This window comes from Oncorhynchus nerka, linkage group LG9a (genome assembly GCF_034236695.1).
Source record: "Oncorhynchus nerka isolate Pitt River linkage group LG9a, Oner_Uvic_2.0, whole genome shotgun sequence".
Classification (NCBI taxonomy): Eukaryota; Metazoa; Chordata; class Actinopteri; order Salmoniformes; family Salmonidae; genus Oncorhynchus; species Oncorhynchus nerka.
The window spans coordinates 19,928,359-20,000,447 of NC_088404.1; the positions used below are offsets into that span (position 1 = coordinate 19,928,359).

At 41.0% G+C, this 72,089-nt stretch overlaps 3 protein-coding genes across 5 annotated transcripts in view; 1 reads left to right on the forward strand and 2 right to left on the reverse strand.

The window, feature by feature from the left end:
* Window positions 1-3,097: 3,097 nt before the first annotated feature.
* LOC115134018 (Wilms tumor protein homolog) lies at window positions 3,098-30,651 on the reverse strand. Its single transcript, XM_029667533.2, is given in 10 exon segments — window positions 3,098-6,456; window positions 6,736-6,828; window positions 7,049-7,138; window positions 7,244-7,388; window positions 9,662-9,761; window positions 15,096-15,179; window positions 21,382-21,484; window positions 22,581-22,697; window positions 29,864-30,226; window positions 30,229-30,651. Coding segments are annotated over 10 exon segments (1,251 nt in total). The 5' UTR covers window positions 30,263-30,651; the 3' UTR covers window positions 3,098-6,334.
* A 21,494-nt stretch (window positions 30,652-52,145) lies between these two features.
* LOC115134020 (uncharacterized) lies at window positions 52,146-66,964 on the reverse strand. Of its 2 annotated transcripts, XM_029667540.2 has the most exons (18): window positions 66,874-66,964; window positions 66,638-66,775; window positions 65,120-65,191; window positions 64,854-64,925; window positions 64,250-64,285; window positions 63,955-64,029; window positions 63,421-63,459; window positions 62,825-62,960; window positions 61,811-61,890; window positions 61,339-61,464; window positions 61,167-61,226; window positions 60,794-60,898; window positions 59,992-60,102; window positions 57,977-58,117; window positions 57,649-57,832; window positions 55,892-57,484; window positions 55,595-55,722; window positions 52,146-52,748 (listed from the first exon to the last, which is right to left on the reverse strand). In XM_029667540.2, exons 1-18 carry the CDS (start codon window positions 66,910-66,912, stop codon window positions 52,395-52,397), a joined length of 3,489 nt encoding a protein of 1,162 aa, XP_029523400.2. In that variant the 5' UTR covers window positions 66,913-66,964; the 3' UTR covers window positions 52,146-52,394. The 2 variants fall into 2 exon arrangements, with proteins under 2 accessions (XP_029523400.2, XP_029523402.2); XM_029667542.2 differs by lacking the exons at window positions 61,167-61,226; window positions 61,339-61,464.
* A 4,090-nt stretch (window positions 66,965-71,054) lies between these two features.
* The window catches only part of LOC115134700 (DEP domain-containing protein 7-like), a 3,650-nt gene continuing 2,615 nt past the window's right edge, over window positions 71,055-72,089 (forward strand). For both annotated transcript variants that reach the window (XM_029668892.2, XM_065022390.1), the window contains exons 1-3: window positions 71,055-71,182; window positions 71,443-71,863; window positions 71,959-72,083. In XM_029668892.2, coding sequence (XP_029524752.1) covers window positions 71,116-71,182; window positions 71,443-71,863; window positions 71,959-72,083 — 613 coding nt within the window. In that variant the 5' untranslated portion in view covers window positions 71,055-71,115. The remainder of the gene's footprint in view (window positions 71,183-71,442; window positions 71,864-71,958; window positions 72,084-72,089) is intronic.

Sequence of the window (72,089 nt, forward strand, 5' to 3'; positions counted from 1 at the left end):
TCTCTCTCTCTCCGTCTCTCTCTTCTCTCTCTCTATCTCTCTGTCTCTTTCTCTCCGCCTCTCTGTCTCTCTCTATCTCTCTGTCTCTCTCCGTTTCTCTCTCTCTGTGTCTCCCAATATAGCCCTGATTTGGCTCAGCTTACTGTACTGCCTGCCTGGTGAAAAAAACCTGGGATTTGAGTGCTATTAACGATTTCAATTTTCCATTCTATATTCAATAATGCTTTTCTCATAATCATAACAATATTTATGATTATTGGAATTAATTGCATTTTTACTCAAACTGTTCTGCATTTGTTTATGATCAACCCTCTCCTTTTGTTATCGGGGTAGAGCTTCTATAAATTGCAGTTAAGGCAGTGTTTAGTATCCATTGTTTCGTTTGCTTTTTATTTTCAAAGTGCACTAAGTGTCCTTCATTGTATTGTGTCTCTTAGATCCAGGAGGTAAAGCATCCACAGATGATTTGTAATCAAGTAAGGTTAATCAAGGACATTAAAGGGAGCTCCTAAAAGACTATGACCTCAAGGTGATGTTATATGTTATAGGTTCTGTGGATTTATTCCGTTGCCATGCAGGTTGGAGTACACATGTTTTTGGGCAGAGTGAGTGTGGATGGGGGTGAGAAGCAGGATTGTAACTTCATGAGATTTACAACTCACTGATACTTCAGCTACTATCCGCTCTCCTTGGATCAGATTCTCTCCGCTCTCCTTGGATCAGATTCTCTCCGCTCTCCTTGGATCAGATTCTCTCCACCCTCCTTGGATCAGATTCTCTCCACCCTCCTTGGATCAGATTCTCTCCGCTCTCCTTGGATCAGATTCTCAGCGACAGGCCTTAAGCTTCTAATTGCTGACAGACTCCTCCAGTCTCACTACCTATTCCCCAAATAAACAAACTGATCAGACGCTGAGTGCCTAAGACCCTATACATTCCCTCCTGTGTCTTTACTCTTTAATAGGCCTCATTATTTATCACCATCTCCCTGTTAATCTTATCAAATCAGAGGCTTGACTGAAGGGCTGAGACGGGCCCACTGGTCTGGGTCGTAAACGTGTCAGCGACACGGCAGGATGCTTTGACCAGCAGAGCAGCTAAGGGCTTATCAGATTGGAATCACCCACCAGCACTTTACAAGCTCAACACACACCAACCCCACACTCACTCTCTGGTCACTGGTCACACTGTTTACTATATCACTGAGCTAGAACTCATTAATAGTGTTGTGTGTTCAATAAGGTCACTAAGATTATATAAAGTGATATAATATAGTATGCAATGGTTAATATAATTAGCTGCTATATAGAAAGACTGGTTTAATGTGCTAAAAATAAGATGGGGAGCAGGTTTGAATGTGTATATTCTCTGAACAGCGTCTGTATCAGTTGAATGGTTTGCATAGCAGCTGTTGGGATGAGCCATTGTTAATATAACAAATGTGTTCTACATTCTGTGTTATTCCCACATCTCTGGACACAGTGCCATGGCTTTTGCATTCTGGAAATGGATGAAAGAGGATTCTGAGGGGATTTCAAAGTTGTAGGAAGATGGCACATCTATATGGAGACATCAAATGTACATTATATTGTCTATGCTAGCGTGTTCTATCAGATATCAGTCGATTGTTTGGTTTCTTTGGGTCAACTGACATAGAGGAGAACCCCACTGAGACATCTCTCTGTTCTGAACCTAAAACCACACTTTATTTTTAACAGTCACAGGATCTTCAGATGGTTTAAGGGGTTACTGTAATGTGTTATATGTACTGTACATCACTTTCTTTTTAACAGTCACAGGATTTTCAGACGGTTTAAGGGGTTACTGTAATGTGTTATATGTACTGTACATCACTTTCTTTTTAACAGTCACAGGATCTTCAGACGGTTTAAGGGGTTACTGTAATGTGTTATATGTACTGTACATCACATTCTTTTTAACAGTCACAGGATCTTCAGACGGTTTAAGGGGTTACTGTAATGTGTTATATGTACTGTACATCACATTCTTTTTAACAGTCACAGGATCTTCAGACGGTTTAAGGGGTTACTGTAATGTGTTATATGTACTGTACATCACTTTCTTTTTAACAGTCACAGGATTTTCAGACGGTTTAAGGGGTTACTGTAATGTGTTATATGTACTGTACATCACTTTCTTTTTAACAGTCACAGGATCTTCAGACGGTTTAAGGGGTTACTGTAATGTGTTATATGTACTGTACATCACTTTCTTTTTAACAGTCACAGGATTTTCAGACGGTTTAAGGGGTTACTGTAATGTGTTATATGTACTGTACATCACTTTCTTTTTAACAGTCACAGGATTTTCAGACGGTTTAAGGGGTTACTGTAATGTGTTATATGTACTGTACATCACATTCTTTGTAACAGTCACAGGATCTTCAGACGGTTTAAGGGGTTACTGTAATGTGTTATATGTACTGTACATCACTTTCTTTTTAACAGTCACAGGATCTTCAGACGGTTTAAGGGGTTACTGTAATGTGTTATATGTACTGTACATCACTTTCTTTTTAACAGTCACAGGATCTTCAGACGGTTTAAGGGGTTACTGTAATGTGTTATATGTACTGTACATCACTTTCTTTTTAACAGTCACAGGATCTTCAGACGGTTTAAGGGGTTACTGTAATGTGTTATATGTACTGTACATCACTTTCTTTTAACAGTCACAGGATCTTCAGACGGTTTAAGGGGTTACTGTAATGTGTTATATGTACTGTACATCACTTTCTTTTTAACAGTCACAGGATTTTCAGACGGTTTAAGGGGTTACTGTAATGTGTTATATGTACTGTACATCACTTTCTTTTTAACAGTCACAGGATTTTCAGACGGTTTAAGGGGTTACTGTAATGTGTTATATGTACTGTACATCACTTTCTTTTTAACAGTCACAGGATTTTCAGACGGTTTAAGGGGTTACTGTAATGTGTTGTATGTACTGTACATCTCATGACTGCTAAACTAGATGACTAGCGCATTTCAAATCCATAGATAGTAATGTAAAATATGAATGACCTTTTATGATGAAGGTAAACCTCATGAACAATGACTTCTTAGATAACACAAAAGGCTTTGAAAGCAGTGTTTAATGTACTGTAAAGTTGTCCTACGACAGTACACTATACTGATGTCATCCGTATTCTTTCCCATTCAACCCTATCCTCTTAGAATGCCCCACATTTGTGTAAAGGAATGTACTATTTCTAAGTGGATGGTTTTCATACAGCCTCTGTTGTGACGATTATAAGTGGACTGCACTAAAGTTACAAAAAACAGTCACCTCTCTTCAAAGGCTGTGGAGCTGGGCCTTGGAGCAGAAATCTGGGACAGAGATTAACCACTGGCACTCTTGAGATATAGCGTTTTTCTATATGAGTAATAGTGTGAGAGAGTCAAGCTGATTTACACAACACTGGGGCCAAGCGAATAGTTAAAGACAGAAGAAGATCTCAACAACAATATTCCCCCAATGTGATAAAACACTATCACCGTGCAGTCAGCCACTCTGAGAGAAGGCTTGATGTTTTAAAGCTAGCTGTAGTACATTTTGACATTATAGCAAGCTTTTTGTCTGTTGTTTTCACAGTGACAGTGCATTAATGTGAATGTCAAATGATTAAAAAAACTGACAACGGAAAGAGGATATTTTTGTCTTGATTGAGAAACAACATAGAAGTGTGTCCTTTTTCTAAGTGCAGGGAGGGAGAGTGCATAGCTGGCTTGATTAAGATGGAGTGCTGAGCAACAGTGAGTTTGAGAGAAAACATGTTTATGTTTATCTGTGTCTCCTGTTTCACTCAGAAGCCAAGGAATTTTTTAATAATCTGGTTCGAGATAAAGAAAGCAGCGGATGTTAGCTACAGTCAAAGAATTCTGTTTTGTTATCATAACTACTTTTATGCTGGCCAGTATGAGCCTCCTCTGGCGACTCGTGTAAGATGACCTACGAGCGGTCACGACCTGGTCAGGTTAAGGTCAGGCTATGGTCTGGTCATTGGGTCTCAGGAGCGCGGTTGATCAGCCCTGTTAGTGAGGGCAAAAGTAACTCAACACTGGCCCCCTGAGCCAACACAGCTGCCCAGGCAGGCCACACACTACTGGAGGACTTTAATACAGAACTCAATGGGGAAAAATAACAACAACAGAATCAGCATATATATATATATATATATATATATATATACTGTATAAAAATAGTGAGGGAAAATACAGTTTAAACAGAGGGGAACAGAACATAATATACTGATAATACACTTCAGAGTAAAAAAAAAATGTTTCCATGACAGATAAGTGTTTTGACACTTACAGTTTTTCTCAATTGCTAAAACACTATTTCTGAAACCTTGCTCCATTTCCTAAAAACATTCAACACAAAACCTCATCTTCAAGCACTATTTACATAACCTCTGACTCCTCTCGCAAAATGAAACATTCACCTCAAAACAGTTTTACCTGTGTTCAAAATGAAACACTGCTCTCAAATCATAAACAAAGTGATCAAAATGATTGAGAGTGATATACACTCTCAAGCAATAGAAAACACATTGTTCAAAACATACAATTCTCAGGGAGAAGTACATTTTTTATTTTAAAAAAATATTCATATTTTTCTCTCATTGTCTTTTGATGAACGAAAACATGTACTAAATTGATCAGAAATTACTACTCTGCTTTGCAATTTTGTTTTTTGTTCTTCCTCCTCCTTGTACCCCTATTTTTACAGTACTGTACCCTGCATCTCACAAACTTGTCCTTTGTCTCTGTGATACTGTAATTCTTGTTCTTTGTTGATATGAACCTGCAACCAGTCAACATCTATTGAGCAGTCAGTACTGTTAATAAATGGAAAGCACAATGTTCAGAGCCATACAATTCATCCATTGTACAGTATACAGCCTACAATGCACTGTACTACAGTATCCATTCTCAGACTTTCTCCTTCCCACCTTCAACAACCTGTTTGCTCTCTGAACTGGCTTATATTGGTTGTGTCGCATCATTTGAAACAGGTTAAATCAATCTTGAGAGGTTGTGTTCAATCAATGACATGTATTCTCTATTTGTATTTGATTGTTGCCACTTGTGTTTACCAGTATGGATGACATGTGCATTAGAGTGCAGAATGTGTTTTGAGAATGAGAATGTGTTTAGAGTTTTGCTGAAAAGTCTAAGTGAGATCTGCAAATTGTGTTTTACCATGTGAAACGGTTTAAAGTATTAACAACAGACTGCATAATTAGCTAAATGAGTCCAGGCAACTGAGAACTTTGTTCAGCCAATGGGTTTTAGTGTTTTAGCAGTTGAGAAAAACTGTAAAAAAGCATTTCCTGGATCTATCAAAGTAGGTCTAGTCTAAAGTATAATATGTTTCCATGGCAAGGATATTTTTTTCAAATACAATCCATTGTCCAGTACTATTATTTACATCATTTAATAGCACAACTTCTTGGCCATATAGCCAGTGTGACGATACATGTATATTTTTTAACTCACATCCCCCAAATCCACAGTCAAAGTGAAACAATATTTACAGACAACATCACAGACCGAAGCAGACTTACTGTAGCTTTAGGATTCAACTACCTGGTGCAGATCAAATTTGTGGACTGAACGAAAGCGATGATGAACATGCTGCTGGACCAAAGTAAAAAATGTCCCCCGTTCCAGAAATCATTCCAGTGAAAGATATTTTAATTCACAAAAGTATTATAAAATAATAAATTAATCTGAAACTGCTCAAAGTAACACTACAAATGAAAAAAAAGGCATAAAGTAATTCACATCTACTGTATACAACACCAACAAAAGACAGAAATAATTTTTTTTCCTCTTTAAATGTCTTACTAAAAATAACCCTCTGGATTAGAGCATCTGGACAGAGGACCGTCCTTAGATGGGGCTGTTTGGAGGACTGTGCGTAGGTGAGGCTCTACAGCTACGTGCAGATGAACAAGACTGTCAGCCCCCTGCTCTGTTACCACGGCCACAAAGTAATAAACCCTGCCTATTCCTACAATTTCTCTTCTTTAAATATGTACAATTTCTCTTCTTTAAAACCTTATACCTAACCCTTACCTTAAATTAAGACTAAAAAGCTCATTGTTGTTTTTATGAATCTTTACAACGCAGTCATGTTTTACTTTGTGGCTGTGCTATCTAGTGGATAGACCTGCTCTGCTGCGTGTCCCCTTTGTGCTACAGGCATCGTTGACGAGATGGAGATTCAGAGTCTCATGTAGGCAGAGTGTTAGAGAGCAGCGAGGCCAGTGTGTATGCAGAGCAGAGTGGTCTGGTTCAGATCTGGCTCAGATGGCAAGCTGCAGCTTGGTCAGGTTCCTCTGGTGCATGTTGTGGTGACGAACCAGCTCATCAGACCTGGCAAACTTCTTCTGACAGTTGGGCCATCTGCAGTTGAAGGGCTTCTCGCCTAGGAGAGGGAGAGAGAGCGTTGTTAGGTAGTATCTGGTTTCAATTATACTGAAGGGGAGGAAGAAATACAATTCATTTCCTATGATCCTTTTAGATCACTTTTATTAACATTTTATCTAACCAATTTCCATCTGGTAAAATAACATAACCTTGACTCGTTGAAACACTGTACCCACAAAGCCTTGAGCTCTACATACCGGCTGTTCATGAAACGTACCTAACTAAGTTCTAAGCAGAAAAGAGATAAGTAGATGTGTAAAAATAAACGTTTACGCACTTGTTTTACCTGTATGAGTCCGGGTGTGGGTCTTAAGGTGGTCAGACCGCGAGAACTTTCTCTGACACGTCTCGCACTGGAACGGTTTAACCCCTAGGCACACACAGAGAGAGACAGACAGAGTAGAGCACAGACCAGGAGGGAAGCCATTGCAAAGGGAACCTGAGTTATAGTGTTCCATTAACAATAGAGAGGGCAGAGAGATTGAGGGAGCTCAAACAGAGAGAGAGGGAAAATAAATAAGAGAAAGAGAAAGAGAGAGAGGGAAAATAAATAAGAGAAAATGAAAGAGAAAAAGAGAGAAAGGGCAAACCTGTGTGTCTTCGCTGGTGTCTCTTGAGCTGGTCTGACCTGGAGAACCTTCGTCCACAGTCGGTAAAGTCACACTGGTAGGGCTTCTCACCTGGAGGGGAACACAGAGTGGGCTTTGGTACAGCGAGACCTGGATCACTGATACACTAGTCTGTTAGTGTAATAGGGTTTGATCTATGGTTGCCCTGGCTCTTACCTGTGTGTTTCCTGCCGTGCATTTGCAGGTGGGACAGCTTGAAGTATCGTTTGTTGCAGCCAGGATATGCACACATGAATGGCCTCTTCTCATTGGTCTCTGAGCGAACAATGGCTGGAGCGATACCTGGCACCCGTCGGACATCCTGTGATGTGGCGCGCACACACGCACACACACACGGACACGCACACACACGGACACACACGCATACACACACGCGCACGCACGCACACACACACACACACACACACACACACACACACGGACACGCACACACACGCACACACACGCACACACACGGACACGCACACACACGCACACACACGGACACGCACACACACGAACACACACGGACACGCACACACACGGACACACAGGCACACGCATACACACGCGCACGCACGCACAAACACACACACGCACACACACGCACACGCATACACACACGCACACACAAACACACACACACACGCACGCACACACACACACATAGTAAGCAATGGTACAGGTTTAGAACCACAACATATCATATAAAGAGATAACAGTAACTAAGCTACCTACTAGTCTATCACAGCAAAAGGTAACTCAAAAATAATGACCAATTAAAAAAGGCCAAGGCAAAAGAAGTGTGATTATCTCGCAAACGGAGGCTCATTATACTAGAATTAGCTGTAAAACGAGCGCTCAAATGAACTCCATGCCACTGATTTAGTCTCTAAACGTAAGCCGTTAGTCACGGATGTTAGGCAGACCCCATCTCAGTTGTCCATGCCCCCCTGTACTCCTCCCCTTCTTCAACCCCCCAGACCCTGAAACCCATCTGATGTTCATTAGGAGGCTCTTAGTGTAATGGGCTCTGTGGACACTGGCAGTCTAAATAATAGTGTTAGCAGCCTATTGATAAGTAAATGATTTCAGTGTTTTATAGCACTGCTGTACTGCCTGCCTTGTTCCTTATCTAGACACCAACACTTCACAGAGGGGGCAGAGCCAATGTTGGGATTGTCCAATAAAAGGCTTTCTGAGCACCAACACACTTTTTAATTGTGTCCACTTTTCATACCATACATTTCAAATGTTTCATCCAAGTATGTATTTTTTGTGAATGAGATTTTCCTGGTTTAATTTGAAAACAATGAGAAGGGAGTGAGAATCTCTGCTCTCTGTGTTTTAAAGCTGCCGACGGACACTAACTAAGATCTAATGATTTATTAACATGGGCCTGCGTATGGAAACTATCTTTATTGTTCATGGATTTCTTGAAAGTGATTCCTCTTCCCTTTTCATCCTGAGATGCCTTTTAAATGTCCCATTCTGCTCACTGCGTCAGGCTCTTTCCTCCTTCTTCTCTTTCTTCACTCTCTCTACTCTACATCTCTAGTCTCTCCCACCTCCTCCTCCTCTTCTGCCAGCACCCGTGCAGTGCCTGGACTTGGCAGTAGAGGATGACCTTGTTCTGGCATTTAGGGAGTGTGTGTGTGTGTGTGTGTGTGTGTGTGTGTGTGTGTGTGTGTGTGTGTGTGTGTGTGTGTGTGTGTGTGTGTGTGTGTGTGTGTGTGTGTGTGTGTGTGTGTGTGTGTGTGTGTGTGTGTGTGTGTGTGTGAGTGAGTGCGTGCGTGCGTGTTCATGAGAGAATATGTGTCTGTGCTCCTTGTGCCGACCTTGGCCCTGAGCACATAAGGAAAGTTATGTGTGGAGAGTAGGAATCAGAGTGTGACCTGGGTGTGAAGAATCCATGAGAGGAGAGAACTGACCTGCATGCCTCTGAAGATGCCGTGGGTGTGAGAGAAGAGAACTGACCTGCATGCCTCTGAAGATGCCGTGGGTGTGAGAGGAGAGGAGCCTCGAGAACCGTGAGGAGAGAACCTGCATGCCTCTGAAGATGCAGTGGGTGTGAGAGAAGAGAACTGACCTTCATGCCTCTGAAGATGCCGTGGGTGTGAGAGAAGAGAACTGACCTGCATGCATCTGAAGAGGCTATGGGTGTGAGAGGAGAGAACTGACCTGCATGCCTCTGAAGATGCCATGGGTGTGAGAGGAGAGAACTGACCTGCATGCCTCTGAAGATGCCGTGGGTGTGACAGGAGAGAACTGACCTTCATGCCTCTGAAGATGCAGTGGGTGTGAGAGAAGAGAACTGACCTTCATGCCTCTGAAGATGCCGTGGGTGTGAGAGAAGAGAACTGACCTGCATGCCTCTGAAGATGCCATGGGTGTGAGAGGAGAGAACTGACCTGCATGCCTCTGAAGATGCCGTGGGTGTGAGAGGAGAGAACTGACCTGCATGCCTCTGAAGATGCAGTGGGTGTGAGAGGAGAGAACTGACCTGCATGCCTCTGAAGATGCCGTGGGTGTGAGAGAAGAGAACTGACCTGCATGCCTCTGAAGATGCCGTGGGTGTGAGAGAAGAGAACTGACCTGCATGCCTCTGAAGATGCCGTGGGTGTGGATGCGGTACTGGGTGCTGCAGCTATACACCATGGGAGGGTTGGGGTCACTTTCATAACCCGTAGCATGGCTGTCCACAAACAGGAAGACACAAGAGCATTTTTAGTGAGGAATGATGTGACCATTTTCTATTTTGTCTGCCAAATTACAACTCACATAAAAGCTGAAGTTCAAGAGCATTCAGCAGCTTCAGGGCCATGAAAAACGGCAGAGTGGAAGTCAAGAAAATGTAGGATGCAATGTAGGATGAATGCCTATTATTTTCACGTTGTTAAATGTACTGTAAAACTGCAGTAAATGGTCCCTCTTGAAAAGGGTCTCCCTGTCCTAAATAAAACTTGTCATTTATGAGTTTAGCACTCTTCATCTAGCTAAGCCAGGTTCAGCTGCATTGGCATTGTATTTCAATAGCATGCACAGTAGGTAAAAGCCCAGAAGAAATAAATGCCGCGAAATCACCCGCTATAACTTGTTTTGACATAGGAGCAAATTGCTCTATGTGCAGTATATTCACCTAAAGCATCCAAAGTGGAACTCGGAGGAAAGACAAAAGGTTCACTTCCTGTCATTCACAGATTTATTCGTAAGGCTAGGCCTCTCTCTCTGACCCGGGATTAACACACGTTCAAGCTGCATACTATATTAGTTTTCCTCAGTAAATAAGGGCTTGTCTTAGTAAATCAAAGAGGAACTGGTTAGCACTGCAAGACCTGGTTGTCACCCACCTACTACTCTCAATCAAGTAGAGGTACAGGATAAGGACATAGCACAAAAGTACCATGATCCATTGTAGTATATCCAGAAATATGAAATATGTATGAAACATGGTTTAGGTATCGTGTGCGATCCTTTGTATTGTGTACTAGCCTACTTGTTTTAGAAATGTTTTCTGAACACTTATTAACCCACCACAAACTGAAGGTAGCCTCTGAGAGTATTAACTGAAGACGGTTCAGTTACGCACAGTACACTGCAGCTACAGCATTTCAAGACAGCTACGGTTCAGATTTAGTCCCATAATATCCAGACGGCTTATATCTGTCATTAGTTTTAAAAAGCAGTCTGTCATTTTTCTATTTCAGGGAAGGAGGGTTTGTATCCTGTACAGTTAAATGATCAATACATGGTTGAGAGGGCATAAAGCAGTCTTTGTCTCTGCTCTTTCCAAGGACAGCCGGAGTGGAGACAGTGAAGCTGCATGCTGCAATAAATCTCCCCACAGATCATTCACTCATTCATTGTGGCGCTTAACACTTCAGGCTCACGTTAACATATACAGTCAGAGCCTGGGGACGGAGACGGGGCTGGGGAGGGAGACAGGGCTGGGGAGGGGCTGGGGAGACAGGCCTGGGGAGGGGAGGGAGACAGGGCTGGGGAGGAGAGGGAGACAGGCCTGGGGAGGGGAGGGAGACAGGGCTGGGGAGGGAGACGAGGCTGGGGAGGGAGACAGGCCTGGGGAGGGGAGGGAGACAGGGCTGGGGAGGGAGACGAGGCTGGGAGGGAGACAGGCCTGGGGAGGGGAGGGAGACAGGGCTGGGAAGGAGACGAGGCTGGGGAGGAGACAGGCCTGGGGAGGGAGGGAGACAGGCCTGGGGAGGGGAGGGAGACAGGGCTGGGAAGGGAGACGAGGCTGGGGAGGGAGACAGGGCTGGGGAGGGGAGGGAGACAGGGCTGGGGAGGGGAGGGAGACAGGGCTGGGAATGGAGACGAGGCTGGGGAGGGAGACAGGGCTGGGGAGGGAGGGAGACAGGGCTGGGAAGGGAGACGAGGCTGGGGAGGGAGACAGGGCTGGGGAGGGGAGGGAGACAGGGCTGGGAAGGGAGACGAGGCTGGGGAGGGAGACAGGGCTGGGAAGGGGAGGGAGAAAGGGCTGGAAAGGGAGACGAGGCTGGGGAGGGGAGGGAGATGGGGCTGGGGAGGGAGACAGAGCTGGGGAGGGAGACAGGGCTGGGGAGGGAGACAGGCCTGGGGAGGGGAGGGAGACGGGGCTGGGAAGGGAGACGAGGCTGGGGAGGGAGACAGGGCTGGGGAGGGAGACAGGCCTGGGGAGGGGAGGGAGACAGGCCTGGGGAGGGGAGGGAGACAGGGCTGGGAAGGGAGACGAGGCTGGGGAGGGAGACAGGGCTGGGGAGGGGAGGGAGGGGAGGCTGGGGAGGGAGGGAGACGGGGCTGGGAAGGGAGGGAGGCGGGAGAGGGAGGGAGACGAGGCTGGGGAGGGAGACAGGCCTGGGGAGGGGAGGGAGACAGGGCTGGGGAGGGAGACGAGGCTGGGGAGGGAGACAGGCCTGGGGAGGGGAGGGAGACAGGGCTGGGGAGGGGAGGGAGACAGGCCTGGGGAGGGAGGGAGACAGGGCTGGGGAGGGAGACGAGGCTGGGGAGGGAGACAGGCCTGGGGAGGGGAGGGAGACAGGGCTGGGGAGGGAGACGAGGCTGGGAGGGAGACAGGCCTGGGGAGGGGAGGGAGACAGGGCTGGGAAGGGAGACGAGGCTGGGGAGGGGAGGGACACGGGGCTGGGAAGGGAGACGAGGCTGGGGAGGAGACAGGCCTGGGGAGGGAGGGAGACAGGCCTGGGGAGGGAGGGAGACAGGGCTGGGAAGGAGACGAGGCTGGGGAGGGAGACAGGGCTGGGGAGGGGAGGGAGACAGGGCTGGGGAGGGAGGGAGACAGGGCTGGGAAGGGAGACGAGGCTGGGGAGGGAGACAGGGCTGGGGAGGGGAGGGAGACAGGGCTGGGAAGGAGACGAGGCTGGGGAGGGAGACAGGGCTGGGGAGGGGAGGGAGACAGGGCTGGGGAGGGAGGGAGACAGGGCTGGGAAGGGAGACGAGGCTGGGGAGGGAGACGAGGCTGGGGAGGGAGGGAGACGGGGCTGGGAAGGGAGGGGAGGCGGGGGGAGGGAGGGAGACGAGGCTGGGGAGGGAGACAGGCCTGGGGAGGGAGACGAGGCGGGGAGGGAGACGAGGCTGGGGAGGGAGACAGGCCTGGGGAGGGAGACAGGGCTGGGGAGGGAGACAGGGCTGGGGAGGGGAGGTAAACGGGGCTGGGGAGGGAGACGGGGCTGGGGAGGGAGACAGGCCTGGGGAGGGGAGGTAAACGGGGCTGGGGGAGACAAGGCTGGGGAGCGGAGTGAGAGGGGACTGGGGAGGGAGACGAGGCTGGGGAGAGGAGTAAGAGGGGACTGGGGAGGGAGACAAGGCTGGGGAGGGGAGTGAGAGGGGACTGGGGAGGAGACAAGGCTGGGGAGCGGAGTGAGAGGGGACTGGGGAGGGAGACAAGGCTGGGGAGGGGAGTGAGAGGGGACTGGGGAGGGAGACAGGGCTGGGGAGGGGAGGGAGACCGGGCTGGGGAGGGAGACAGGGCTGGGGAGGAGAGGGGACTGGGGAGGGAGACAGGGCTGGGGAGGGGAGTGAGAGGGGACTGGGGAGGGAGACAGGGCTGGGGAGGGGACGGGGCTGAAGGGGGCGAGGCTGGGGAGGAGATGGGGCTGGAGGGGGCGAGGCTGAGGAGGGAGACTGGGTTGGGGAGGGAAACTGGGCTTTGGAGGGGAGGGAGATAGGGCTGGGGAGAGAAACTGGGCTTGGGAGGGAGATGAGGCTGGGGAGGGAGATGAGGCTGGGGAGGGAGATGAGGCTGGGGATGGTGACAGGGCTGGGGAGGGTGACAGGGCTGGGGATGGTGACAGGGCTGGGGATGGTGACAGGGCTGGGGAGGGTGACAGGGCTGGGGAGGGTGATTGGGGAGTGGTGGCGTTTATCTGGAAGAGGCACATGCATACTTTGCCGTGCGTTCCTTGAGATGAGACTCCAAGTCTAATTTTCCACAGCCTAAGCACTAGAGTCCCTCTCATTTAGAAGCAGATTAATCATTCAGTCACCCCGGCCTCTGCTGGCTTTTTCGGGGAGGTGGTGGAAGGGTCAGACCCTCCCCTCCAGTCTAACTAAGCCCTGGCTCTGGAGCCCAGGCTGGAGGATCCCAGGGGGAAAGCCTACTGATCTACTTCCACTACTCCCCAGTGCAGAGCCCTTCCCCTCTGTTACATGTCCCACCGTGGTCAAGGTTGATGCCCCACACGGGAAAATTATAGCAGGATACATTTCCCAGCCAGGACAGACAAAACAGAGAGGCTAATTTAACATGCACACAATCTCCGGAGAAAACAGACAGAAACAGGGGGAGGGTTCGGGAGGAGGGGAGGAGGGGAGTTAGAAAAAGAGGGACACTGAAAATGACAACAAAGCAAGAATGAAAGAGGACCTTTTCATTAGAGCAGTAAAGCATGTGAAAATGTGATGTTTCCCCCTCAAATAGAGACAGTGATATAGTGATAAGGAAATAGGTAGGTTAACTCTGATCACCGTCGTGTGAAAAAAGTAACGCTCCCAATATTTACTCCCTATATTTACTCCCTATACTTTCTCCCAATATTTACTCCCTATATTTACTCCCTATACTTTCTCCCAATATTTACTCCCTATATTTACTCCCTATACTTTCTCCCTATATTTAATCCCTATATTTACTCCCTATACTTTCTCCATATACTTACTCCCTATACTTTCTCCATATACTTACTCCCTATACTTTCTCCCTATACTTACTCCCTATACTTTCTCCCTACACTTACTCCCTATACTTTCTCCCTATACTTACCCCTTATATTTACTTGCTATATTTACTCCCTATACTTTCTCCCTATACTTACCCCTTATATTTACTTGCTATATTTACTCCCTGTACTTTCTCCCTATACTTACTCCCTATACTTTCTCCCTATACTTTCTGCCAATACTTACTCCCTATATTTACTCCCTATAATGACTCCCTATACTTACTCCTTATATTTACTCTGTATACTTTCTCCCTATACTTTCTGCCAAGACTTACGCCCTATATTTACTCCCTATATTTACTCCCTATATTTACTCCCTATACTTACTCCTTATATTTACTCCCTATATTTACTCCCTATATTTACTCCCTATATTTACTCCCTATATTTACTCCCTATATTTACTCCCTATACTTTGTGTGTGTGTGTGTGTGTGTGTGTGTGTGTGTGTGTGTGTGTGTGTGTGTGTGTGTGTGTGTGTGAGAGCTAAGAGAAAAGAAAAAACAACCCATATGTGACATGTGACATCTGTGATAGAGGGAATATTTTTTCTTTCTAATCACCTCAGTGAGAAATGATGTATTTCACAGGCCCCCTGTGGAGCCTCACTCTGCTACTAAATCAAATATTTAAACAATGCCAGTGAGGGTTCAAATGTGTGATTTAATGAAGGGAGCCCTCCACCCCCAACAACCACCCCCTCTCTCCGCTATTCTGAGACTAGTGCAGATTAATGACTGTTAATCCCGATCAAAGAGGAATGTTTCAGATGACAGGAGCGGGTCACATCGACATACCTCTTAATGGTGGAAGCCAGCGTGCTAACAGGGTTCCATGCCATGCATTCCAGCTGAGATGCCATTTGGTATAAATTATCACTGCTGGGATTTAAACAAATAAAAAACATTTTTAGGAATTTTTCCTTGGGACAACGTGGTACCACTGTTTTCAGTGTAGACAAGCACCACAGGAGAGTCAGAGAATTATCAAATGTGGCCCCATCTATACAGGTTCATCCTGGACAACGGCTCATGAATGTTCCACAGAATCAGGATCCACCCACACTCACACCAACAGGGTGATGTGTTAATCATAGCCCTCCATAGCCCTCCAACCCTCAGATCCAAATAACCATCTGTTATTAAGCGTCTGGCTCCGGGGTCATTAGTTAAACTGCCAGGTGCTTTCCCAAACACATACTTTAGATGTATCACTGCCGCCCCTGACATCACATTGTGTTATCATACCACAAGAACAGCTCACTGTAGTGGGATGCTCTGGTGCCTGGTACCCTGTACACTGACGGTAGCCTACACTCTGTCTAGTGATTCAAGTACGTACAGTACAGTGTTCTGGAGAGTTTCACTTCAAATCAATTCAACTATTTGGAGGACAGAGGGTTAAAAGATGATGAGGGTTAAAAGATGATGAGGGTTAAAGGATGATGAGGGTTAAACGATGATGAGTGTTAAAGGATGATGAGGGTTAAAAGATGATGAGGGTTAAAGGATGATGAGGGTTAAAAGATGATGAGGGTTAAATGACGATGAGGGTTAAACGATGATGAGTGTTAAAGGATGATGAGGGTTAAAAGATGATGAGGGTTAAAGGATGATGAGGGTTAAATGACGATGAGGGTTAAACGATGATGAGGGTTAAAGGATGATGAGGGTTAAAATATAATGAGGGTTAAAGGATGATGAGGGTTAAAGGATGATGAGGGTTAAACGATGATGAGGGTTAAAGGATGATGAGGGTTAAAGGATGATGAGGGTTAAACGATGATGAGGGTTAAAAGATGATGAGGGTTAAAAGATGATGAGGGTTAAAGGATGATGAGGGTTAAACGATGATGAGGGTTAAAAGATGATGAGGGTTAAAGGATTTTATTTTTATTTTTTATTTCACCCTAAGTAGGCTAGTTAAGAACAAGTTCTCATTTACAACTGCGACCTGGCCAAGATAAAGCAAAGCAGTGCAACAACAACACAGAGTTACACAGAAACAAACGTACAGTCAATAACACAAAAGAAAAGAAAAATAGAATAATATATGTACACTGTGTGCAAATATAGAAGAGTAGGGAGGTAAGGCAATAAATAGGCCCTAGCGGCAAAATAAATTACAATTTAGCATTAATACTGGAGTGATAGATGTGCAGATGATGAATGTGCAAGTAGAGATACTGGGGTGCAAAAGAGCAAGAGGGTAAGTAATCATATTCGGATGAGGTAGTCGGGTGTGCTATTTACAGATTGACAGCTGACAGCTGATGCTTAAAGTTAGTGAGGGAGATATAAGACTCCAGCTTCAGAGATTTTTGCAATTTGTTCCGGTCATTGGCAGCAGAGAACTGGAAGGAAAGGCGGCCAAAGGAAGTGTTGGTTTTGGGGATGACCAGTGAAATACACCTGCTGGAGCGCGTGCTACGGGTGGGTGTTGCTATGGTGACCAGTGAGCTGAGATAAGGCGGGGCTTTACCTAGAAAAGACTTATAGATGATCTGGAGCCAGTGGATCTGGTGACGGATATGTAGTGAGGGCCAGCCAATGAGAGCATACAGGTCGCAGTGGTGGTTAGTATATGGGGCTCTGGTGATAAAACGGATGGCACTGTGATAGACTACATCCAGTTTGCTGAGTAGGGTGTTGGGGGCTATTTTGTAAATGACATCGCCGAAGTCAAGGATCGGTAGGATAGTCAGTTTTACTAGGGTAAGTTTGGCGGCATGAGTGAAGGAGGCATTGTTGCGAAATAGGAAGCTGATTCTAGATTTCATTTTGGATTGGAGATGCTTAATGTAAGTCTGGAAGGAGAGTTTACAGTCTAACCAGACACCTAGGTATTTGTAGTTGTCCACATATTCTAGGTCAGAACCGTCCAGAGTAGTTATGCTGGGACCGAGAGACTGAAAAACAGCTTCTATCTCAAGGCCATCAGACTGTTAAACAGCAATCACTAACATTGAGTGGCTGCTGCCAACACACTGTCATTGACACTGACCCAACTCCAGCCACTTTAATAATGGGAATTGATGGGAAATGATGTAAATATATCACTAGCCACTTTAAACAATGCTACCTTATATAATGTTACTTACCCTACATTATTCATCTCATATGCATATGTATATACTGTACTCTAGATCATCGACTGCATTCTTATGTCACTAGCCACTTTAACTATGCCACTTTGTTTACTTTGTCTACATACTCATCTCATATGTATATACTGTACTCGATACCATCTACTGTATGCTGCTCTGTACCATCACTCATTCATATATCCTTATGTACATATTCCTTATCCCCTTACACTGTGTATAAGACAGTAGTTTTGGAATTGTTAGTTAGATTACTTGTTGGTTATCACTGCATTGTCGGAACTAGAAGCACAAGCATTTCGCTACACTCGCATTAACATCTGCTAACCATGTGTATGTGACAAATAAAATTTGATTTGATTTGATTTGCTAGTCGGGCCGGAGGGTGCGGGCAACAATCGGTTGAAGGGCATGCATTTAGTTTCACTAGCATTTAAAAGTAGTTGGAGGCCACAGAAGGTGAGTTGTATGGCGTTGAAGCTCGTTTGGAGGTTTGTTAACACAGTGTCCAAAGAAGGGCCAGATGTATACAGAATGCCGTCGTCTGCGTAGAGGTGGATCAGAGAATCACCAGCAGCAAGAGCAACATCATTGATATATACAGAGAAGAGTTGGCCCAAGAATTTAACCCTGTGGCACCACCATAGAGACTTCCAGAGGTCCGGACAAGTCAAAAGCCTTGGCCAGGTCGATGAAGATGGCTGCACAGTACTGTCTTTTATCGATGTCGGTTATGATATCGTTTAGGACCTTGTGCGTGGCTGAGGTGCACCCATGACCAGCTCGGAAACCAGATTGCATAGTGGAGAAGGTACGGTGGGATTCGAAATGGTCGGTGATCTGTTTATTAACTTGGCTTTAGAAGATTTTAGAAGGGCAGGGCTGGCTGGATACAGGTCTATAACAGTTTGGGTCTAGAGTGTCTCCCCCTTTAAAGAGGGGGATGACCGTGGCAGCTTTCCAATCTTTGGGGATCTCAGACGATACGAAAGAGAAGTTGAATAGGATAATGAGGGTTGAAGGATGATAAGGGTTGAAGGATGACAGAGGGTTAAAGGATGATGAGGGTTAAAGGATGATGAGGGTTGAAGGATAATGAGGGTTGAAGGATGATGAAGAGTGTATCCATTAGCACCTCTAATGGGAACTTTGCAGTCTAAACAATTACTGTACGTGGTAGGTAGAGTCCTCTGTGAACAGCTCTATACATACCTGAGATTTTCATCTCTTGAGAAAATAATCAAATGCAGGGGTGTTTTGGTTTAAGCGGCTCTAAAGTTTCAGTCATCGTCCTCTACACCACTGCTTCCCAAAGGAACTTTGTCCCTGGTTCCCTGGTTCTTAGTTTCATAAGTGGACGACTTTTTATTTCATGTATTTCCAAAATGTTAAAAAGTACATAACTGCCGTCTGACTGTATAAATACAGCGCTGTTGGTACCGGGCATTTGATTAGAGAGCGGCTTAGCGGTTTGATTTGAGGATTCCCAGCCCCTTCCCTTCCACAGCAGATATCAGGCTGTTTATGACAGCAGGAGGAGCAGAGCCTGCAGAATGAGGCTTCCAGCACAAGTATCCAGTCTGACTAACACACTCTTATCAAGTCCAAATTCCCTTATTTTGAATCTTTATGTTCCCTGGAGCTGAAAACAAAATGTTAAAGGTATTCAAAGAATGCAAGCTAATTTTGTGCCATCTCAAGGCGAGGGAGTAAACAGTTGTGTAAGGTTACACTGGGGTTCTCTCCCCTCAGAGAACAGTGAGCTACTTATCAGTAGAAGGAATTCAACATTGGCCTAAGACTGGAAACCAGTAGTGTTTACACCACTTATCTTGGCCTGCTGAGCACTGCTCCCATTCTCTGTCTGGACAACTGTGATCCATTTATCTGGACATGATCCTCATCCATACCATCTACATACTGTATTTAACTATTTAACTCAATGAAACAAACTTCAAATATGAATAAAACACAGTAAATATGCTATTATCTGATTCTTTGTCAGGTCGTGAATGCGATTTTTAAAAGCGGTGAATGGATTCAGTCCAATGGAAAGTTTTGAGAGTATAACTACAGTACAAACATGATACATGCCTTTCTTTAGATCATTTCCTGAATGGAAATCAGTACAGTCTCATACTTCCAACTTCCTGCCACTGTTACTTCACTTCCTCCTTCCTCTAGCCACTCGGAGTGCTCAATGGCAGAGTGACTTCTCCACATTTAATTTTAGAACTATGTTGATGATGATTATTTTCTTATTTGACGGCAGCACAACCTTGGCCAGTCAGGACAGCTATAAAGGTGCAGCTTCCTGACCCCCTTTAACCAGTGGTGTAAAAGTACTTAAAGTACTACTTAAGTAGTTTTTGTTGAGTATCTGTACTTGACTTTACTATTTATAATTTTGATTACTTTTACTTTTACTCCACTACATTCCTAAAGAAAATAATGTAGTTTTTACTCCTTACATTTTCCTTGACACCAAAAAGTACTCATTACATTTTGAATGCTTAGCAGGACAGGGCAATTGTCTAATTCACGCACTTATCAAGAGAACATCCCTGGTGAGTCCTACTGCCTCTGATATGGCAGACTCGCTAAACACAAATGCTTAGTTTGTAAATTAGTCTGATTGTTGAAGTGTGCCCCTGGCTATCCGTATATTAAAAAAACAAGAATATCGTGCAGTCTGGGTTGCTTAATATCAGGAATTTGAAATTATTCATACTTTTACTTTTGATACTTAAGTATATTTAAAACCAAATACTTTTAGACTTACTCAAGTAGTATTTTACTGGGTGACTTTCACTTTTACTTGAGTAATTTTCTTTATGTATTTACTTTTACTCAAGTATGATAATTGGGTACTTTTTCCACCACTGTCTTTAACTAACTTCAATGACTAGAATCATCAAAACTACATTTGCTTAATAAGATGTCTGCATGTTAGACTGCTTTGTAACATTAACAGATGTTTTAGCACTGGTGAGTGGTAGGAGTGGGGCTTCGGTGACTGGCAGGGGTGGGACTTAGGTGAGTGATAGGAGTGGGGCTAAGGTGACGGATAGGAGTGGGGCTTAGGTGACGGATAGGAGTGGGGTTAAGGTGACGGATATGAGTGGGGCTAAGGTGACGGATATGAGTGGGGCTAAGGTGACGGATATGAGGGGGGCTAAGGTGACGGATAGGAGTGGGGCTAAGGTGAGTGATAGGAGTGGGGCTAAGGTGAGTGATAGGTGACAGATAGGGGGGGCTAAGGTGAGTGATAGGAGTGGGGCTAAGGTGACAGATAGGAGTGGGGCTAAGGTTAGTGATAGGAGTGGGGCTAAGGTGACGGATAGGAGTGGGGCTTAGGTTAGTGATAGGAGTGGGGCTAAGGTGACGGATAGGAGTTGGGCTTAGGTGAGTGATAGGAGTGGGGCTAAGGTGACGGATAGGAGTGGGGCTAAGGTGAGTGATAGGAGTGGGGCTAAGGTGAGTGATAGGAGTGGGGCTAAGGTGAGTGATAGGAGTGGGGCTAAGGTGACAGATAGGAGTGGGGCTAAGGTTAGTGATAGGAGTGGGGCTAAGGTGACGGATAGGAGTGGGGCTTAGGTTAGTGATAGGAGTGGGGCTAAGGTGACGGATAGGAGTTGGGCTTAGGTGAGTGATAGGAGTGGGGCTAAGGTGACGGATAGGAGTGGGGCTAAGGTGAGTGATAGGAGTGGGGCTAAGGTGAGTGATAGGAGTGGGGCTAAGGTGAGTGATAGGAGTGGGGCTAAGGTGAGTGATAGGAGTGGGGCTAAGGTGAGTGATAGGAGTGGGGCTAAGGTGACGGATAGGAGTGGGGCTAAGGTGAGTGATAGGAGTGGGGCTAAGGTGAGTGATAGGAGTGGGGCTAAGGTGAGTGATAGGAGTGGGGCTGAGGTGAGTGGCAGGGATGTGATGTCAGGTAAGGGCAAGTGAATCTACTGTAGTGGGGCTGCTCCAGTACTCACCTGTTGTAAGGGTTCCTCAGCAGTAGGGCTTGGCTGCCTGTACAGCTGTCTGATGGGGTGTGGCATCCATACACGGGTGGAGGGACAGAATACGGCTGCTCACCTACACAAGCAAAATACATTTATCACCCACCAACTCCATTGATTGAGAATTAAACCAGTGCGATGGTATATTAAGGAGTGCTTCACAACTGCACAGAGGTAAGTTTCCTGATAGATGTGTAGCCAACGTGACTCTTTATACTGTCTGGGTCTGGAAGTACCACATTAACCACAAAGCTTTCAGGAAAGTCATCCCTGGTCCAATGGAGCTGTTTGTCTGACAGCGCCTCCTCTGAAAAAAATATCCTGAGAGGGACATTGAGAAAGAAACCTGTGAACTGTGTCTGAATATAGACAGCACTTCTGAAAACAAGAGGCTGTTCTTTGAAGCCGTAAAGCACACAGACTATTTTTGATTTTTCAAAGTGCAAATGAAGGATCACTGCTTTGGCTCTGCCTCCACGTGTTGTGAATGGGTCCCAGGGCAGTTCTAAACATTCCAAAAACCTTGTATTGCCGTTTCCTCCAGTTATCATTTCTATACAGAGAGCTCACGATTTACAACATCACAGTAATACAATTAGCAACACACACATCCGGCTGCTTACTAACAGCAGGACCATGGATGAAGAAAAGGACAACAAAGAAAAAGATGCTATTAATTTATGACAGTGACGTGAAGGTCAGTGTAAGACTTAACCTCACAGTGACTTTAAGATGGAGGCCACTCCCTAGGTGAGGTGTACGGAGTTCACAATACACATGTTTACCATGCAGAATCCTCTGTGGAAAAGGTTCTACCTAGAACCAAAAAGGGTTCTTCAAAGGGTTCTCCTATGGGGACAGCCAAGAGACCCTTTTAGGTTCTAGATGGCACCTTTTATTCTATGACTGTGCATCCACTTACACACGTAAGACTGCTCACATACACCCGCACACCCGCACCCGCACCCGCACACATACACCCGCACACCCGCACACCCGCACACCTGCACACCTGCACACACACACACACACACACACACACACACACACACACACACACACACACACGCACACCCGCACACCCGCACACACGCACACCTGCACACACACACACACACACACATACACACACACACACAAGCAAACATTGCAGTAATCTAGGTGCTGTTTACCCATACTGGTCTGCTGAGCTAGGGAGTTTTCATCTTTAAAGGAGTGGCTGAGGAACTGGGAGGAGTGATGTGTGGGAGTGTGACCGTAATTAGTGGCACCATCGAAAGCACTGTAACCTGTAAACACAAAGAAGAAAGGTTTAGAAAAACTAAATGAATAATTCAAAGACTTTCAGAACATTGAAGAAGGTAAAAACGTGGATACATGGTAGAAGTTACTGTATCAATGATCATTTAGCTCACTGGCTAACATTCAGCGCCCTGACCCTTTGTGCTGCATATGTAGGTAAATTCCCTCCCTTCCCCAGTAACCCCTGCGTTGGGGTGAGAGTGAAAGGCTCCTGAGTGAAAACAAACTGTGGCAGGACACTGGAGGGCTGACACCAGAATCATGCCTATGTCTGACCCAGGGTGGGACACCAGATCATCAATCACACACCAGCAAACAGCAACGCCATTAATTACACACCAGCACAACTTTCACCAGCGGCCCAGCAGGGTTAACTCATTAAAGAGCTCTATTTGTCTTCCATCCCTGTCTGACTGACTGAGTAGAGGAGGACTGATCCCCATCACATTACACAGGGCTGGTCTGGGTCACAGTGGGCATAGTGAAGGGCACTGCCTAGGCAGTTTGTGTGCAAGGCAGTGTCCTTACCTTAGACCAGTCTGCTTTACGCACTGCAGTACAGTGGGATGTGAAGAAATACCAAATGCACTTACAAAGTGACATGACATTTTTCCTATATCTCTTCTAAAATAGAATATTTATTTGTTGGTTTATTTGTTGTTTTGACGATTATAAACTTCTTATAAACCATTGTGAAATACATTATGAACCATTCACAAGCCATTGATTTTGAGGACCCGTAATCAAAGCTAAATCACTGAACAATGACCTTAAGGGTATTACTTACAGTATCTATGTATCTAGTACCTAGTATCTATGTATCCAGTACCTAGTATCTATGTATCTAGTACCTAGTATCATACTTACAGTATCTAGTATCATACTTACAGTCTCTATGTATCCAGTACCTAGTATCTATGTATCTAGTACCTAGTATCATACTTACAGTATCTAGTATCATACTTACAGTATCTATGTATCCAGTACCTAGTATCTATGTATCTAGTACCCAGTATCTATGTATCTAGTACCTAGTATCATACTTACAGTATCTAGTATCATACTTACACTATCTATGTGTCTAGTACCTAGTATCTATGTATCCAGTATCTAGTATCATACTTACAGTATCTATGTATCTAGTACCTAGTATCATACTTACAGTATCTATGTATCTAGTACCTAGTATCTATGTATCTAGTACCTAGTATCTTTGTATCCAGTATCTAGTATCTATGTATCTAGTACCTAGTATCATACTTACAGTATCTATGTATCTAGTACCTAGTATCTATGTATCTAGTACCTAGTATCTATGTATCTAGTACCTAGTATCATACTTACAGTATCTATGTATCTAGTACCTAGTATCTATGTATCTAGTACCTAGTATCATACTTACAGTATCTATGTATCTAGTACCTAGTATCTATGTATCCAGTATCTAGTATCTTTGTATCTAGTACCTAGTATCTATGTATCCAGTATCTAGTATCATACTTACAGTATCTATGTATCTACTACCTAGTATCTATGTATCTAGTACCTAGTATCATACTTACAGTATCTATGTATCTAGTACCTAGTATCTATGTATCTAGTACCTAGTATATATGTATCTAGTACCTAGTATCATACTTACAGTATCTATGTATCTAGTACCTAGTATCTATGTATCCAGTATCTAGTATCTTTGTATCTAGTACCTAGTATCTATGTATCCAGTATCTAGTATCATACTTACAGTATCTATGTATCTAGTACCTAGTATCTATGTATTCAGTACCTAGTATCTATGTATCCAGTATCTAGTATCATACTTACAGTATCTATGTATCAAGTATCTAGTATCATACTTACAGTATCTAGTATCATACTTACAGTATCTATGTATCAAGTATCTAGTATCATACTTACATTATCTAGTATCATACTTACAGTATCTATGTATCCAGTACCTAGTATCTATGTATCTAGTACCCAGTATCTATGTATCTAGTACCTAGTATCATACTTACAGTATCTAGTATCATACTTACAGTATCTATGTATCTAGTACCTAGTATCTATGTATCTAGTACCTAGTATCTATGTATCCAGTATCTAGTATCTATGTATCTAGTACCTAGTATCTATGTATCTAGTACCTAGTATCTATGTATCCAGTACCTAGTATCTATGTATCTAGTACCTAGTATCTATGTATCCAGTATCTAGTATCTATGTATCTAGTACCTAGTATCTATGTATCCAGTATCTAGTATCATACTTACAGTATCTATGTATCTAGTACCTAGTATCTATGTATCTAGTACCTAGTATCTATGTATCTAGTACCTAGTATCTATGTATCCAGTACCTAGTATCTATGTATCCAGTACCTAGTATCTATGTATCCAGTATCTAGTATCATACTTACAGTATCTATGTGTCTAGTACCTAGTATCTATGTATCCAGTATCTAGTATCATACTTACAGTATCTATGTATCTAGTACCTAGTATCATACTTACAGTATCTATGTATCTAGTACCTAGTATCTATGTATCTAGTACCTAGTATCTTTGTATCCAGTATCTAGTATCTATGTATCTAGTACCTAGTATCATACTTACAGTATCTATGTATCTAGTACCTAGTATCTATGTATCTAGTACCTAGTATCTATGTATCTAGTACCTAGTATCATACTTACAGTATCTATGTATCTAGTACCTAGTATCTATGTATCTAGTACCTAGTATCATACTTACAGTATCTATGTATCTAGTACCTAGTATCTATGTATCCAGTATCTAGTATCTTTGTATCTAGTACCTAGTATCTATGTATCCAGTATCTAGTATCATACTTACAGTATCTATGTATCTACTACCTAGTATCTATGTATCTAGTACCTAGTATCGTACTTACAGTATCTATGTATCTAGTACCTAGTATCTATGTATCTAGTACCTAGTATATATGTATCTAGTACCTAGTATCATACTTACAGTATCTATGTATCTAGTACCTAGTATCTATGTATCCAGTATCTAGTATCTTTGTATCTAGTACCTAGTATCTATGTATCCAGTATCTAGTATCATACTTACAGTATCTATGTATCTAGTACCTAGTATCTATGTATTCAGTACCTAGTATCTATGTATCCAGTATCTAGTATCATACTTACAGTATCTATGTATCAAGTATCTAGTATCATACTTACAGTATCTAGTATCATACTTACAGTATCTATGTATCAAGTATCTAGTATCATACTTACAGTATCTAGTATCATACTTACAGTATCTATGTATCCAGTACCTAGTATCTATGTATCTAGTATCCAGTATCTATGTATCTAGTACCTAGTATCATACTTACAGTATCTAGTATCATACTTACAGTATCTATGTATCTAGTACCTAGTATCTATGTATCTAGTACCTAGTATCTATGTATCCAGTATCTAGTATCTATGTATCTAGTACCTAGTATCTATGTATCTAGTACCTAGTATCTATGTATCCAGTACCTAGTATCTATGTATCTAGTACCTAGTATCTATGTATCCAGTATCTAGTATCTATGTATCTAGTACCTAGTATCTATGTATCCAGTATCTAGTATCATACTTACAGTATCTATGTATCTAGTACCTAGTATCTATGTATCTAGTACCTAGTATCTATGTATCTAGTACCTAGTATCTATGTATCCAGTACCTAGTATCTATGTATCCAGTACCTAGTATCTATGTATCCAGTATCTAGTATCATACTTACAGTATCTATGTGTCTAGTACCTAGTATCTATGTATCCAGTATCTAGTATCATACTTACAGTATCTATGTATCTAGTACCTAGTATCATACTTACAGTATCTATGTATCTAGTACCTAGTATCTCTGTATCCAGTATCTAGTATCATACTTACAGTATCTATGTATCTAGTACCTAGTATCTATGTATCCAGTATCTAGTATCATACTTACAGTATCTATGTATCTAGTACCTAGTATCTATGTATCCAGTATCTAGTATCATACTTACAGTACCTAGTATCTATGTATCCAGTATCTAGTATCATACTTACAGTATCTATGTATCTATGTATCCAGTATCTAGTATCATACTTACAGTATCTATGTAATAATACATGTTGAAGTTATACCGACTCCCAAAGTGTTAACATGCTACAGAAGCCATTGTGAATAGTCAACTCATAACCTAATTAATAATCAACTCATAACCTAATTAATAATCAACTCATAACCAAATTAATAATCAACTCATAACCGAATTAATAATCAACTCATAACCGAATTAATAGTAAACTCATAACCTAATTATGTCAACTCATAACCAAATTAATAGTCAACTCATAACCTAATTAATAATCAACTCATAACCTAATTAATAGTCAACTCATAACCGAATTAATAGTCAACTCATAACCTAATTAATAATCAACTCATAACCTAATTAATAGTCAACTCATAACCTAATTAATAATCAACTCATAACCTAATTAATAGTCAACTCATAACCGAATTAATAGTCAACTCATAACCTAATTAATAATCAACTCATAACCTAATTAATAGTCAACTCATAACCTAATTAATAATCAACTCATAACCTAATTAACAGTCAACTCATAACCTAATTAATAATCAACTCATAACCTAATTAATAGTCAACTCATAACCTAATTAATAATAAACTCATAACCTAATTAATAGTCAACTCATAACCTAATTAATAATCAACTCATAACCTAATTAATAGTCAACTCATAACCTAATTAATAGTCAACTCATAACCTAATTATGTCAACTCATAACCTAATTAATAATCAACTCATAACCTAATTAATAGTCAACTCATAGCCTAATTAATAGTCAACTCATAACCTAATTAATAGTCAACTCATAACCTAATTAATAGTCAACTCATAACCTAATTAATAGTCAACTCATACAACTCATAACCTAATTAATAGTCAACTCATAACCTAATTAATAGTCAACTCATAACCTAATTAATAGTCAACTCATAACCTAATTAATATTCAACTCATAACCTAATTAATAGTCAACTCATAACCTAATTATGTCAACTCATAACCTAATTAATAGTCAGACGCCAAGTGTCTAATTCTATAAATTAGTGCTTTCATAAATAAAAACACATTTTACACTGACTATAGATATACTGTAGATATTAATACACTTCAGTATTCCATCTGTGATTCCCCAGTAATTGTATTTCGATAAGCGACTTCTTCTTTTTACTGTGCATTCTGACAAAGCAGGCGAAAGTAGCCTACAAATGTTGAAAGAATACTTCAAGAAATATTGTTATGCTTTTACATACTATTACAGAATGCACATGTAATACAAATGTCACCCAGCATGGTAAATCAAGGGAACCCATTTATAAAACTGTGTGACAACAGAATATCTGAATGATAAGCCTACTTAAAAACAAAACGTTAATTAAGAGATCTAAACATAATAAAAGGGGAATGTTCTGAAGAGTAACACAAATATTTCCCGTTTTGGATCATTGTGTACAAGGAAAGTGCCTACAATAATTCCTTAACTACTTTATCCTCATGTTCTCCTCTTCCACTCAAGTAAACTGCAATGACACAAGCACAAGTACATTGTCCTCACACTAACTAGTTTGGACTGTGTCATTTGGCATGGTAACCGTAAACACATCCCGAGTACAGTGGATTCTCCCTCAGTGAGCCTCACTGTATTATCAGTATCTAGTGAAAGTGACCCGCCTGAGATTTAGCCATGGCTTGTTTTCACTGCTTGGCCAGGCACAGGAGGGGTATGATAAGGGGATTGAAGGTTGGATGAGCCCTTTGATACTGATGTTAGTTGTAATTAATCCGACATTCAAAGTGCAGACAGGTTACATTTGGGGTGTGAGCACGGGTGACCCCAGTAGCCCTGACGAGAAATCCTAGAGCTTGACTACAAATAGCTGTCTTAATAATATCACTTTTCAAAAAACTTGGAAATCAGGAGCCAGGTAGATGTCACTCACAATTGGTCAGCTTCAGATAATATTTTACTGATTTAAGGAGTTATACTGAGATTAGTTTATGTCAATTTACTACAAGTTCACAAGTAATTACATTTTCTGTCATCACTGAGAATTTTTTTCCCTTCATTTATATTAATTTAGTATAATATTCTATAGCCTATACAGTAGCTACAGTATATGCCATGGCTAATTAATGGTTCAGTTCATCAAACAATGATTCCATTAATTATGAATGTTTAGTATGTGTGTACCTTTTCAACCCCAAGACTCCTAAACATTTGTATTTGCAACAATCAATTGTAATAAAACCACAAGTCAACAATTTCTTTGAATACTGTACACTCTCATATGATCAGTTTAACTATACCACAGCTGCTGTTAGAATTTCAGAGATCAAATTGTGTGTCCACTTTTAAGGAAAATAATATATTCTGTTTGAAAATAATTTGGACTAAAATTACACATTCATTTAAAAGCAATGTCAGAAGTTCATAATATTATTCCTAATGAAAATGACTGACTATAGCATATACTAATGACAAATCATTTAAACAGTACAAAGTTCAAATAACTTAAAGTTCTTATAAGGAAATAAAGAAAACAGCATAGCAAATGCAGATATTTTCTACATTGTAAACTAATGTCAACAAATTGTCATTGTACTGTGCTGGCAATAAGATCAGTTATTTCACTGACATACATACTAGCAAAATAAAACACAAGCTTCACCTAAGAAAATGTAATCATCGATATGAGCTTGACATTATGAATGTATTTATTGTTTTTCAGGTCTACCTATCATTCCTTTGTTTGTTTATTGATCATGAACTAGACACAGCTGTACATCACCAGAGTTAACAAAAACTGTCGGCAGGGAAATAGTCATGGAAGCATAAAAACACAAAAGTGCAATAACTGTACAACATGATACAAAAGTACTAGAAGTATACCAACTGTTGAAACTACAATGACCATAATGAACATTACTAGACAAATGCCATATTTCTGTGAATGAAAATATTTAATTAACCAAATATCAAGTCCTAGTGCAACCACAATAACATTTTAATACACTAATCTCCAGATTAGATATTGATCTTACCCTGGTTCCTGGAAGAGGGCTGGGTGTCCATACAATTGGTCAGGTAGGGTGCGTTGCTGAACATCCTTGGCTGGCTTGGTGGGGGCTGACTGGGTGGAGGGGGGGCCCCGAAGGCCCCGTACCTGCAGGCCCCTGTGCCAGTGAACTGGCCAGAGAAGTGCAGGGTGAAGGCACTCAGGCCACAGTGAGGGTCCTCCTGGGGATCCCCAGAGCTCCAGCTGGGCTCCTGCTTGATGAAGGAGTGGGGGGCCAGCGAGCTGTAGGGGGCGCCAGTGTGGAAGTCCAGTACAGGGCCCCACTGAGGGGCACTGCTGACGGGCAGGGTACAGTTCCCATTCCCCCCTGGCAGGGCTGGCACCGGGGCAGCAGGGCATTGAGGTCACGTACGTCTGAGCCCATCTCTGTTGGAGCAACCGCACCTGGAAACCAGTCTGTCCAAAAACCCGACAGGATCGCTCTGAAAACGGACCTAAGTCTTCTTCGGCGTTCTGATGTACCGGCTCCTGGTTCTGTGGAAACTTAAGTCCAACAAAGCTTCATTGTTGCATTGAAAGACAGATTTTTTAAAGGAAAACACACACAATTCCCCCCAAACGAAAGTCGAAACAATAGAAGGTGTCTGTTTTGTGTGCTGTGGTAGATAGTCCATGTAGTGGAGAGAGGTCTGTCTGGATGTCTAACCTGGGGAGCGTTCTCTCAGCTCTGTCAATGGAGGAGAAAGAGTGGGAGAGGAAGTGAGGAGGAGGGGGGTAGCCCTCTACTATTCCTTTACTCATGCGTCTGTTTTCTTTAGAGCCCACAAACCTCAAATACAGACCCAGTGAGACGGCTGGAGGAGGAGCCAAGGCCAATGAGCAAGAGGGATGAGTGCTGGGCTTCATTCATTTAGTACTGCCCCTCAGCCTCTCACTTTAAACGCCCATCTCTCTGTGCACCCTAAATGAGCCTGCGCTCGTGTGAGTGTGCGTGCGTGTGTGTGCGTGTGTGTGTGAGTAAGAGAGAGATAGAGTTCTGTTTGAATAGCACGAAGTTGGGGGATTTAGAAATAATAATACAATTGTACATCGTTTCACTATTATTTTCACAACATGTCCAAATAAATTGTCAGTACCAATGTTACTGCTTGATTTTTCTGGAACATGATTATTCATTGAATCTTTGGATGTTGCCAAATAGTTCGATTTGGAATTATTATTACTGTGTGTGTTTAATTTATTCCGGAGGTGGCTTATTTCTAATCATTTATCCCAAAAATAGGACATATATGGGAAGTGGAAACATATTTAATATTACTGCATACGAAGACCAACAGCATGTGTAAGCTATATGCTTCTGAAATAACAATATAATTTCTCATCTTTTTGGTCACAAACACTTATGTTAGCTAAAACATTTTAACGCATTTTAACGCTGCCGGGGCCTAGCGGTTAGAGCTTTGAGCCAGTGACCGAAGGTTGCTGGATCGAATCCCCGAGCTGACAAGGTATAAATCTGTCGTTCTGCGCCTGAACAAGGCAGTTAACCCACTGTTCCCCGGTAAGCCGTCGTTGTAAATAAGAATTTGTTTTTAACTGACTTGCCTAGTTAAATAAAGGTTAAATAAAATTAAAATAAATGTAAATCAGTGTCTCTTTTCCATGTAGTGCGTCATGAGGAAGTCGTCATGGTTCGGTGAGTTGAACATAATTGTCTCTCATACAGTTCGTCACTGCACGTAGCCTAGCCTGTATCATGAAAGCAATTAAAAGTGGCCTATTTACGAAAATACAATTCGTAAATACAACATGAACAATGGAGTGGCATTCTCGTCTCTCGAAATGTTTTGCGAAATTATATCATAGCCTGAATATGTTTTAACATTGATTAAATAAGCGGCTCCTATGAAGGTAAAACAATTTGTTGTTCGAGAGGTGCCTTGGTCAATTATCTTCTGATAGGTATATGTAATTGTTTTGACTAAATGTATTCTGATCATTCCTGTATTTTTTCTTCATTCGTTCACTCTATCTCTAAACATTATATGAAGCTGTCGAAAAAGTTGAACATATCTCAGTCTAAACGTTTATCAAAGTAGCCTATAATAATACAAATATTAGCCTAATAATAATAATAATAACGTATTATTATGTTTTATTGTTATATTATATTTATATTAATAGTTAACAAATTACGCTCCTTAATTTGAAGTATGCCTACATTTATAGGCTATTATGAATGTTTTGTCGATGGTGACGTGAAATTTCTAGACATGTTTATTTGTGTAAATTCTGTCAAAACAGGTTTGTGACCTTGACACTGAAATTGAGGGTTTGGCTATACATCCTTTATTACAATACATTCCCAAGTATCTTCCGGTGTAAATTACCGGTATTTTTACGGGGCTATGACTTAGAAAAGGCAACACATTGACATGTCACTGTTATTTGGTCCGAAACTAAACGAATTATGTTATTTAAAAAACGTAGAAATAGTCTGAAAGACGAAACATATAGGACTAGCCTATCTCGTTACCTCGACTACAGGGAGACAAATTGTGCCATCGGAAAGAATCCAACACCTTCTCTATAACGGAAGGTTATGTATAGGCTGCTATAGCAAAAAAGAAATGTTCACCTAAAATGCTCTCACTGTAACACAGCATGGATTATGGCTATTTAACTGGCACAGCCTACCGATTTCCCCCCGCCATTTGATGATGGCACTGCAGCCACTGAGTCGAAGAACTAGTCAAAACTTCACGTGGTGCATAATAATTAATGTAGCTAGCTTGCATCAGCACAGTGAGAATTCCGTTTGGATTAGAAAGGAGTATATATGGCCAAGTCTTATATATGTATAGCCTACCAAAAAAGGGCCGCGCAAAACCTACAGGTGCTGACTCTTGGTTGAACTCTCTGGCAAAGTTAAGCGAGCAACACAAAGACACTCACTATCCGTGAACGTGACCCCGACCCTATCTCGGCCAGTTGAGAATTTCAGGAATTGTATTGTGTAATGCGTTCAAAAGTTAAATGGATGCATTTTAAGTCACAGGGGAATGGTCCATTGTTTGTCTGAAATAAGCTTTGTAAACCAGCAAGGTGAAGAATGTGAAAAAGTGGATATAGAAAGCAATGACTTGTAATAGCATACCATTAGCTTTTTGCCAAATCTTGCACATTCAGATGCAAAGAAAATGTTAGACTACTTTCCCTTCTGTGACAGTGCACTAACTCCCCTTCCCAACCCTGTCTGCTGTGACCCCATCCAGGGCGTTAGTAAGGGAGAGAGGAGCCGATCTTCACCTGGGTGTGAAGCCTACTGTACGCCCACAAACAAGGACGCTCGCCCATATACACTCACACACACTGTGTCCCTCACTCATCAAACCCCCCAACAAGCAGTGTCCAACTGTAAAACCAGGCAGAGATCCAGGAATCTGTCAGAACCTGTGTCTGTATGGTCCTATTCCTCAGTGAGTTTACTGAGCTCAGTAATAAATAGCTGGGGTGACCCAGCTTTAGCCAGTTGGATGGTGGGGGGGACAGCAGAATGCTGCATCAGAGTTCTATCATAACACACTGCAACACACAGGGAAAAACACAACACAACATAGTGTTTGTGAGGTTAGAGTCAGTGACTCACTGCTTTAGCTGGCAGAACAGAAATGGCTGTGAAAAGTGCTTATTGCATAGGCAGGGCTGACTCCAGCATCTTTAAACCGTTTTTTATTTTTTTATTTAAAAAAACATTTCAGTCATTTGTGACCGACAGCCTCATTTGGTCTTATGTAGCAAAATTTGAAATTGTGTTTTTTTACTTTGGATAAAAGTAGAGACTCAGCTAGACAATGGTATATCATACACTGCAGTTGAAGAACAATGGAAAAGTAATTCGGCTTTAAAAGTTGATAAACTTGTAACCCCACTTTTGAGAAAATGGCAGACACTCTTATCCAGAGCGACTTACAAGAGCAATTAGGTTTCAGTGCCTTGCTCAAGGGCAGATTTTTCACCTAGTTGGCTCGGGGATTTGAAGCAGTGACCTTTCGGTTAGTGATCCAATGCTTTTAACCTCACGGCAAAATATTTTAGTATTTCTCTCTTGATGGTGGAGAGAAAAATGTACGTTTTAAAGTTAATTTACTACAATTCTACACATTTTAACAATTTTATAAAACAAATGATGCAATTCTACTCATTTTGCAATGAGGCAGAGATAGAGTTTTAAAGCTGCGTGCCGTGTCGGATTACTACAAATTTAGATGGCTGGCTAGACTAACTAACAATCCAAAAATGGACACAGCTAATTTTCAGATAATTGAGTGACTGACATAACAAGACACATTTTTGTGATATATGTTTTCATTTTTTGGCGTCAGTTTCGATAGCTAAATCATTCATTGCTGGACCAACAACATAGGGGGAAACAAAGCATGTTAATGAAGAAAGATGTATTTTACCAATGGAAATGTTACAAATAGACCCCAATGTGTTGTTCTATTTAACCACATGAGTAGTCCTTGAGCAGTCCCACTGTTTTTGATATATGACAGCTTTTAAGGTTATCTGTACTGCTTCTGGTCTTGCCAACTCCTCAGTGCTCATGGCAACACTGACACAAACAGCAGACATGGAAGAAAGTGAACTCAACATGGCATCCACCTCAATCTCAGTTTACATGGACATCAAAGTAGCCAATCATCACCACTGATTGCAACATTGTCAGCTCTGTTCTCAGTAACTGCCTCAATTTGTTACTGTACTTGGCAGAAATGTTCTTGCAGGGAATATGTCCCGGATCATTTATAACAGGGTGTCAACTTTTCTCTTCATAGGAATGAATGTCCAATACACTAGCAAACGGCCATAGGCCTAGATGGACATGTGGTCTATACTGCAGGATGACGTGTCAGAGTTTGGGGTCCCTAACAGAAGTACCTACTCTGCATCATTTCCTCCTCATATCTTCCTTGTAGGGTACATAGTGGCCATCCTGTAACCAATTAGACAAGATATGCTCAATTTGTTCAGCATTTGGGCCGTGTTGCGGCCGGAAGCTTTGGCCTGAGGATATACGCAGCAGCTCTCGTTAAACTGATGAGCTGAGATAGTTTCTGACTTCACCATCTGGAATTCTAGTCTGGGGTTCTGCTAAAAGCTGCTGACCCACGATTCAACTCTTAAACTCAGGGAAGAGAGCAAGAAAGAAAAAAGACTGTCATGTTGGGAAGAGTCACTGTGTCAAAGTCCTTTATCTTACCATCAACAGGGGAGTTGGAAATTGGAGATTGGAGAGGGCTGAGTCTGAAGCAGGCTGGGGAAATAAAGACAGAGCTATAAGACAAGTCAGACTGCTGTTCATTCTAGTGGTGTACTGCAGAGCCTTGTCCGCGGTACCTTATGATTTCACAGCTTAATTAATACTATGATATTTAATACTTTATATGATTGCCAGCTACATATGTATTATTTCAACATAAATGCAACTACTGTATTTTTGTGAACATTTCTTTCTTTGTGTTCTCTGTGTTCTGACGAATGGGCAGATCAATCATGATACCTCTTTAGATGTTGTTTGATAGGAAGGACTGAGAAATACCACAGATCTTGATAGCGAAGATTGAATGAGGCACAAAGTTGCAGTCTTTCTCTCTCTCTTTTTGTCTAACACACATACACCCTTTCTCTCTATAGTAAAGGTTTAGCTATCCCAGAGGAACTCTGAGGCATTCCGCATTTCTTAAAAATATCAGAGATGAGTAATAGCTCCCGAGGCAATTTGAATGAATTTTTACTCTACAAACAACAAATGATCTTGAAATAAAACATGCATGACTTTTACTCAAGACTGCAGCTGACCCATCTTTTTATTTTCCCACACCGTGCAGGTTCAGCAGAAAGAATGGACTTCAAGGTAGAACAGCAAACCACTTCATTTGCTCTCTGCACTAATTGATCGCCTCAGTCGACTTTCAGTCATTTGATTCATCTGTAGTCTAAATCACTGACAGGCTTTATAGAAAATTACAAATGCTGCTTTTCATCCATGGCAGAGGACTCTGAAGTTTGAATATACTTCTGAATATACTTCTGGTGCCTTGAGCAAACAGGCAGCACTTGAAGCGAAAATGTATCGTATACATGCAGAGAATATGGCCTATTTTCAATGGAGTGCAGAACACTGCTGTTGAGGGCAGTCCGCAACAAACTGTACAGATGTCCTACTAACACATCATTTTTGTCAAATGAATCACCATGTCTTCTTTATCAGCTTTTGAGTTGCTTAAATGTATCTGAACTGCTTTTGAAATCCCCCTCAGTCAGCTTCAAAACAATGTCCCTCTGTTCACACTCTCACTCTCTCACACACACGCACGCGCACACACACGCACGCGCGCGAGCACACACACACACACACACACACACACACACACACACACACACACACACACACACACACACACACACACACACACACACACACACACACCACTAGCCTTACCCTAACTGTCTACTGCTCTACATCCATTTCCACTGACTTTAAAGTCTACAGTAAATATAAATGGAAGATAGTGCAGAGGGATGAAGCCCTCTGTTGTTCGGGCCCTGTAGTTGAAGCTGGTGCCGTTAAGGCACCTGGTCACTCCCATCTACACTATCTGTTGATACTACTGGGGTCAGTTCACAGCAGCACAGCTGGCTGGCAGCTTGGCCACGGACACAACAACACAAACACTAGTCAGGTGTTGGGGAGAGCAGAGAGAGACTATATGGAGCATCTCTCTGTATGGATAGTAATGACTGATACAGACCCCACCATAGTTGATAACAATAATCAAATCCATTTTTATTTGTCATGTACAGCAGGTATAAAAGGTGCAATGAAAATGCTTTTGTGTGCTAGCTCCTTCAACAATGTAGTACTATACTTAAGCAATAAGGCCCGAGGAGGTGTGGTATATGGCAAATATACCACGGCTGTCAGCCAATCAGCATTAAGGGCTCAACCCAGCCAGTTTATAATCAATAATAAAGAGACAAATAAACAATAGCAAGTAGAAGAGGTCGTTTGCAAAGTAATGAAAAGAGGGAGGTGGCCATGGGGGCTTGGTGGCCTTGTGGGCTGGGGGCCTTGTGGGCTGGTGGCCTTGTGGGCTGGTGGCCTTGTGGGCTGGTGGCCTTGTGGGCTGGTGGCCTTGGGGGCTGGTGGCCTTGTGGGCTGGTGGCCTTGGGGGCTGGTGACCTTGTGGGCTGGTGGCCTTGTGGGCTGGTGGCCTTGGGGGCTGGTGGCCTTGGTGTTCCACAATGTCCATTGTTAACTAACTGGTACATAGGACTGACTACATGATCTCTTCAGCTGTACTGGCATTCATTTAATTCAATACATAACAAGTTTAGAACCCAAACACAAAAACATAGTAGCTGCAGCTGTAAACGTAACAACCTTTCACTAAGATTATATTGGAGGAGCAACATGAGCCCCTCAGAGGGGGATAAATAGTAACATTAACTCAAGTTTCTATCAACACAATGCAAATGACAGTAAGCCTAAACTGGGGACAACTCCACAGAAAAGTTACAGATGAGCCTCAAAGTCTGGTCAGAAATAATAGCGTAGCTTTCCGTTGGGGGGTTTGATTTACAACCAGAAAGAGGTTGATGTTAGAATAACAGGTGCAGGTGGTGTTGGATTTGGGCAGTGAGGTTGATAAGGCAAAGGCCAAAACTTGTGTGAGACTTGAGTATTTTAAAACACTGGCAACTCTTCAAAAGGCTGAATGAGGAAATATGCTGCTATTTGAGCGGATGTGGGAAGCTGTCCAACATTAGCTAAACACAGGGAGACTTGGAGAGATGAGGCAGTAAGCACCGTATCAGCCAGAGTGGTACCACCAGCTGCAGCACCATTAATTAATGTGCCTTGGTGTGCTGCAAGTCAGATGACCTTGAATCCATGTCAAAAACACTACACTAAACTATGACTGGAAAGTACAGAAACATACCAACATTTTGTTGTTGTTGCAATGCAGTGCTAAGGATTCATAAGTCGTCATTTTGGTAATACTTTTGTATGAACTATCAGTGTATATAACAAGTTCACACCGTGTCTACTGTACCTGTGTACAGTCACACAAACAACACTTCAATAACATCCATAGTGAATTACATCCCTTTAGCTGTCTCTTAGTGAATTACATCCCTTTAACTGTCTCTTAGTGAATTACATCCCTTTAACTGTCTCTTAGTGAATTACATCCCTTTAACTGTCTCTTAGTGAATTATATCCTTTTAGCTGTCTCTTAGTGAATTACATCCCTTTAACTGTCTCTTAGTGAATTACATCCCTTTAACTGTCTCTTAGTGAATTACATCCCTTTAACTGTCTCTTAGTGAATTACATCCTTTTAACTGTCTCTTAGTGAATTACATCCCTTTAACTGTCTCTTAGTGAATTACATCCCTTTAACTGTCTCTTAGTGAATTACATCCCTTTAACTGTCTCTCAGTGAATTACATCCCTTTAACTGTCTCTCAGTGAATTACATCCCTTTAACTGTCTCTTAGTGAATTACATCCCTTTAACTGTCTCTTAGTGAATTATATCCTTTTAGCTGTCTCTTAGTGAATTATATCCCTTTAACTGTCTCTTAGTGAATTATATCCTTTTAGCTGTCTCTTAGTGAATTACATCCCTTTAACTGTCTCTTAGTGAATTATATCCTTTTAGCTGTCTCTTAGTGAATTACATCCCTTTAACTGTCTCTTAGTGAATTACATCCCTTTAACTGTCTCTTAGTGAATTACATCCCTTTAACTGTCTCTTAGTGAATTACATCCCTTTAACTGTCTCTTAGTGAATTATATCCTTTTAGCTGTCTCTTAGTGAATTACATCCCTTTAACTGTCTCTTAGTGAATTACATCCCTTTAACTGTCTCTTAGTGAATTACATCCCTTTAACTGTCTCTTAGTGAATTATATCCTTTTAGCTGTCTCTTAGTGAATTATATCCCTTTAACTGTCTCTTAGTGAATTACATCCCTTTAACTGTCTCTTAGTGAATTACATCCCTTTAACTGTCTCTTAGTGAATTACATCCCTTTAACTGTCTCTTAGTGAATTATATCCTTTTAGCTGTCTCTTAGTGAATTACATCCCTTTAACTGTCTCTTAGTGAATTACATCCCTTTAACTGTCTCTTAGTGAATTATATCCTTTTAGCTGTCTCTTAGTGAATTACATCCCTTTAACTGTCTCTTAGTGAATTACATCCCTTTAACTGTCTCTTAGTGAATTACATCCCTTTAACTGTCTCTTAGTGAATTATATCCTTTTAGCTGTCTCTTAGTGAATTACATCCCTTTAACTGTCTCTTAGTGAATTACATCCCTTTAACTGTCTCTTAGTGAATTATATCCTTTTAGCTGTCTCTTAGTGAATTATATCCCTTTAACTGTCTCTTAGTGAATTATATCCTTTTAGCTGTCTCTTAGTGAATTACATCCCTTTAACTGTCTCTTAGTGAATTATATCCCTTTAACTGTCTCTTAGTGAATTACATCCCTTTAACTGTCTCTTAGTGAATTACATCCCTTTAACTGTCTCTTAGTGAATTATATCCCTTTAACTGTCTCTTAGTGAATTACATCCCTTTAACTGTCTCTTAGTGAATTACATCCCTTTAACTGTCTCTTAGTGAATTACATCCCTTTAACTGTCTCTTAGTGAATTATATCCCTTTAACTGTCTCTTAGTGAATTATATCCTTTTAACTGTCTCTCAGTGAATTATATCCTTTTAGCTGTCTCTCAGTGAATTACATCCCTTTAACTGTCTCTCAGTGAATTACATCCTTTTAGCTGTCTCTCAGTGAATTACATCCCTTTAACTGTCTCTCAGTGAATTACATCCTTTTAGCTGTCTCTCAGTGAATTACATCCCTTTAACTGTCTCTTAGTGAATTATATCCTTTTAGCTGTCTCTCAGTGAATTACATCCCTTTAACTGTCTCTTAGTGAATTATATCCTTTTAGCTGTCTCTCAGTGAATTACATCCCTTTAACTGTCTCTTAGTGAATTATATCCTTTAGCTGTCTCTCAGTGAATTACATCCCTTTAACTGTCTCTTAGTGAATTATATCCTTTTAGCTGTCTCTCAGTGAATTACATCCCTTTAACTGTCTCTTAGTGAATTATATCCTTTTAGCTGTCTCTCAGTGAATTACATCCCTTTAACTGTCTCTTAGTGAATTATATCCTTTTAGCTGTCTCAGTGAATTATATCCTTTTAGCTGTCTCTCAGTGAATTATATCCTTTTAGCTGTCTCTCAGTGAATTACATCCCTTTAACTGTCTCTTAGTGAATTATATCCTTTTAGCTGTCTCAGTGAATTATATCCTTTTAGCTGTCTCTTAGTGAATTATATCCTTTTAGCTGTCTCAGTGAATTATATCCTTTTAGCTGTCTCTTAGTGAATTATATCCTTTTAGCTGTCTCAGTGAATTACATCCCTTTAACTGTCTCTTAGTGAATTATATCCTTTTAGCTGTCTCTCAGTGAATTATATCCTTTTAGCTGTCTCTTAGTGAATTACATCCCTTTAACTGTCTCTTAGTGAATTACATCCCTTTAACTGTCTCTTAGTGAATTATATCCTTTTAGCTGTCTCTTAGTGAATTACATCCCTTTAACTGTCTCTTAGTGAATTACATCCCTTTAACTGTCTCTTAGTGAATTACATCCCTTTAACTGTCTCTTAGTGAATTATATCCTTTTAGCTGTCTCTTAGTGAATTACATCCCTTTAACTGTCTCTTAGTGAATTACATCCCTTTAACTGTCTCTTAGTGAATTATATCCTTTTAGCTGTCTCTTAGTGAATTATATCCCTTTAACTGTCTCTTAGTGAATTATATCCTTTTAGCTGTCTCTTAGTGAATTACATCCCTTTAACTGTCTCTTAGTGAATTATATCCCTTTAACTGTCTCTTAGTGAATTACATCCCTTTAACTGTCTCTTAGTGAATTACATCCCTTTAACTGTCTCTTAGTGAATTATATCCCTTTAACTGTCTCTTAGTGAATTACATCCTTTAACTGTCTCTTAGTGAATTACATCCCTTTAACTGTCTCTTAGTGAATTACATCCCTTTAACTGTCTCTTAGTGAATTATATCCCTTTAACTGTCTCTTAGTGAATTATATCCTTTTAACTGTCTCTCAGTGAATTATATCCTTTTAGCTGTCTCTCAGTGAATTACATCCCTTTAACTGTCTCTCAGTGAATTACATCCTTTTAGCTGTCTCTCAGTGAATTACATCCCTTTAACTGTCTCTCAGTGAATTACATCCTTTTAGCTGTCTCTCAGTGAATTACATCCCTTTAACTGTCTCTTAGTGAATTATATCCTTTTAGCTGTCTCTCAGTGAATTACATCCCTTTAACTGTCTCTTAGTGAATTATATCCTTTTAGCTGTCTCTCAGTGAATTACATCCCTTTAACTGTCTCTTAGTGAATTATATCCTTTTAGCTGTCTCTCAGTGAATTACATCCCTTTAACTGTCTCTTAGTGAATTATATCCTTTTAGCTGTCTCTCAGTGAATTACATCCCTTTAACTGTCTCTTAGTGAATTATATCCTTTAGCTGTCTCTCAGTGAATTACATCCCTTTAACTGTCTCTTAGTGAATTATATCCTTTTAGCTGTCTCAGTGAATTATATCCTTTTAGCTGTCTCTCAGTGAATTATATCCTTTTAGCTGTCTCTCAGTGAATTACATCCCTTTAACTGTCTCTTAGTGAATTATATCCTTTTAGCTGTCTCAGTGAATTATATCCTTTTAGCTGTCTCTTAGTGAATTATATCCTTTTAGCTGTCTCAGTGAATTATATCCTTTTAGCTGTCTCTTAGTGAATTATATCCTTTTAGCTGTCTCAGTGAATTACATCCCTTTAACTGTCTCTTAGTGAATTATATCCTTTTAGCTGTCTCTCAGTGAATTATATCCTTTTAGCTGTCTCTCAGTGAATTATATCCTTTTAGCTGTCTCTCAGTGAATTACATCCCTTTAACTGTCTCTTAGTGAATTACATCCCTTTAACTGTCTCTTAGTGAATTACATCCCTTTAACTGTCTCTTAGTGAATTATATCCCTTTAACTGTCTCTTAGTGAATTATATCCTTTTAACTGTCTCTCAGTGAATTATATCCTTTTAGCTGTCTCTCAGTGAATTACATCCCTTTAACTGTCTCTCAGTGAATTACATCCTTTTAGCTGTCTCTCAGTGAATTACATCCCTTTAACTGTCTCTCAGTGAATTACATCCTTTTAGCTGTCTCTCAGTGAATTACATCCCTTTAACTGTCTCTTAGTGAATTATATCCTTTTAGCTGTCTCTCAGTGAATTACATCCCTTTAACTGTCTCTTAGTGAATTATATCCTTTTAGCTGTCTCTCAGTGAATTACATCCCTTTAACTGTCTCTTAGTGAATTATATCCTTTAGCTGTCTCTCAGTGAATTACATCCCTTTAACTGTCTCTTAGTGAATTATATCCTTTTAGCTGTCTCTCAGTGAATTACATCCCTTTAACTGTCTCTCTTAGTGAATTATATCCTTTTAGCTGTCTCTCAGTGAATTACATCCCTTTAACTGTCTCTTAGTGAATTATATCCTTTTAGCTGTCTCAGTGAATTATATCCTTTTAGCTGTCTCTCAGTGAATTATATCCTTTTAGCTGTCTCTCAGTGAATTACATCCCTTTAACTGTCTCTTAGTGAATTATATCCTTTTAGCTGTCTCAGTGAATTATATCCTTTTAGCTGTCTCTTAGTGAATTATATCCTTTTAGCTGTCTCAGTGAATTATATCCTTTTAGCTGTCTCTTAGTGAATTATATCCTTTTAGCTGTCTCAGTGAATTACATCCCTTTAACTGTCTCTTAGTGAATTATATCCTTTTAGCTGTCTCTCAGTGAATTATATCCTTTTAGCTGTCTCTCAGTGAATTATATCCTTTTAGCTGTCTCTCAGTGAATTACATCCCTTTAACTGTCTCTTAGTGAATTATATCCTTTTAGCTGTCTCTCAGTGAATTATATCCTTTTAGCTGTCTCTCAGTGAATTATATCCTTTTAGCTGTCTCAGTGAATTACATCCCTTTAACTGTCTCTTAGTGAATTATATCCTTTTAGCTGTCTCTCAGTGAATTATATCCTTTTAGCTGTCTCTCAGTGAATTATATCCTTTTAGCTGTCTCTCAGTGAATTACATCCCTTTAACTGTCTCTTAGTGAATTATATCCTTTTAGCTGTCTCTCAGTGAATTATATCCTTTTAGCTGTCTCTCAGTGAATTATATCCTTTTAGCTGTCTCTCAGTGAATTATATCCTTTTAGCTGTCTCTTAGTGAATTATATCCTTTTAGCTGTCTCTCAGTGAATTATATCCTTTTAGCTGTCTCTCAGTGAATTATATCCTTTTAGCTGTCTCTCAGTGAATTATATCCTTTTAGCTGTCTCTTAGTGAATTATATCCTTTTAGCTGTCTCTTAGTGAATTATATCCTTTTAGCTGTCTCTTAGTGAATTATATCCTTTTAGCTGTCTCTTAGTGAATTATATCCTTTTAGCTGTCTCTTAGTGAATTATATCCTTTTAGCTGTCTCTCAGTGAATTATATCCTTTTAGCTGTCTCTCAGTGAATTATATCCTTTTAGCTGTCTCTTAGTGAATTATATCCTTTTAGCTGTCTCTTAGTGAATTATATCCTTTTAGCTGTCTCTTAGTGAATTATATCCTTTTAGCTGTCTCTCAGTGAATTATATCCTTTTAGCTGTCTCTCAGTGAATTATATCCTTTTAGCTGTCTCTCGGTGAATTATATCATTTTAGCTGTCTCTCAGTGAATTATATCCTTTTAGCTGTCTCTCGGTGAATTATATCATTTTAGCTGTCTCTCAGTGAATTATATCCTTTTAGCTGTCTCTCAGTGAATTATATCCTTTTAGCTGTCTCTCGGTGAATTATATCATTTTAGCTGTCTCTCAGTGAATTATATCCTTTTAGCTGTCTCTCGGTGAATTATATCCTTTTAGCTGTCTCTCGGTGAATTATATCATTTTAGCTGTCTCTCAGTGAATTATATCCTTTTAGCTGTCTCTCAGTGAATTATATCATTTTAGCTGTCTCTCAGTGAATTATATCCTTTTAGCTGTCTCTCAGTGAATTATATCCTTTTAGCTGTCTCTCAGTGAATTATATCCTTTTAGCTGTCTCTCAGTGAATTATATCCTTTTAGCTGTCTCAGTGAATTATATCCTTTTAGCTGTCTCTCAGTGAATTATATCATTTTAGCTGTCTGTCAGTGAATTATATCCTTTTAGCTGTCTCTCAGTGAATTATATCCTTTTAGCTGTCTCTCAGTGAATTATATCCTTTTAGCTGTCTCTCAGTGAATTAAATGAATTACTATAAGCCGTTATAACTGCGTATGGCTCCCTATAACAGCCTTTATAAACAATTTACACAGAACATTGTCTCTTCGTAAATGTCCCATAGGTATTCCTCAACAAGTAATTTACAATAGATAAAGAGGAAAGTCCCATGTAGTATGTGAGTTCTACATCCTAATAACACACTATCAATCTTCTGAGTTGAAATGGTTCCGTCTCTACTCTCTGCGGTTTATGGGGAGGAGAAAGTGGAGAGAGCCTGGCTGGGGTTCAACAGACAGAAGAAATGATGTTTGGTCGGCCCATTTCTTCAAAGATACCATCTCTGTGTATAAGAACGCCACAGCATCAGTTTAGTAGGAATCAAATACCAGGCCCACAAATCACAAAGCAGTGCTTGTCTTCTGCCAAATCCACAGTACTGAACTCTAAAAGTGAAGAACACGTCAGACGATTGGTGTCAGCGATGGGATCCAACCCGGCTCATAATAAATAAAGAACGTATTGCTTTGAGAAAAATCCAAATGTTACAGTGTTTCAAATTGAAAACATCATCACCTAAGGACAAGGGTTTATTGGTGTGCTGCTGGGTTGTTTTGATCATGCCACTGCCTGGCTGATGTTTTGATTCCTCTGACTCACCAGGGAGATAATGATGTGTCACCTGAGGATCTCAATTTGATCATTGTTGGGTGGTGAGTGAGTCATGAGTTGTTGTAATATACGCAGGTAGTGATGTGGAAGCCACATTCAAGGTTACGTTTTGTTCCCTAAACATCACGTCCTTGTCACCTGTCCATGAGGCAGATACTGCAGTAGCTGCTATTAGGGAGTCGGACTCAACAAGAGGACATTTCTGGCAAGAACGTTTGGCAGGAAACCTAAGAAGAGCACAGTTACAGTACATGAGAAGGTCTATCTGAGTCTGCCACTGGGTTCACTGGCTGGTCACTGTAGAGTATTACACAGGTACCACATAGGCCTACAGTAGCCTCAATACAGGGCCTTATCACGTTTAGTAGCTCCAAAACGCATCAATATGTTCCATGTATCATGTGCATCACACATTACATTAGACATGTTCCAGAAAGTTAGACATGTTCCAGAATAATGTTATATTCTAACATATTTTCTATATTCTCTTTGTGTTATTGACAGATTTGACATCCTGACCAGTGGCCATTTCTCTGTGGAATGAGTTTTTGTTGTTGCGGTGCAGCGTCACCCATTACCAATGTAATGTTGTCTCCTTCCTGGACAGTGGCTGTGAGGCATTGTGTTCACTGTCTAAACACAAACCTACTGTGTCATGGCTCTCTCTCTAAAGGAAGATTAGTATTTTTTATTTAACTAGGCAAGTCAGTTAAGAACATGTTTACCTTGTCAGCTTGGGGATTTGAGCTAGCAACCTTTCAGTTACTGGCCCAACACTCTAACCACTAGGCTACCTTTCAGTTACTGGCCCAACACTCTAACCACTAGGCAACCTTTCAGTTACTGGCCCAACACTCTAACCACTAGGCTACCTTTCAGTTACTGGCCCAACACTCTAACCACTAGGCTACCTTTCAGTTACTGGCCCAACACTCTAACCACTAGGCAACCTTTCAGTTACTGGCCCAACACTCTAACCACTAGGCTACCTTTCAGTTACTGGCCCAACACTCTGACCACTAGGCAACCTTTCAGTTACTGGCCCAACACTCTAACCACTAGGCTACCTTTCAGTTACTGGCCCAACACTCTAACCACTAGGCAACCTTTCAGTTACTGGCCCAACACTCTAACCACTAGGCTACCTTTCAGTTACTGGCCCAACACTCTAACCACTAGGCAACCTTTCAGTTACTGGCCCAACACTCTAACCACTAGGCTACCTTTCAGTTACTGGCCCAACACTCTAACCACTAGGCAACCTTTCAGTTACTGGCCCAACACTCTAACCACTAGGCAACCTTTCAGTTACTGGCCCAACACTCTAACCACTAGGCAACCTTTCAGTTACTGGCCCAACACTCTAACCACTAGGCTACCTTTCAGTTACTGGCCCAACACTCTAACCACTAGGCTACCTTTCAGTTACTGGCCCAACACTCTAACCACTAGGCTACCTTTCAGTTACTGGCCCAACACTCTAACCACTAGGCTACCTTTCAGTTACTGGCCCAACACTCTTAACCACTAGGCTACCTTTCAGTTACTGGCCCAACACTCTAACCACTAGGCTACCTGCCACCTCGAATCAAAAAGAGCCACGCACCATGTCATGGTATAATGTGTGATACATGTAATATAAACGTGTATTTTTTGTATACCGCATTAAATGATTGCAGATATTATGAAGACATTAATATATACTGTAGACCTTTTTTCTAACCTCCCCAAACTCTTTACATTGCACACTCTCTACACTTGATGATATACAGTTATGTGTTGCTTTTTTTGCTCTGGGAAAAACTAACAAAACTTCACTTCTGATGCTAATACATTACAGAACACACCAAACAAATAAATAAACATTGCTTATCACTGCTGAGGAATGGAAAAATGCATACAGTGGCACCAGCAAACCAGGAACTCCATTGATCTCAATCTGAAGACCTTTGACCCCATTTGTCCTCCAATCTGACAGGTCATTAAACACTGAACTCTACATCATCAATCTGAAGGTCATCAATCAGGTCTGATCCTTGTTTGAAGAAAGTTATTTACAGACTTATCTACATGCTATCCCTAAGAACTCAACAACTGAGAAGGAAGTGAATAGATCCTTGACAAAACAAGGAAGTGGGTAGATCCTTGACTGTAACGTAGGCGCAGGGAATCAGGAAGCAAGCACAGTTAGTGTGTTTAATGACGAAGAACATTGAACGATACAAAACAAGAACAGCGTCTAAACATGGAAACATAAACAATATTGCCTGGGGGGTGATAACAACGGTGTGCTATATATTGGGGAAGTAATCAGGGAGGTGATGAAGTCCAGGTGTGCCTAATGAGGCGTAGGGGTGCGTAATGAAGGTTGCCGGGTGTGCGTAAGGATGGGTTGCCAGGACCGGTGGTTAGTAGACTGGTGACGTCGAGCGCCGGAGAGAGGGAGCGGGAATGGACGTGACGTTGACAAAACAAGGAAGTGGGTCGATCCTTCCAAAGACCATCCTTCTACACACAAAGTCAGTTTGCATTATTAGTGACAAAAACACAATGGTAAAGACATTGTGGCACATCACATCCCCATAATACATCCATGCCAATGGAACAGGGATGGGGGCTGAAAGATGGACAGGGGATGTCAGCCTGGTGTTTTATGTACCTACTGATGCCTGTGTGAACCTGGAGGAAGACTGTTTACAGGAAGAGTAGCTGCTGCCTTGGCAACAGCTAATAACAGCTAAAGGGGATCCTAATAAAATACTAAATACTACCTGTTCCAGGCGCGGGTTCCTCATCACTGAGCCCCTCCAGGATGGCCTATATATCCTTTATCCTTTCACTGAGCTAGCTATCTCTGGAGCTTCTCCCTCCGGCATACCAGCAGCTCACTCAGACGTGGCTGCCTCCGAACAGTGGGAACCAGAGTAAAGGGACACAGTGCCGAAAACTCAGACTGGATCCACTAATAGAGTGATAATAATATGACCCTTTAGGAAGAGGCATAAACGCCCATATTACAGCTCCCTATTAAACAGATTTATTTATAGATGAGAAAGAGACCAAACCTCAAATGACACACTCCACATCTGTCATCTTATAACGTCCTCTTCCATCTCATATATTGTTGTAATATTACCAAGACCCTGTACCAGGATCCAGATCCACACAAAAACAGGGCGAGAGAGAAGGTGAGAGAGGGAGCAAAAGCCAGCTAGCCTAGGATCAACAGCCCCCAAGTCAGAGGCTCCATTCTTCAGAGAGGTGAAGTCGAGGGTCGCTTGGAGAGAGTAATAGAGCATATCACTGAAGCCTCATCAGGAGGTTCTCTGGTTTGCTGGCAAAATAAGCACATACCCTACAAGGAATGAAGGAAAGACAGTTTGCAAGTGTAAGTATATTGGATAATTGCTGGTTAAGTCAGAGATGTACATTATAATATGTGCTATGTTGAATACAGCAGCTTCCTGTCATCTAAAAGCAGCAAGAAAAATACTTTTACCAGCTGAAGTGTAGAGGGAACCTTTTATGCAGTTTACATCTGTAGATTCTTCTGGTTATACAAGTCAACTTCAGAGAGAATTCTATAAATGTATTTACATTTGACATGTGGAACATTGTTGCACTGGAAAATATAGTGGAGAAAAGCAGTATCGAGAAACATCTCACTTTTACACTGAATCACACACACACACACACACACACACACACACACACACACACACACACACACACACACACACACACACACACACACAGTAGGCTCACTGTAAATTTAAACAAAACTTTATTTATTGTCATAAACTAACATTGACATGCTTTTTTTATTCCATACATATTTGAGCCCTTTGAAACATAATAAAAGTACTTTACAAGTCACTGTGATCTCCAGCCATGTTTCAACATTGAATAAATAGAACACGACTACTTAGTGAACAACAGAACACACCCTATCTCCAGAACTTTTTACAAGTTTGTAACTAAATACATTTGTTGCTTAATGGATGTTGGTGTGTCATTCTGTGGTCATGATTAAGGAAGAGTAGTGCAGGCTGAGGTTGAGGCCCAGACTAGGACAGAAGGCTGGGGGCATGGCAGTTTAACAAGATCCCCTGCAGTGAAGAAGTGTTCTTCATCATTTGGCTGCTCCATCCCGTTGCGGGAGACTTATGAGCTGACACCTCAATAGGGACGTGGCGTAATGCAAGACGGTATATGGGTTAAGACCCGGCTTCAGTTCCTCCTTCAATCACAGCTAAAATGGTTCATTCTTTATGGAGTTCCACACAGTCAAGAGTTATTCCTACTACAGATATATAGGCATTACTGACATACCTGGCTGTGGAAGAATCATGTACCCATATGATGTTGTCCACCTTGTCTCAAATAAAAAAAAGTATGGCGTTGCCATGGTGGTCTTTGAGGAGTATTATTCAATCAGAGGAACCGTCCAAAGAGTATCAGCATTACTTTCATATCTCTCTCACTAGAAGGATTTTTACTGGGATATTTGTACATTTTTCTGTACTGATAAATTACGGCAAAAAATGAGACTACGAAGATACAAGTGGCTGAGCTTATTTAAGAGCATATACATGATGTAAAGTGTGAACTTTAAACCCAGATGACCTTTGACAGTGGGGGCCAGCCTAAGATTATGTTCTCTATGCTCGCCACAGCAGACCCAGGAGAGGGGCTGAACAGAAGTGATTCACAGCTGTGCACATGCCCACAGGGAGAGCAAGAGTGTAGTCACTCATCTTATAACCTTGCAAGCAAAGGTAAAGTCAGTTATTCATTGTGAAGTTGTGAGGTTTAGTACAGTAAGTGCTTGTAGAGTACAGGCTGTATAATATATTTTTTATCAATACTCAACAGTATTACACTATAGAGTAGATGTGTAAAACTAATGTTAAAAAAAAGGCGAGGTCAGTGTTGTTGACAATTAATCGTTGTTTGTGATTATATTTTCAATAGTTTTAATGATCCCTTCTTACTTCAAATATACATCTTCGGTTTATGTTTTAATCGCATTATAACAGTTTTCTAAAAAACTAGAGGCAGTATGGCGAGTCCAGAGTAAAATCAGCCCATTATAATGTACTCATGCACCCTAAGTAGTTTACAGACCAGCAGCTGAAGTATTTCACTTCATGAGGCAGTGCACTTGGAGTGCCAGGATTGCACTCAAGCTTTACAGGACATTTTCTTCTCAATTTAATAAGACTTCCTGGTTGTATTTATTGTGATGGCTTTTGAAGTAAAGAGGCATAATGTGACAAAAAATAGCTCTAAAACCTCATGATATTCCACACGCACTGAGCATTTAGAGGGATCCGTTTAGTCGAAGATTACAGAAAATTGGCAAATAAAATGTTTTCCCCACTTATAAAGACTATTTAATAAAACGTGACTTTAAATCAGGAGTAAACTCAAAACTTGACTCAACCAGTAAAGATGTGTGACGAGGTGTTTGTTCGGAGTTTGAGGCTCATATCCTATGTGGGGAATACATGTTGAGCACATCAAAGTTTCCTAGTGTTTTACTCAACTTAGTTTTCTACTCTGGCAGTAATTATCGCTCACACAAGACAGCAGTCTCTCTGGTCTACACAGTATATAAAAATAACCATAGCCCATGTAAGACATTATATTTAGGAAAGGGATGACAGTCAATCTGTGATTCACACACACCACAGTGAAAGAAGACTATACTGTATTTTTTTAACTAGGCATGTCAGTTAATAACAAATTCTTATTTTCAATGATGGCCTAGGAATAGTGGGTTAACTGCCTGTTCAGGGGCAGAACGACAGATTGTCAGCTCGGGGATTTGAGCTTCCAACCTTCCGGTTACTAGCCCAATGCTCTAACCACTAGGCTACCCTGCCTCCCCGTTGTTGTATGTTTGCATGTGTTTCAACAGGGTGTCTTGTTCCCAGAGAGAACACCTTCCTCAACCATGTTTGCACTGGATGTTATTCTAATGTTAGCTGAATGCACAGGACTCAGTGGAGCACACAGGGAAGAGCAGGGGCTTGGCTAATTTGCTTGGCACTCAGTGAGGACACAGTGATGGAATGTGAATGTCAGCAGCCTCTTATTTACATACTATATAAAACCAACTGGTAATTAAGATCGCCGTCCTCCCGCGCACAAGTGTAATTGACTGTTTCAAAGGACCACCACTTCATAATCTGGCAGTGTATTAAAATGACCCTCTCCATATTGCCCCATATCCCACCCTCCGTTTCAGGACAGGGGTCACCACCACTGGCTGAGACACATAAGACTTCTTTATGAGGGCATTAACATTTTGACGTATTCATAATGGGTAAGTGCAGTAAGACGGACCTCGGCTTGGCGAGACCTTGTGCTACTGATGAAGGTGTGTGGATTTTAGCTGTGCAATGAATTTTGTTGAGGAATACAACTTGAGTATTGAGTATTAAGTCTACTGGGGATCTGTAGGAGCAAAAGGATAATGATCTTTGTGGAGTCTGTAGGGGTAACTGGCTGAAAATACATTCTATTTCCGTTTGTATTTTACAGGGTTTTGTAGTTATACAAATTGGAAATAGACATTTACATCTGCTGCATTTGACAGCATCTTCTGGCATCTATTTCAAAGTGATCATCTCAATCGTAATTATCCACGGTTACAGTATAAGTGCTGTGTTGAAAGACCAGTTTTCTATTCTCTATTTACAACAATACTCTCTACACCTGCCACACCTATTGAAATCAAATATCCACTTGTTAATCTTGACCGGTGAGGCCCGTGAGCAATATATGTTGTCATCTGTATCGCCCTAACATGTGTCCATATGGTCTCTACTGCTTCCTAACAGGAGGGACATAAACTTCATGAGAAGCTCATTTGCATTTGTTAATTTGGGTTAATGTGCAGTAATTGATTCTTATTTAATACTTGTGTATTCCAATTAGCCCAAGTTATAGTTGCCCAGTGTTAGTGCTACTGCTGGAAACAAGTGGCGTTTCCTTCATTAAATTCCCCGAGGCACTGCCAGATTGGTTGTAGAGTAATTAAGAGTTAATTAGCTTGTAAACAATTAGGCAAAGCAATTTTCTTGCTACCTTTGTTTTTCTGTTTCAGTGCGTCGTATTGCAACGTATACTGCTGACTATCCTTTCAAACATACTTCAAGTGTATGACAATAGAGCTAAAACAAGCCAGGTACTGAACAGTTGGCTACTTTTAATATACAGAACTGTAGGTCAATAACAAACAGCATGGATTCATAAATAAATATGGTGAAATCCATAAATAGACCCAATAATAAATACATACAAGAAACCACTTAAAATCATTTAACAATGCCTTCTTGCCTTAAGTGTTTTCAAATCTTAATAACAGAATATTTGACAGTTTGAACAAGTTTGATAGTGTGAACTTAATGTAATGATCAATAACTTGATCAACTTCTTTACAACGGCATAGTTTCACTTGAATCCATTTTGCGTTTCTTTGGGAGTCTCAACCTCGCGGAGCACAGGAACGGCTCTATTTTAGCAATCTGGGCTCTGATGTTGGATTGCTGTGACTCTTCGTCGTCCTGTGAGCTGGGTGGGAAAGCCTCAGAAGCAGTCCCTCTGCAGAAGCTGGGGTGACAAGGAGAGGAGACGGTCCTGGGGAGGTCCTGCCACAACCTGCTGCTGTTGGAGAGACATGGAGAGGAAACGGTCCTGGGGTAGTCCTGCCACAACCTGCTGCTGCCCATAGAGGAAGGGGTCGTGATGATGGGCAAAGCAGAGCTGACTGGGATGTGATCTCTGCTTTCCTGCAGAAATTAACACAATAGCCTACAGTTCATCTGTGAAAATGTACAGGCAAACCAGTGACCCTCTCATATGCTAGCAAAATAAATGAAAAAATCTTATAATCAGGTGAATGGTAAGGAGAAGTAATCAACATTTTAAAATGAATTGATTTGGTAGATAGTCTTCCATTATTTTGACATCTTACATAGCATATTAGATAAAAAGGTAACTTCAAACACATTTTCGCTAATAGCAGCTGTTCAGCTGGTTAAACAAAAGCTAGCCATGTGTTGGCAAAAACCGTCACGCCCTGACCTTAGAGAGCCTTTTTATTTCTCTATTTGGTTAGGTCAGGTGTGATTTGGGTGGGAATTCTAGTTTTTCTATTTCTTTGTTGGCCGGGTATGGTTCCCAATAAGAGGCAGCTGTCTATCGTTGTCTCTGATTGGGGATCATACTTAGGCAGCCTGTTTTCCCACCTTAGATTGTGGGATCTTGTTTTTGCACAGTTGCTGTATAGCCCTGCAGAACTTTACGTTCGGTTTTGTATTTTGTTGTTTTGTCGGAGTTCAGTAATAAAATATCATGAACACTTTCCACACTAAGCTTTGGTCTCATTCATCTAACGACGGACGTAGCAAAAATGTATTAAGGGTCCTATTCAATCTGTATTCAATCTGTTGCACAATAGAAATGTAAAGGTACTTCCACGATACGGATTGAATAGTCAAGCAAGCTTACCAGCAGTCAACGGCACTTATCACAACTGGTACTCATGGGTGCTTTTTAAAAGTTGTCAGATACTCCAGTGAGTGTAATTAGCTCCAGTGAGTGTAATTTACTCAATTTAGGAGTTGAGAAATAAAGTTGACATCATTAGAAATAAGATATTCTCCTCTTTTCTACTGTAGGTATGTAATTCAAAATGTGTTTATTCTGTTGTTGCTAGTTTATTATATTTTATATATATTTTTGCGGATCCCTTGCAGTACCCCAGGTTAAAAACACCCTTGCCCTATACTATTCCACTGCTGCTATCTTTCACCTTTGTGCCTTGTTTATAATACAATGTTACGAGCCATCTGGCCTTAAATAATAGATCAAATTTGTTGCAATTGTCCCCTTACTGTATTGAGGTTCTTTCCCATTTTACATTAGACATGTTTGGTTATTTTCCTCTCAATTTACAGCACCTGGCTCTGATAAACAGCAGACTGACACGATGCGATGATTGTGATGAGAGAGTAAGTGAGTGAGGAGAAGTAGCAAAGTATCATTAGGTAGCCTATTCCCACAGCCAATCCATTCTCTATCTAGCTATGTCAGTTTTACATGTTGAACAACCCACCCCTCAACAGAAGCATCTCTGTGAACCTCAACTCAGAGGCTTGGATACAAAATAAAAATAAAGTTTTACAGGAAACGATCTGCAATAGTTTGAACTGTTTTCTGCCACAGATATGCCTGAGGGTTCCCTATAAACATACGAGGAAGAGTTGATTCAACATCGCAGACATTCCCAAGCATGGTTGATCCCGTCTACCAATCTATTCCTTCAGAGTCGAGATAAGGTGTCAAACATACGGCCCGCAGGTGGTTTAGAGTAATACAGATTTTAAAAAGTATACTTTGGGGGGGGAACTCAATATACAGAAATATAAAAGCTACATGCAACAATTTCTAAGATTTTATATGAGTTAAAGTTCATATAAGGAAATCAGTCAATGGAAATAAATTATTTATGGGTTTCACATGACTGGGCAGGGGCTCAGCCATGGGTGGGTCTGGGAGGGCATATGACTACCCACTTGGAAACCAGGTCCACCCACTGGGGAGCCAGGCCCAGCCAATCAGAATTTGTTTTTCCCCACAAAGGGGGCTTTATTACAGACAGAAATACTCCTCAGCACCCCCTCCCCCCTCAGATGAATCAAGCAAGTGAAGAAGCCTGATGTGGAGGTCTTGAGGTGGCGTGATTACAAGTGGGCTGCGGTTGTGAGGCCGGTTGGACATACTGCCAAATTCTCTAGAAGGACGATGGAGGCGACTTATGGTAGAGAAATTAACATTAAATTCTCTGGCAATGGCTCTGGTGGACATTCCTGCAGTCAGCATGCCAATTGCACGCTCCCTCAAAACTTGAGACATCTGTGGCAAAGTGTGACAAAACTGCACATTTTAGAGTGGCCTTTTATTGTCCCCAGCACAGAGTGCACCTTTGTAATGATCATGCTGTTAAATCAGCTTCTTGATTTGCTACACCTGTCAGGTGGATGGATTATCTTGGCAAATTATAAATTCTTACTAAAAGAGATGTAAAAAAAATTGTACACAACATTTTTGAGAAATAAGATTTTTGTGCATATGGAACATTTCTGGGATCTTTGATTTCAGCTCATGAAACATGGGACCAACACTTTACATGTTGCATTTATATTTTTGTTCAGTATACTTTAAAATCTAAACTGTGTAAACATGATAATGGACCTATATTCATAGAGTTTATTGACTGTCCAGCTCACTAATAATCACTAAACAGTCAGAGAGCATCGCAAATTCATAAAACTATGGATAGAGGACTATTCTTTGTCATTTTTGAAGGCAAGGAAATATAAAAACATTTCAGTGCGGCCCTACGACGGTTGCTGAAGAACGAACGCCGCCTCCGGGGAAACATTTGCTCGACAACCCTGCTCTATGTGATGAATATACTGAGACTATCAACCTCATTCTACCCTTGCTGAAACGTTTTTGGAAATGGAAATAAACTTGAAGCACACTTTTTAACTTCATTGCTCTGCATAGCTGCGAGTTTAGCTCACTAGGGTTTTCCCCCCTGCTCCTTAGATACTGTATATCAACTCACTTTTTCTGCTGACATTTCATAAAAGGTCTCTCTAATGGTGTTCCATTCCCCTTGATGATCTCTCTTGTGGGACGTCAGGAGGCTGGGAGGGTTGTGCGAGTCTGCAGACCTAGTCATCATTGATGGATCTAAATGACAGAGGGAATGGAAGATATACTCAAGCCAATCTGATACATTTTATAAAAATGCAGGTACGCCGATCTCAGGGAGGCAATCATGAAGCCACAAAACAAGAAAGATTATTTGAAAATACCACAATCTTTACACTAGAGTACTCTAAATGATTGCCTCACTCACCTCTGGTGTTTTGCTTGCCCTTTAGAAAGATGGGTATTGTGAATGGAGAAGGAGGCTCTTGGAATCCAGAGGACAGTTTCAGGTCAGACACTGGGGATATCTGGCATGTCGGGGTTGTTTGACTAATTACGATGCTGTGCATGTTCCTGGAATGTATGTCCCTCTTCTCTGAAATTAACTCAAATGATGATCGATATCTTTTGTTGCTTGCTAGAAACGAATAGTCAATGGTTTCAGATGTCTTCTCCTCAGTTTTCAGCAGGCAAGATTGTTTTGAATGATTGCTTTTGGGAGAGAGATCTGTCTCATCGCTTGGGGGTTTGGAGGTCGCTGGGTTGTTGTGCTTAACTTCAATATCTTTGTCATTGGAATGTTGTGGTCTCAACTTCTCCTCCACTGTAGAGTTACAGCGGTGGCCTTCATGAACCCTCTCAGACTGTGGTGAGTCCATAGCCACTGGACATGGTTGGGACTGTGATCCAACAGGTCCGTCAACGTCCACACTAACATCTGAAGAAGGTTGTTCAGGATCTCCATGGGTTCCAGCATCAGGGCTCACATTGAGATCTCCACTCTCTGGTAAGGTTTCCTGACAATTAGGATAGAGTGCATCCTCAGTTACTGGCACACAGTCTCTAGCTGGTTGTTTATGCTTGTCCTCAGGCTCCTTGGTTCCAATATTACAGTCAGACTGAGCACAGTCCTGTGCAACAACACCATGGGGATTGATTTGCTGTGGCAGGTTCAGGGGCTGTGATGGAAGACAAGATGTGCCGATTGTCTCTTGTTCTGTCGGATTCTCAATGTGTGTGTTGCTGTGTTGTTGGGCTGAGGCTGGTAATGAGCTGCTAGGTGACTCTGAAAGGATGTTGACCTCATTGGCCTCTGGCGTGTGACATCTTATTTCATGGATTTCAATGACCTTCTGAAGGAGAAAGTTGCATGGATCTGACTGTGAGACTGCCAATGGGGTCACAGCTTGGACTGGGTCAATGTCCTGAAATGATGATGTGCTTTTCTGTCTGCCTCTGTGTTTATTAAATGTCTGGCTGGTTGTCATCTCTGGTGTATACACACTCTGTTCTTGCTCTCCATCCCTTGTTCCTCCAGCCACTGGGTCACTGTTTAGCGCACCATAAACAGAACTGTTCTCAAAGCCAGATAGCCCACTCATAGAGTCACCTTTGTCGCTCAGATGGACGTTGCTGGACGAGCAGACATTATTAATCAAACTGCAGAATGGATAATTGAAATCACTGGAGCTACGTTTGTTGTTTGAGTCAGTTGTCTGACCTTCTCCTATTCCGCAAATACTCAGCACATGGACCACGTTTGTGACCGTGGTCAGACAGTCTGCAGATCCAGACTGGAGCGAAGCCAACCCCTTCAGACTTCCTGCTGGTGGCTGGAGCACTGAGCTAGGCTTGTCTTCACCCTGACAGCTCTTTCCACCTCCCTCTACGTCTGTGGACCGATCTGTATTGGAACCATGGGTGGCCTGTACACTATCGATAACCTTACAGTGGGCTGTCTGTAGGGAGGCATCAATCACAGTCTCCGAACAACAGGAAGGACCGACTTCCCTGCTTTGGTCTGTGTAGGTAAATCACATAGTCAAACAACATCAATAATACATTTCCCAAAAATGTATTATTGATGTTCATTCATTGCACCTACATCAATATCACAATTAAATCTGCAATTAATTTTAAAACAATGGAAATCTATCATGCAATTGAAGTGGATCACTACATTACCTGACACATCTGTAACATCTAGATTATCCTGTGTAGATTCACTTTCCGCTGTTTGAGCCACTTCATCCACTACAACTGTGTCCACTCTAAAAACGTCATTTGAGACATATTCATCCTTAGTGGATTGATCTCCGTTTTCAACCATTGGATTGTCATCGTCTTTAACATAGTCCTTCATCCCACTCTGTATCGGTGAATCAAAACAGACAACATAGTGTTATTGAGTTATTCACGGTGAGGCTGAAATACTGCAATTAAACATAGGTCTTTCTGTTATTAATCAGCATATATAGCTCCTATTTTGATTTGGGAAATGTTGCTGTCTCACCTCTAGTCCCTGTATGTGTTCTGCTTGCAGTATAGCGCGGGATGATAGTTCTGTGTGTTGCTCATGAAGGTGGCTATAAGCCTCCTTTACAGATCTCAGTTCTTGGTGCTCTGACTGGATCCTCTCTTGTAATGTCAGTTTCTGTTAAAGCACATGCAATTCAAAAGTAATGTAACACTTAGTAAAGGGCTGTTTTAGTTTTTCATGGCGTTAAGAATGTGTCAAACTGATTCCATGTGTTTAGATAGCTACAGTTGAAGTCAGAAGTTTACATACACTTAAGCCAAATACATTTAAACTCAGTTTTTCACAATTCCTGATATTTAATCCTAGTAAAAATTCCGTTTTAGGTCAGTTAGGATCACCACTTTATTTTAAGAATGTGAAATGTCAGAATAATAGTAGAGAGAATGATTTATTTCAGCTTTTATTTCTTTCATCACATTCCCAGATGGGTCAGAAGATTACATACACTCAATTAGTATTTGGTAGCATTGCCTTTAAATTGTTTCACTTGGGTCAAACGTTTCGGGTAGCCTTCCACAAGCTTCCCACAATAAGTTGGGTGAATTTTGGCCCATTCCTCCTGGCGGAGCTGGTGTAACTGAGTCAGGTTTGTAGGTCTCCTTGCTCGCACACGCTTTTTCAGTTACAATCTATGGGATTGAGGTCAGGGCTTTGTGACGGCCACTCCAATACCTTGACTTTGTTGTCTTTAAGCCATTTTGCCACAACTTTGGAAGTATGCTTGGGGTCATTGTCCATTTGTAAGACTCATTTGCGACCAAGCTTTAACTTCCTGACTGATGTCTTGAGATGTTGCTTCAATATATCCACATCATTTTCCTACATAATGATGCCATCTATTTTGTGAAGTCCACCAGTCCCTCCTGCAGCAAAGCACCCCCACAACATGATGCTGCCACCCCCGTGCTTCACGGTTGGGATGGTGTTCTTCAGCTTCCAAGCCTCCCCCTTTTCCTCCAAACATAATTATGGTCATTATGGCCAAACAGTTCAATTTTTGTTTCATCAGACCAGAGGACATTTCTCCAAAAAGTACGATCTATGTCCCCATGTGCAGTTTCAAACCGTAGTCTGCCTTTTTTATGGTGGTTTTGGAGTAGTGGCTTCTTCCTTGCTGAGCAGCCTTTCAGGTTTTGTCGATATGTGACTCGTTTTACTGTGGATATAGATACTTTTGTACATGTTTCCTCCAGCATCTTCACAAGGTCCTTTGCTGATGTTCTAGGATTGATTAGCACTTTTTGCACCAAAGTACATTCATCTCTAGGAGACAGAACGCATCTCCTTCCTGAGCGGTATGACGGCTGCGTAGTCCCATGGTGTTTATACTTGCGTACTATTATTCGTACAGATGAACCTGGTACCGTCAGGCATTTGGAAATTTCTCCGAAGGATGAACCAGACTTGTGGAGGTCTACAATTTTTTTTCTGAGGTCTTTCTGATTTCTTTTGATTTTCCCATGATGTCAAGCAAAGAGGCACTGAGTTTGAAGGTAAGCCTTGAAATACATCCACAGATACACCTCCACTTGACTCAAAATATGTCAATTATCCTGTCAGAAGCTTCTAAAGCCATGACATAATTTTCTGGAATTTTCCAAGCTGTTTGAAGGCACAGTCAACTTAGTGTATGTAAACTTCTGACCCACTGGAATTGTGATACAGTGAATTATAAGTGAAATAATCTATCTGTAAACAATTGTTGGAAAGATTACTTGTGTCATGCACAAAGTAGATGTCCTGACCGACTTGACAAAACTATAGTTGGTTAACAAGAAATGCGTGGAGTGGCTGAAAAACAAGTTTTAATGACTCCAACCTAAGTGTATGTAAACTTCCGACTTCAACTGTATGTGAAATAAAAACACATAAATATAGCATGCCTAGTTTAGTTTTACATCACAAGAGAACCTTTCTCCATTAAATAAACGTGTCCAGTACATCACAACAACATATTCTCAACCGTATTTGACAATATTCAGTGATACCTCATTTTCCCAGATCATTCTACAATGTCTGTACTCCTCCAGCAGATGAGTGAATCGGTCTTCTTTTTCCTGGATCTTCTCTTGGATCACTTCATGTTCTCTTTTAAGGGCCTGCAATAAAATTCATCACCCGAGAGATTTTTAATGCAATAATACATTTTGATGTGTTTATTTAACCTGGACAGAGGGTTTTAAACACACAGAGAAGCTAATACAAATCAGTTGGGTTGTGTCATGTTAATAATGATTTTAATAAATGAATGACGGTGAATTAAAACGGGGAAGAGAGGCGAGTAAAAGACAACCGTCTTTAAAGGCAGAATAAACACAATAAACACATATCATCCAGTTGCACTTTGTGTGTTCTATTGTGTAAAGTGTGATATACAATGTACTCCATCACCTTTATGTGCTGTGAGCACCATCATTTATTTCTGTCCTTGTAGAACTTCACTCCGTAATCATTTAAATTATATAAGAAACCTTTGTTCTGTGACCAAGAGGAAGTGTTTTATTCTACCGGTTTGTATTTAACCATGTAAAATCTGTTCACTTAAACCCAACCTTTCAAATTGTTATATTTTCAGAAAATGTATCATACACTTTTTGTCTTTCAATTCCCTTATAAGTCATGGGTGTATTAAAATGCTATAAGATATTATAGAGCAGAATAACATTCATATTATGAATATATAAACTAAACAATTGATTTTTAATCATCAAAAAAGATAAAAGCATCCTTTTCTTTAGCTTAGTTTGTTTGTTAGAAACTAGGAGACTAATAATTGCTCAAAGTCCTGACCTGGTACTCCTCTCGCTGTGCTTGAAGCTCTAGCTCCACTCGGCTCACAGCCTGAGTCTGTGTCAGCAGAAGCTGCTGGGCAAGCTGTAGGCAGTTCATCACCTCCTGAACACACACACAAAGGGGGTGGGGGCTGTGTTAATGACATACAGCACAACCGCTTGCCTGCCCTGCGTGGAAATCCCCCTCTCCCAACGCCCACAAGCAAACCACCTTTATCTTACACTGACACACTTCCCCCAAAATCATCAAATGTAACCTTTTAACATTTTCACCCCATCGAGCAACCCACATCATTATGGGGTAATTGGGGGAAAAGGGTTGAATATGTTTTATACTATGCTATGTAGGGTGAGGGGGAATTGATTCTGACCTTTTTTCCATTTCTTTCAGTTGTATGCTCATCTCTGAGTTTTTTATTAATTTCAGTTTCCTGAAAAATACAAAAATAAAAACCTATTGAATTATTAACATTTAATTCATGTTGTCTTGATATACAAGTAAATTAAGATAATAATTAATATATCCCCAAAAATAAATTTTACCACATGCAGCCTGTGTTGGAGTTGCTGTATGTTTTGCTCTTTGACTGTGAGGTTGCAGTTCTCTTCAGATCTACCCACAGATGTCACTTTGGCCTTAATAAGCTTGTTATTAAGTTCCTCCACTTCCTTGACGAAGAAAGTAACATATGAGTGCCTTAACTTTCAAAGTGGGATACTAACATGGTTATCAAGCTCAAAACTCAGATCCACATCCATAAGTCGGAACAGTAACAAAACTATGTCATGGTAAAATATGTGTAACCTTCAGTCTCTGCTACTTAACAGATCACTGTGCATGCTCTGCATGTCTATTCCAGAGATACGGCACAGCAATTATATATGGTCTTCTTTGATCTCCGAGGCAGGGAAATATTTGAGTTACACCTCCAGGTACTGCCTGCTCTCCCTAATCTTACCCTCCACACAGCAATCTGTATTCAATGATGATGTAACATTTTAAATCATGTCTCACCTGTTTTAAGGAGATGATTGTGGATTCTTGTTTTCTATTGACAGAAGTTAGTTTCTTATTGAGTCTCATGGCATCTTCAACTGTAAGAGGGATAAAGAGTACACAAATGGAAGCTTGCTGAACTAAATTCATTCATTAACTAAATAATGAAATATTTCTGGGATTTATGTGTAGCTATTTTCTTTACGCCACATGGAAAAGTAACAATTTCCAGACTAACTCCACAAGGCAGACAAATGTTTCCTATCTCCTTTAAATGAACAGCAGCTGCTGGCCCCACCGTAACTGTATCACCACTTTACATAAATAGTGATACTATGGTTTAGGGGCAAAAGATTAACATGTTTAAAAAAACAGGGCAATATAAGTACAACAGAGTTACTGGTTAAATGTCAGACAAGAATGGCTATGGCTACCTGATAACGTATGGCCTGCCACTGTTATCAGACGTCATAATAACAAAACACGTTGAGGTTTCTCAGATTAAAAAAGGCCACCACCGTACTGGTAATATCTGTTAGTCTTGGGGAAAGTCTTGATTTGAAAACATATGGTAACTAACACTTTACACTATCCAGAAAATGCACCGCCATTTCCTGGTCACTAAAATGCTAATAGTTTGCCTAATTTCAGTTTATGTGACAAAACAAGCAAGTATAGTGTGGAGAAACATTGTGCCATCTAAACCGCTGTGAAGTATCTTTTCCATAAACCAAAATATTGTATTTTCAGCTGTTTGAAGCTGGTGTACAAAACTAAAGGTAAACGACACAAAAATGAAACTTAAAAACAGGAAGCATAGAAATAGCACACATAGAACAGATCTATGGCTTCTTAGACTTGCTTTCAATCCGAATGACAGATCTATAACTCACATTTCTATGTGGATTTTGTCAGGTCGCCCAAAAAGATTTTACACCTTTAAGTTGCTCTGCACAGGTATAAGAGCAACTTAAGTGTTACATAAAATACTCTGTCTAAATGTGCTAGTGGGCATGGGTGTGGCGGGCATACCATTTTGCTCCAGCTTCTCGTGGGCCTGCTTGACCATGGCACACTGTCTGGAGAGAGCCCCAAACCTCTTCTCCACCTCTCCCAGTTGTTTCAGGTGGCTGTCTTTGGTTTGGGTCTGCAGCTGCAGCTTCTTCTCCTGTAATAAGCAGTACAGTAGGTTCTCTCAGTAGAATGGTCAGGATTGGTATGATTTTCCTCAGTCAGCTACCACAAAGGAGGAGGACACTGGGAAAGAGTTTGCTGTCACTTTGGGCTGAGAGGACCTTTGTTTAACATCTTGGCTGCCGGCTCCCCTCCTAGAGATAAGGAGTCAACTTGACACATGCCTGAGAGCCTTTTATTGTTCATCGCTGTCATTGTTGTTTGATTGTCTGTATCAAGACACATTTTTTCTTAGCCACTGGAAGGTTAAACAGAGCGAGGCTCAGTTATAAAATATTTTAATAGTGATATTTTCTCGGCTGCACTGGGGGTTCAAGTGTCATACACTCCCTATCCGTTACTCCTGATGAGCCATTCCCTCTCCTCATCCTCCTCTTTAATTCCACCCACTCCCACACTCCCCTGTCAACAATTTCTATAATTGGAATCCTTACCAGCTCGCTTAATTTCTTCTCCAAACTGTACTTGAACAACTGTAAAACAGTAGTAAAAAGACAGTTATGTTTTTCATCAAGATATCATGACAACTATGGTGCAGACTTTCAGGGAAATGTTATAGTATAACCAAAGCCTCACGCACGTGCACATAACATTCAATAAACACAAACTCTTAAAAATGTAACTCAAATTAAAATGGTTTAAGATATGACATAAAACAAAGTCAACATAATTATGCCATAATATAACCAAGTCCATTATAATACTACAAAATAAAATATCAAAGAGACGTTATTGCCCAATCGCAGGGTTAGGTTGTAAATGCAGTGGACCATGGCGACTGCCATAATACACCTTAGCTGTCTCACCCGAGTCTATTCCACACACACCCCAACTACACCCCAACTCAGAACATCAGCGGTGGGATAGCGCTTCCCAAAGTTCACCCAAAGCCTCCAAATGGGACGAACAGGGGGGAATGGAGAGCTGTCCTGCTCCCTCTGGGTGTGTGTGTTTCCTAGAAACGTTACCTGGAACAATTTCAGTTCCTCCTTCAGACTGTTGATCTCCTTGTCCTTTAACTCGGCTGTCAGCTGGTGCTTTCCCTACAACGGAACATTGCCACAGAATACAATTGTTTAGTTTATTAGAATAAATATAATAGATTGTATTTGTTAAGTCTAAACTAAACTCGTCATTTTTGCATCACTGAATTACTGCATTCGAGCAAAACAATATGAAACAATGACCTTTAGTGACACAGTATGTTGTGAAAAATGTCATTAAAAAAACGAGTATCAATAAAATAATTAAAGAGTATCATACCCTTTCACCTTCGACCCCTCTGATTTTGGACTGAAACTTAATTCAGGGGAAAAAATTTAACAGATTGCAAAATAATTATGATCATGACATCAGAAACAAATGTCACCAAACTATAAAGCAAAGTTAGACATTTTAACACAAATTAAAGCTGGTTACATTGTTTTTAGTTCACCAGATCCACCAACATCAATGGAGAAGGTGCATAAAGATGGAGGCCCCCATGTACTTACCACAAATCCTTAATTTGCTAAGTTTGCACTATTGTACGTTGCTCTCCATTACTTTTTGTTAGTATCATCCTTAGCACAGTATACATGATCCCAATACTAGCTCCAAGATGGCGGCAATTTGAAAAAACTGAAAAGTTAATTGCGCTGATTTACTGGCACATTGAAAAATGTTGCGTGCAGTAGTTTAAAAACTGTGGGCAGTGCTAAAACAATGACGTTGATTCTGAATTCCTCCATCTTTATGCACATTCGCCATTGTAAAGGTTGATCGTATGTGCCCGTTCTACTTGCCCTTACACAGAAGGAAAAGAGCACTGAGGCAACATATTATATGATTTTGCTGCACCCAATGACAATGACGCTGAGAAAATCACCTGTTTTTTAACATTGGCAAGAGACTCTGTATGTTGATTTGCCATGTTGTCAATTTGATGTTGAAGGGATTCCTACAAAAAAGAAGGCATTACATTAACTCAGATGATAATTCAAGAGGTGAACTGATAAATAATTAAATAATTGTTATTTTTACTTAGCTAGCTTACGCAAGCACACTGACAATAATGAGTAATGCATCAGTCAAATATTTGCAGCTGTCTCATTCAACTAGCCCAATTAGGAGACAACTTGTCTAACTAGGTACCTTCTGCCATTCTAATTCCTGCTTCTCCAACACAAGTTTACTAATCTGCTCTTCATACCGAGTTTCAGCCTCCTGAAGCAAAAAGACAATACAAATATTAGAAATACATAGTAAATCTCACAGATTTCACAGTAGTAGTACAGTATTCTTAGCATTATTGTAATATCATGAAAAATACCATTATATTTTTCTTAAAGATGGAGTTTTACATGGTCCACAGAATACATTCAAAGAGGGAGGCTCAACTTTGAATTGAGTTTCAGTAGTTCACCCCAATATCGTTGGGAAAGTAGCGGTACATTAGAGTGGTGATATTAGTGCAAAGCCATCCTTATCCTCCCTCAGCCCTGGAAGGCAGGTAAAAGTCAATTGCTTTCCTAGATCTAGGGACTTTTTATATGGGTGTGGGAGTTGGCTCATGGAGTTTATTTATAAGTTCCCATTAAACTATGCTACCAGCATGGCATACTCAAAAAGTGCACACAAGATAAAGCTGTTAGTTTGCAGAGGAATACTGATTTGATAGGGGGGGGGGGGGACAGTAAATAGGCTATTAAACTTGGTTATCTAAGTAAATCAGAAGAGGCAACAGCAGATCAAATAAGGCCTGAGCCACAACACACTGTACATATCAGGCCTATCCCATATGCAAACTGAACACTGTATGTGACTCACCCTATTATATGAAAATTCACAACACAGTATTCTAAAATCAGATAAATGCCTGCCATTGGTTTTCATTAATTCTCTTCATAGTCAAGGCATAAAACCATCCGGATTACGCCTGAGTCGGAATGCAGGCAGATCAATGAGATGCCCAAACTTTAACTTATTATAATTTGAAATTGATGTAGTTAGAAGTATTTGCCACTATTGCATCTTCACAATATATATGAAAACAAATTTGACCGGCGTAAGATAGTCTGACATGACAAGCTATGCTTTTAACATCACACCAATAAACGCAAGAACTACAAAGTGTTACTTTAACGGCATGCCTGAGGATCATATTGATTAAATGTTTTTGTCCCAGAAACATGGTAATAACAATAAAATGTGAGAGCCAATGGTTTATTTTCCTCTTATAACCTTTAAACATGTCCAGTGTCAGGTTTAAAGTGCTTGCTCCAGGGTACCCTTTTTACAAGCAAAGACATGAATTCACCAGGTCTTTGCTTGCATGACCCCGTTCAGATGTGCAACTACAGCTGGCTTGTGTCCAGATGGCCAAAAAGGGCTGTGAGCTTCCTCTGAAAACTCATAATATACCTCCTACGAAATTACACTCCCCAGTTCCTCATGACTTGACCAAATAGAGACGTAAGTGTCTGAGCTCTTCCTGGTAAACAATGGGATGAAGAGGAAGTTGTTATTGTGGAGACATTCCTGAAAATATAACGATTTTAGTTTTATGTTGTAATTCCTGTAACAATTTCAGAGAATGTACAAAGCTATTATCTGTCTTTATGTTACTATAATATCAAGAGATATTTGAAGGATATGTATAAATCAAAGTACCCTGTGAATATGTAGTTCTTCTACTGCTTCATGAAGAATTGTTTTAAACTCCAAAACCTGTAAGGAAATGATGCCACTGTCTGTCTCGTGAGCGGTATATGATAACGACAGCTCCTTTTCAAAGTCCTGTCCTCCAGTCTAAAGAGAACAATAAGTTTTACTGTAAGTTATGCAAACAAGCATAGACATATGCATTCTATCATATTGTATGTATTTCTGCAGTAACCCTAGCTTACCGTGGTGAGGCGTTTCCCTGAGTCTGCACTGACATCCATCAAGATGTTCAGGTCAGGAGAAGGTTTTGTTGGGACTCTTTAACACCCTGATAACTTCTGTAAAGTAAAAAATGTATATTGAATGATAAGTGTGTACAACAAAGTATATTTGGTATAGGCCTACAGCATTAAAACATTATTATTATTCAGTCACTAAGTAAACAGCATTGCAGGGGGATACAGTGCAGTGATTTGGTAGTAGTTCTTCAACCCATCAAGGTAGAAATTAAGCAGTCCTGAGAGTCTAATAGGGGTCAGAGCCATAACACTAAATGGACAAATTGCCCTGTCATTCAGCTTCTTCAGCTTCTAAGTTATTTAATATGACCTGTGTAGATGGCCCCCTGTGTCCTCATCATGACTGACTTTTTAAGTAGGTCTCCACTGCCGACGATCCTTTAATAGAAGAGTATTTTCTCCATTTAACCTGCACCGTACTCAATCATGTGCAGGGATTAAATGATCCCGTTAGAATTTGCTACTATCATAAATGACATTGTGACCTGGGGGGCCAATGTCTTTATTTGCCTCTCCACTGATTCACTTGAGCAGATATTAAACAATTCTATAAACCATGAAAAGCTAAATTAAAAGGACACCATCCACATAACGGGATAATTCCCATCAGCAACATGAAGTCTGTATGACCTTTTGTGAGTTATATGACTATTGTCCTGTAATGCACTGAGAAAAAAAACACTGCCATAATCAAAGCCCTGAGGTGAGGATAATACGTATTTAATCACAATGTCATCTATCGTGAATGCTACTCTGACTTAAATTCTTTAAGCACAGCTACAGCAAAGTATTTAGGGCTCATATACTACAATTACAAAATTACATGAGGTGGTTACTGAACTCAATCACATTGTTAGAGATTATAAACTGGGTGGTTTGAGCCCTGAATGCTGATTGGGTGACAGCCGTGGTATTTCAGATCGTATACCATGGGTATGACAAAACATGTATTTTTAGTGCTTTAATTAAGTTGGCAACCAGTTTATAATAGCAATAAGGCACCTCTGGGATTTGTGGTATATGGTCAATATACCACGGCTAAGGGCTGTATCCAGGCACTCCGCGTTGCGTCATGCATAACAGCCCTTAGCCATGGTATATTGGCCATATACCACACCCCCCCGGGCCTTATGTGAAGAAGCATTATAGATTCACACCACACAAAATACTGTGCAAATAAAATAACATTGGCCTATTACTTTCATTATTATGATTAGTTTATTGGGTGATTTTAAAAGCTTTAGATAACCAGGAACTACATGACAGGAACATGCAGGATATGACGACTAAGGTACCTCACATATGACTCCATGTTGAAATAAAGGTTAAATAAAACGATACAGTAACACCCTTGGTGGGTGGCGGCTTTTGCATCAGCCAAGCAGTAACACACTTTTAACTATAGTCTTTTATCATATATTTTTTTCTGTCAATATACTGATATCTAACATTTAAAAAATTGTGCCAGTCTGTTTCTGCAGTTTTATTGTGTTCCAAATATGATTCAGGACTTTAAAACAATCTAAGATAGCTAAGTCTTCTGAGAAATAGAGTGAACATACTCTCAACACTTACTCTATAAAGGAACAGTGTTAGATCTGGAATATCAAATTAATTAATTTAATTGTGTCCTGTACATCTCTCTGAATGCCTCAATGCCTATTTCTTTGAATATAAACATTAAGCATCATCTGCTCTCCACGTGATCAATCTAGTTTTATATTTGTTTGATTTCTCCCTACTTTTTCAGTTTTCCGTTTTGCACCGAAAATGCGATATTATTATTTTTGGAGTACTTTTACCCTTTTTTCGTGATATCCAATTGGTAGTTACAGTCTTGTCCCATTGCTGCAACTCCCGTATGGACTCGGGAGAGGCGAAGGTCGAGAGCCATGCGTCCTCTGAAACACGACCCCACCAACCGCACTGCTTTTTGACACACTGCTCGCATTAACCTGGAAGACAGCCGCACCAATGTGTCTAAGGAAACACTGTACAGCTGGCGACCGAAGTCAAGAGCGCCACAAGGAGTCACTAGAGCGCCATGGGACAAAGACATCCCAGCCCTCTCATAACCAGGACGACGCTGGGCCAATTGTGCGCCGCCCTATGGGACTCCCAATCACAGCCAGTTGTGATACAGCCTGGAATCGAACCAGGGTTTGTAGTAACGCCTCTACCACTGAGATGCAGTGCCTTACACTTGCTGTGCCACCGGGAGCCCCTATTCATTAGTCTGATTCTGTTGGAAAACGTTCTGTCACGGAAAGAGTTTAGAGTAGGAACCAAATGGAACAACACGGGGAGGGGCCTACTTGAATTTGTCCAATAGAACCTCGTTTTCGTTGCATGACATTGAACGTTTGAAGTTAACGTTTTCCTTTGCAAAACGTTTTGCAACATTAAAACACGTTTTGTAGCGGAATTCGACTAATGAATACACCCTGCCTGGTTTGTGGTCAACTCAATTCTGGGCTACCTGTAAATCGCTTTCCCTAAACGTGTCTTCAAGTCCTAAGGACCAGAACAATTCACTGGTATCGACTTACCGCTAGATCCCCTCTGCCACTACCAGCGAGCTAACGTCAGCTGGCTAGCTATAGCATGGTGATTTACCATTTTCAGCTGGTTGCCGTTGTAACGTTAGATGTGAAGAAACAGGCACACTTTTTAGAATACACAATAAGCGACTTTAAATAAATATTCTAGCAAGTTTCAAAGTATATCTAATGACAGTGTTGTTTGTTGAGCTACATTTATGAAAAAACATGGCTAGTAACAAAGGTAATGTGTAGTAGGACTAGCTACCTGACATGTTGGGTAAATTCATAGCATAGCTCGCGCAAAGCCAGGGGGAGAGGCGGGTGCACAGAACACACTTTCATATCGCGAGGAAAACTGGATTCAATTTGGCGCTGGTCTGACACATGCACAGCAGCATATCTATAACAAGTCGTTGAGAAGTGAAGACTGACTGAGCAACATATAGGCCTACCCAGAGAGGAAGAGGCGAAGCGAGAGGTTTCACCCTCGACAAAATATGTCAAAAATAAAGCCAATGAGTTTCTATGGGCTTATTATTGGAGCTAAGCTTCCCACCTTTGGGACAACGACTTCCATTGTTAGGGCATGTATATTAGTATCTCATCATTGTATACAGATATCTGGCTACCATAGTCAACAGTTTCAATTAGTTACCACAACCACAAAGTAAAACTTGGCTATATCGTTACAATTCATTAACACAACATTTTTATTTTGGTTTTAATTTAGGGTAAGGCATAATGTTATCAGTGTGGTAAGGGTAAGTTTTTAATCACATTTTAAGAAGATCATTTGTAGAGAGGCGGGGTATATAACTTTGTGGCTGGGGTAACTAGTGACGACCCTAGCCAACCAAGTATGGTAGCTGCAACCCAATATGTCGACTGGTGGGTGACAGTGCATTCCATACACTGTGTGGCTAGACCTGTCCACATCATTCTACTTTTGTAAAGGGAATGGAACGCTGCTGCTACCTCGCTCTCCAACCAAGGTGAATGCAATATACTGAAGTTAAGAGGAAATGCAGCAACTCTTGGAGGACAGTGGACGTTTATGAAAGTGCTTATTTAATAACGTAAAACTTAACATTTCAAGTGGTCCTCCTATGGGCTCAGGAACCAATCACAACGGGAATACAAAACAAGATGCAGAAACCTGACATATTGTTTTTAAACTGACTGACCAATAGATTATAACTACAAATTACTTTACATAAACGGAACGAGCGTTTATTTGCTCTGGCTGCCATCTAGTGTTCAATTGTGTAATTGTTCCAAAGTGTCCTTTACGCTGTATTAGCGTAGTCCTTGGAGTAGAAGACACCAAAAATGTAAAAGCGAGGTCTTTGACAAAACAATCCATGTTGGTTAGTTCTATTATTCACTACATACCACTATTTTAGATCGAAATGAGTAGCCAACATTTTTGTTACATTCGCTCAATTGTTCAAGTTCAATTGATGTAATCAGCAGGGATAATGCCTACTAGGTTCGTATACTATTCTACTTATTATTCTACTGCGTCTTTAACAGCTAATTAAGGTTTCCCTTGCTCACCTGAGGAATGAATAAAAGGGTAACGTTTTGGACAGAACGTTTTTTTCTTCTTCATTACGTCACCACCATCCTTACCAATTGAGGAATGGCCACAGTAAAGGAGAGAGCTGCCGCGCTGAATTTGTCTGGGAAGTTGTGTCTGCGTTCTCCAGGTACAAACGTTGACCTTTATTGATGGCTGTAGACGTATGCACGAATCTTTAGCCTAAATGGTCGTCATATTTTTCTACATAACAATCAAACCAATGACTCCCATGGATTTGTTGGTACATTTGACTTTCCTGTCTTGTTGTCTTTGAAGGCATTGAGTGGTCTACCAACACTGTTTATCAAGCACTGGCTGCTGATGGTTTAACCAAGGATATGGTTAAACCTATAACTAGTTTCTTTTCTCACTTATTTTGTGTTACAGGTCATGGCATGGTCCATAAGTCATTCCAGGCCTCTCCTATGTGGAGCAGCATCATTGCCAACCTCAAAATGTCAGTAAAGGTGAAGCGAAGGCGCTTTCACCTGAAGTCTCATAATGACTGCTTTCTGGGGTCAGATGCCGTGTCTGTGGTGTTGGCCCATATAGTCCAGAACAAGTTCTTTGAAGGTGCTGACATCTCACGGGACAAGGTGGTGCGTGTTTGTCAGGCCCTCCTGGACTGTAAGGTGTTTGAGACAGTTGGAGCAAAGGTCTTTGGCAAAGATAAGAGGCAAGATGTTTTCCAGGACAGCAATGGTTACCTCTACAGGTTTCTGAACACACAAATGCCTTCAATGGATGAACTTGAAAATGGAGTCCTTTCTCCTGGTATTCAAAGCACCTTTTGCAGTGCTTCTTGCAGGTGGTTATTTGTTTCGATTCTTTTATTTGAGACAAATCAATATGAAATATTAATTGGATGTAGTCTTTATTTAACTTTGCTTTCAAATGTTGTAGGCAAGAGGAGCAACTCTATTCACATGGTACACCTCTGAGATCCAACCAACTGTTGGAAACTGTCCTGGGAAACCTGAGTCTGAGTCCAAGCAAAGCACACATTGATTCTCCATTACCACAGACCCGTAAGT

What these genes read in the sequence shown, in the direction of transcription:
- LOC115134020 (XM_029667540.2), bottom strand. Translation starts at nt 66,912, where the DNA reads ATGGATGTCAGTGCAGACTCAGGGAAACGCCTCACCACG. An exon ending in CAATCATCTCCTTAAAACAG is followed by an intron (nt 61,465 to 61,810) that starts GTGAGACATGAT and finishes TTCTTCGTCAAG; the next exon opens with GAAGTGGAGGAACTTAATAA. An exon ending in GGGCAAGCAAAACACCAGAG is followed by an intron (nt 55,723 to 55,891) that starts GTGAGTGAGGCA and finishes TCTGTCATTTAG; the next exon opens with ATCCATCAATGATGACTAGG.